The following is a 72,089-nucleotide window of genomic DNA, read 5'->3' on the forward strand; positions in this document are numbered from 1 at the left end:
TCTTCTTCCCTAGACATTGCAACAGCCTCCACTCTCCATTTGTATCCCTGCTCTTTTCTCCTGCGTATTCCAAAGTCAAAACAGAAAAAGATTAGTCATCCACGTTATATTTTACCCCCCCCTTTCGTTAAAGTTATTGTTGTATTTTATCCCCCAAGAGTAATAGTGCAATGTTAGGCTTGCATTTTCATAATTTATAATAGTGTTATCCTAGGCTTGTTTTAAACAATTATTTGCTTTTTTCATCTTCATTTGCAACAGCCATATTTGCTTGTTCTTATGTTGAGAAGACATCGTCTCCCCCCTCTCCAAAACCAAATTTAATGTTGCTTGCTTCTCCAAGTCGGCCTCCCTAAGGAGAACCTTTTGAAGAATTCTGCAATTAGGAAAACAACACGATGATCTTTGAAATTTTCTTTTCAAGAGGTGGCTCAAGAGGCATATGCCCAAGGTAAGCATTTCTCTTCGTTTTTTTTCATTTCTCATTCAAAATACTTATTTTAATTAGTTTTTATTTTTTTTGAATCCAGTGAAGAAGCTTGTACGAGATAATCCAAAATACGGTAGTGTTAAATCTACAATCACTACTTATGTACGATGGTCACATAAATCTACACCTTTGGAACCCCCTCTTAGAAACAAATCCCCACCAAGGAAAAGCTAGAAGTGAAGTTATTAACATTGAGTCCAATTAGCTTGGAGATAAACTTTGAAACATTATTATTTCACTAAAATTTGGTTGTTGCAAGTAAAAACAATTTAGCTTTACAAATTTTAAAATATTATTTATTGTGTAATTATTGCTATAATGCATTTAGAATTACATTTTTTGAAATATTAATTCTATGGTTGGAAATTATCTACATAGTTTGACTCAAAAAAAAAAGTTTGAAACAAAGGATGTTATTTTCTTATGAATTTTATAACATGAGTATTCAAGTAAATTTTAATATATACGATGTTTATCTAAGATTATACTATTGAGTGCATAAGTTAAATGGATATGATTTTCATAAGTAATAGATTTTACTTTAGAATTTTGTCATAATATTTATTTTAGCAATCTTTCATCTTACTTAGATTTCTATTTTTATTGGTAGCAAGCAAACATCTACTCTCAAAAGAAGATAATGTGACGAAGTGAACTCATACAATGGAGTTGATGATTTCAAGCACATGCAATTTTCACCCACAGTTGCCCACCCAACACCAAAGCCATAATTGCATCCAAAGACAACTTTGTGGGGAGGGGGGAATTCTCTAGTATGCCTTGGAATAAGCTACCTATCAGATTGTACACCGCATAGATTTGCATTTGAGGGCCAACTACTTTGTAAGTATGGTACTTACACAAAGTTGTAAACCCCAAATATCCTACATACTTGAAAGGGGATTTCACAGTCAAATATTGTTCACATATAGTAACCTTGCTCATTCCATCAACTTACATACAACAATTTGTAAATTTCTTACAAATTGGAGAATTTATAGAGTGGAGGGGGCAACTGTAGTTGCAAAAGGACCTAGTGAAGGAGGCACATCAAAATTATCTCTTCTTGTTGATGCAACCACTTGCATCATTAGAGGGGAATGTTTCGAGGGGAATCTTCGATTATTGCCGCATCATTCACTTTGCACATATGTTCAATGGGCAGCTAAAAATATAAACTTTGGAAAGTTGAGTGTTTCCAATGTTATGGGAACTATTGCAATTGTCATAATCAAGGTTGCAAGTGATGAAAGAATGGCAAATCAAATTATATTTGTAGATGGTCCTTGAGACGAAGATAGAGCTGCGATAAGATTCATGCTAGTTCATTAACATCATGGTCTTTAATAAATCTGTGTAATTTTCATATGTCCTTTCATGGTTGTTGTTGTAGCTATCCTTTGTCAAAGAATGAAAAAGCACCCTCACCCAGCTAGTCGAAGAGTTTAATAAAGAAGGTGTTGTTATGTATGTGCTCAAGAATGAGTCACTGTTGAAGGCAAAAGGGATAATTTGCATCTTTGACTTCACCATTTTAGCAAAGTTGCCTGATGGTTTGAAGCAAGCTTTTGTTGCTCAGGTTGCAAGACTAGGATATGGTACAGAGGTAATTTTCTTACATCCATTTTTAATTTATCCACAATGACATTTAAATTCAATTACATCCAAGTTTGCCCAAATTTGGCATTATGCACTTCACCAACATCAATGCTGACTGACTTGAGTTCATTTGCAAGTTGTGCGGAGGCATTCGTGTTAGTCGAGATACTCTACTTCCATATTGCTTCACTTGTAAGGGCCCTAAAGCTATTGCACAGGTCCCTTGCTTGACTGGAGATATTGTCCAACGTGTAGGTGACCAGGTGCCTGTTCATATTAGAGGTCCCTATGTTGACATTGTTCTTTCATTCGGTATTCCTTTTGTGGAGTTGTATGAATAGGACCTCATGATGGCTCGTGAAAAGCTTAGGAGCACTAAGCCCAGTGGTAGCTTCACTGTGAATAGTTCTGGATATGTAATTGCTTTTGAAGCAAATGCTTAATATAGCTGTCTCAAATTCATTGTCTCAATTTAGTTGCCCAAAACTTAATTTCTTGAGCTGCAATTCCTCATGATTATTGTGATTGTGTTCTTTGGTGTCATTTCATGAATTCTTTGTTTTAAAGACATTATATTTTACAGACACCAGAATGACTACATTAAACATAGTTGAAATACTTCAAGCAAACAAATTCATGCAAAACCAAGACTTCATTATGAAAAATCCTCTCAACTCAAATACTCTTCTTTGTATTCTTGAGTTTTTACCTACTATAACATACCAACAATTGCTAACAATTCTATTTGAAAACATCCTTTCAACATTTGAGATGACTAATAGTCCATGGCATACATTTGTAAAGATTGCACAAATAACAAGATTGTCTATAAAGACAATCCAGCATTTAGTAGTAAACTCTTCTACTTCTCGTGCCCTAGTGATAGACATTCTTCAACGTTTCCATGGTATTTTCAAGTCCTCCTTTCTTTTGGTAGTTTTTAACAAAAGCAAATTGTTGAAAAAAATAGCAATAGGCGATAGGAAACAAAGTGATGTCAAAGAATTATTGCTCAATGAGTCAACTTCTCCTTTCACAATCACGCCATTGAAATAATTACAAGGTAAGCGTGTTTACACCATATGGAGTAAAGCTAATGACTTGCATTTACATAACCTCATTCAAGAATTCCCAAGTCCTCTAGCAAAAGACATAGCATTTGTCTTTCTTCAACGTTCTTCCCGAAAAAATTATACAATGTAAAACACTTTGAACAAAATATACAAGATGAGAAGAGTAATCCTACAACAAAATCCTCCACTTGAACAAAACAATACAACAACAGGGCCTACTTTAGAACAAGTGAAACCTTTAAAGAGAAAGAGAACAACAATATCTCATGTTCAAAAATACAAAAAGAAGATCCTCAATACTCCCAGTTTTGCTTGCGTTTGCTGCGATACATTAACATTTCTAGGAAAATTACAAAAACTAAAAGACGACATGGCTATTTTCCTTGTAGCTAATGAAATTAATGAATCAACTCCTCAATCAAGTGAAGCTTTCCTATGTACTCTATGCTACAAAGACATAAAAAATGACAAAATACCCATGCTATGTACCAAAAATATGAAAACTTTCACAAAAGAACTGAATGTCATTGAAGCATGCTTGGTTGCTATTAGAATACCGTTTGCTCAAATAAGAGAATTAACATCATATGAAGGACAATTTGGCCTTCATGGAAGTGTTGTCAATGTTTTTACAGATGTTGGGAGAGCACAACAAATTCTACCATGTTTCTTAAATGCAAATGGCACCGTTGTAGTAGCAATCAAAAGAAAGTTATCATACCAACATAGCTACATGAGTGGTATTGTTCACCCAACATTTACAATGCTTGCCCTAAGAGAATTATTAGATACACCACTATACAAACAATACAATGTATCCATAAACAATCTTTGGGAATAACATGTGAAATATATTCAAAGAGTACAAGCAATGAATGAAGATGTAGAACTCAATTCCAACAACATCATTGAGGATGAGCCTTTAATGGACACTTTGGTTCATGGGATCTATAATAGTCAACAAGTTGTTGACTATGAAAACCAAACAATTGTTGTTGTTTCATCTGAAGGTTTTTCTCCACTAGGCATTTTCAAAGACAAATTTTGTGAAGAGATCGCATATCCAAATCTATTCTTTGGCACGGCTCGAGCGTACAATGTTCCAAAACGTATGTCATATCAAACCATAGCAAAATGGGAATTAATGAACTTAGACAGACGCTTTGCACTATCAATAAATAAAATTTTCTTCAAAACAATGAAAGTCCTTGTCAAACAAATACTTTCTTCCTCTTGGGTGCGCATGCGCAAAGGCCAACCACAAGGGAGGTCACTTCAAGCAAAGGATGCAATAGTAGATACTAGCATTGAGAAACTATTGCAATCAAATATAGGTTATCGTGATTTTGCACACCTTTGAGCATCATCAGATGACAAATACTACCTCAAAAAAAATCTTTTTGCAATGGTGAGGCAATTGGGAACACCAACTTTTTTCATCACATTATCATTTGCAGAAAAACTTTGGAACCCACTTATAGATTGCCTTAAGAGACTAAACCCAAATTCATGTGCCAGAAGCCAAGTCAATACAAACAACAAAATTAGAAACCTCATACATTCGGATCCAGTCACTACAACAAGATATTATGTCCACAAATTTCAAGCTCTTAAAACATTGCTTTGAAATGATCCCTCCATTCTTGGGAAAATGAATGACTTTTTCTTTATCACAGAGTTTCAAAATAGGGGAAGCCAACACGATCACGGCCTATTATGGATCGATAGTGCACCAATTTTTGGAATTTCACTAGATAAAGAAATTGAAGCTTTTCTCGATAAAAACATAAGTACAAATATATCTTTGTTTCCATGTCCACATAAAGATATTCAAACACATAAGCATCACAAAACTTGCTACAAAAAACAAAAGCACTGTAGATTTGGTTTCCCAAGACCTCCGATGAGTACAACAAAAATTCTACATCCATTAGATCTTCATTCAAACAACACAACTTTAAAGAAAAACATGAAAACAATCAAGTCATTGCTACTAGAAGATGCAATATTGACACTAGACTACTCAACGTTCTTAACAACTACTAAATTAACAGAAGAAGAATACATTGAAAGTCTTCGTTCTTCTACACAACCCACTATTTTCCTTAAAAGGGAACCTAAGGACATATAGACAAATAACTTCAATCCAACATTGTCTAATTTATGGGGAGCAAACACTGATGTACAATTTATACTAAATCCACATGAGGCAGCTGCATATTGCACATCATACATGACAAAAGTAGATAAAGAGACTACAGAAGTGGTTAAAGTAGCTATGTCACAAAGCATGGCAGAAAATGCACAACCCAACGAATGCATCAGACGTATAGGAAATGCTATTTTGAATACTCAACACATAAGCTCCCAACAAGCTGTATATCTCTCTTTATCGCTACCTCTTTCAATGTCATCTAGATGCTTCCAATACATCAACACAAGTCCACTTGAAAAACGTATGTTGTTACTGAAATGATGAAAGCAACTAGAGCAACTAGATCCAAATCGCACAAATATTTTCTTCGACGATATCATTACTAAATATTTGAAACGCCCTAATAAACTACAAGACATTTGCCTAGCAAGCTTTGCAAGTCAATACACCCTCTCAACAACATCTCCAAAAAAATGCAAGAAGGAAAGGGTTATACGCTTCAATAAGTATGGCTCACACACTGATCCAGAAAACCACTACAGAGAGCTATGCACTTTGTTCCTACCATATCAAGTAGTTGAACCTACCCTTGATGACTTAAGTGCTACACGGCATGACAAATACAACGACAATAAATAAATAATAGACAAAAATAAGGCACATTTTACTAAATCTCTTTCACAAAATTGTGCAAATGTTTCAAGTACTACAACAAGCTTAGAACAATCTCAGGACAAAATTTTGAATATGTATGACATTGCCGTTGACATGCCAAAGATAAAAGAACACAAAACACCCAAATCATTACTTTTAGCATATAAAGTAGCCACAAAATGAGCATTACAACACATTGCAAAAGTTAAACGACAACAATGTTTAATTCTAACAATGTGCAAATGTTTCTAGTACTACAACAAGCTCAGAACGATCTCAGGACAAAATTTTGAATTTGTACGACATTGCTATTGACATGCCAAAGATAAAAGAACACAAAACACCCAAATCATTACTTTTAGCATATAAACTACTGCCACAAAATGAGCATTACAACACATTGCAAAAGTTGAACGACCAACAATGTTTAATTCTAAATGACATCATGTTAAAAAGAGAGTGGAACCATAAAACAATATACATTTCTTTCTCACTGGCAACGCACGTACAAGAAAAACTTTCACATTACTAGTGCTTATACAATCACTTAAGGTTTTACTCACACAAACAAACTACAAACCTTGATTTGCAATAAGTTTTGTTGCTTGCATACACAGGTAAGGCAACCTTCAATATTAGAGGAACCACTATTCACGCAGCACTCCATTTGCCTCTAATGGCATCGCACTACACAAGTCTTTTGGTGGAGAAACTCCAAGAACTATCGCAACTCTACAAAGACCTTCAAGTGGTGGTCTTTGACGAAGTCTCTCTAATTGGACATAGTACCCTAGTGGCAGCAGATATGCGACTTAGGGAGATCAAACACAACCACATGTTGCCATTTGGAGGAGTAGACATACTATTGTGTGGAGACCTTTGTCAAGCTAGCCCCACAAAAGATTCATGGATTTTCTTGGAAAATTTAGCAAAACAATTCTAAAATCTTAACATATTGGGAGGAAAATGTACTCCTCTATGAGCTAACCACACCTATGCATCAATCAAATCAAGAATTTTTACAAGTGCTTAACAAAATAAGAGTAGGAGAACACACAATTGATGACATTGCATACTTAAACAAAATTTACTTTCGCAAGCCTAAGAACAAACAAGATGGGTATGTCTTTTGTCTGAGCATTTTGGTCTGAGCTCATTTTTCTGAGCATGGCCTATATTGTGATTTCGTAGACAATTTTATCATAACATCACATACCATTTAGTCATAAAACTACCCCAAGAAGATACTATATACATTTCTACCCCACAAAGATGCCGCTAACATCACACACCCTTTAATCATAAAATTACCCCACAAAGATGCTATTTCTTTCCAATAGTATTTAGGGCTTATAAGATCCCTTTATTCATAAAACTACTTTTCATGTCTACTTCATTTCAACACCCTCCACCTATATCATCCATCATTCATACTATCATGATAGATAGTGATTTATCAATGAAATGATTGCAAGTCACATGGTGAAGAATTTAGGGTGCAAATTTGCATGCATCTATGCTGAAACATTTATTAGTTGCATCAAGGAGATACTTTCAGATTCAATTCACCATGATGATCATTTGTACACAACTCATAGTTTTGACATGCAAACCTTAACTAAGATATGACATGATTGTCACATCTCTAGCAAATAGAAAAAGTTTTATGAAACCAACATGCTTAAAATTGAATATGTGATATTGAGATTAATATTCATGGGTACTCACATGATGTACTAATAGTTCTTCAATATGATTACTACATCTCTAGCAAATGAAATAGGTGCAAGACACCACAAAAGTTATGCATGTTCAATACTAGGGCATCACAAGCAAAATGAATTGCTTGAAGGGAAAAACTCATGTCAAATCACTAGACTCAATCTTCTTTATTGGTGTCATCCACATAGATATTGCGATGATGCCTTCTCTCTTTGATGGGGGCATTGAATGCAATGTCATTACACATCATCTTAGCCATAGCACCTGCATAAGAAGGCAAAAAGCTAAAATAGATCAATCAATATCAATGCCTCATTGATAATAATATTCTCCAACAAATAGGTTTAAAAAGATTAAAGACGAGAGTAACATACTTACTAGTCATCTAGAAGATTAACAACCATTTCCACATCTTCGAAATCATTTAGAGTCCCATAGTTGCTTAACACATTTCCCTTTCCTTTCTGTCCATCCAAAATGGTTGCAATATAGAATTGCAAATGTTAGGATCATTCTCAATAGATAAGCATGCTCTCCCAGAATGCATGCATGCTTTTTGCATAGAACCAGTCCCAGCACCTAAGTCCACCACATGTCCAGAAATTAGACACAACAACTCCAAGAAGTACAACATCACGCATGGAGCCTTCTCCAATGCACCTCTACATGGAATACTCTCTCCATGTTTTATAGTCTGCTCACTTGTTGTTGGTAAATAATGATGAAACAAACTACTTCCAAAAGCAATGCTCAATTTGGTACCAACCACGGAAGCATTTCCAGGATTACAAACACAAGACATACCAGCCCGATGAAGAAGGCATAAAACCACAACATCCACCTAAATACAAGAAAAGAATTAAACTTATGCTTAGTACAAGCCATTTCATTATACAAGAGCATAAATTCTTTCAATAGGTCATTGTAAGACAATTGTCTCACCTTATGATCAATACCACCAACTTTGATTGTACAATATGCATCCAAGCATTGCATGTACATTCGACATGCAAACTCCAATCTACTGATCCTAGCATAATTCTCAACCAAATGAAGAACATGAGGAGTACACATAACTAGGATCCAGCCAGAATCTGAAATAACTATGGCTGCTACTAGCAAGGAGTAGCGTACATGGTCCTCTGTTAATAAATTCCGAGATGGAGATGTGGAATCCTCTACTCCAAGAGCTTCTAGCTGTGTAGGCAGATCAAGAATGACAAAATCTGCAGCCCAAGCAACACTCTTACCATTTCTTGTTTTTCTTTCACCTCCAAGACCCACAAAGTATTCCTTCATGTCTATATAGGCTTGTGTGAAGTTTGAGACAGACAATTGCTTCCCAAACTTGACATAATCATAGCACCAAACCTTGCAATGTGAAGCATGACATGTGCCACTCTGCTTCAAAGTTAGAGAGGTCAATGGAATGTACAAAAAGCGGATAGACCTATCTTTCCATTTACATCCTTTCAAAATGGGTGTAGACTGTAGTACCTGCACATTTGTATCCACACCACATATGTAAAGACACAAAGTGATAACAACATATGTTACACAAACAAATAACAGCTTGAAAAAAGACCAAGAGAGCTTACCATTATTAGTACCAAGATTTTTTGGTGGCCTACCACCCTTCTTTAGTTCCATACTTGAATCCTTGTCCTTTTTAGTCATCTTCTCAAGTGTTTTTTGAATCTCAATTATTGCATCATCCTCGTGGACTGAATTTGAGCTTGATAAACCCATCTCTCCCTTTTTATGCTATGTGTACAGCTCTACCTCCTCCTCGATGCAACATCCTTTTTTCATATCGAGCCACCACGGGCAGTTCTTTCTCTCCCACTCAGAGAGCACTTGCTTCCCTTCTTTTTCTATCATGTTTGGAGAGTACATCAGAATTTTAAGTTCTGAATTTTTGTCCATACTCGACATATGGGCAACAATTTTTCAATCTTACCAATAGCTTTTAAGGATTGCAAGAATCTGCATACAATAAGAGTCTTAGTACAAAAGCGAAATACTTAAGGATGGATTTTTAATTGAAAAGGAAAAAACATGTATTGCTTACCGAAATACCAATCGTCGAGATGCCCTCGTCATCTCCATTTGTCCTGTTGCAGCTGTAGCAATAGTCATTGAATCCTTTAAATCTTCATAAAGTTCAAGTCTATTCATTGCTTGTATCTCCCCAAAATACTCTCTCAACATAGGATCTTGAGGAAGCACAAAGCTAGCTTGTTGACTAGAAACCAAGCCCTGAGAGAGTAATCTCGCAGATTCACAAAGCAACTGATCCATCCATGCATCCTTCGCCATCCACTTTATGAATTCTCTATCAACTTTTGGCATCCCATAACTTGTTCTCCAATTTGAATCTGACCCTAAGATTATGAGGGTTGCTAGTTGTGTCTCCTTTGAGATCTTTGCAATGGAGATGTTATACAACTTTTCCAATGTGACAATGGATGATTTATCATCAAATGGGAGGATCCACAAGATATTAAACCAATCTTCACCATTTGTTGGTTTGACAATAGACAAAATCTACATATAAACAATACATGCAATCGTCACACTCAACTATATTTTCTGATCATACAATACATGCATATCCCATACCTTGATCATTTTCTAAACAAACATCATATTTACATCCTTTTTTAATATTATGAGTTCTTTCTAAATCTCAAAAAACACTTGAACACTTTAAAAAATCAACTTTATGTTAAGAATCATTAAATTAACCATACCTTGATCATTTTTCAACCGTACTTGAGATTCACATCCTTTCGAATACTTTTAAGTGCTTTCTCCATATCAGCAACATCAAATTTGATTGAAGTTCCTTTTGCTTTGCCTCATAATCTTGCTTGTATAGTGGCTAAAATATATTCCAAAGAAATGAATGAGTACAATGAATAAGTTAGTTCTAATTCAAAAGACATCCATGACAAATGGTATGAAACTTACTGCAAATACCATTCTCCCTAGCATCAGAGATGTCAAAGGATACCAAGTACTTGATCCTTTACTGCTTTCATTTGCCCTATGCTTTTCAAGTGTCTTTTTTTCTTCCTCAGAAAAAAGTGATAAGTACTCATTCTCATCACATGAACACATTGTCTTTGTGTTGTACAAATAATCCTTGAGATTTGTTTTAATAATTGCAGTCTCATTAAGGCTGAAAAATAAAAAATATATAGCTTTAAACATATTAAGAATTGTTCACAAAACCCTTAAAAGCTCAAAAAAAGGTAACACATATAAGCAAGAACTCACACTTACATATTGAACCTTTGAAGAGCAGCTATTAGCTTCATTTCTATTTCTTTCTCTGGAGTAATAAAACTTGCTAAAACTCAAATATGCCATGCCTTTAATGTCTTGAATTTCTCTTCAATTAGAGACATCCATGCAATAGTACGGTGATTCCCCTCCCACACAAAAAACATCTTTCGAGACAAAAACGACCAATCAACATCATCAACAATCTGTGCCTCAAATTTTGCATTTACATCCCTCCAACAAGAATCCCATGATTGTTCAATTTCATCTGTCACCTCTTGTGAAACACCACCCAAAAGTGTTGTAGATAAAATAAACATTCCTTTCTGTTGAATATATTTTTTTGCCTCTAGAGCTTGCTTTAGGCTATCCATATCAGTTCATAGGCCTCTCACTCTTGTGTTTACAACACAATGACATAATGGGATCAAGGGAGCAATCTTTCTAGGATTGATTGCAAGAGATTCAATAACATCCTTCCCCTGGCCAATATCAAGTGCAGCAGGAAACTCTTGCTCAAACTCCTCATCTAGTTGTTTATCCTCTTTCTTTCTCTTCTTAGAAGATTCCTCCACAATTATAGTAGTGTCTTCAAAGTCTTCCATCTCCTTATCCTCTTCAACCTCTTTTTGAAACTCTAAATTAGTTGTAGATTCCACTTGCAACCACTTGCAAACTACTCTTGCTACTTGTCCTTCCATCTCTCCTGCCTCCTCATTCTCCTCTTCCACCTCTCCCCGTCCTCTCAGAAGTTTTTATTTTTACCATCCTGCCAATGTGACACAAATGCATTTAAAAAAAGAAGTTATCTCATGGCATAGAATAGACTTACAAGGTCAATTAAGTCCCAGCATTACTTCAATAGCATACAAAGAAAGCCCAAGAGGCTTCAAAATAGAAAATACGTGAAGCTTGATCGTGATGCTGCTAATTGAAGCTGCACTTGACGAGATGACGGGGCTTGAGGAGACTAGCTGGACAACAAAAGCATACAAAGAAAAGTTATTAAGCATACAAGAACAAGTTATTAACCACAAAAGCATACAATATCTCGAATATACTGTGTTGTGTCTCCTAAGGCCTCCTCGTCTCCTTGCCTCCCCCTCCTTGCCTTATTTTCATAATAGTGCATGTGTCTAAAAGGGAAGCAAAAAATCTCCAAGTGCTATGCATACATATGTCAAAATATCATGTGGTGTATAGGAAAACCATGTGATGTGCCCTTAAACCACACAGTGTATTTTGTTTATATAGCTTGGTATATATGTTCACTGTGCAATAATGATCTAGTCAACCAATTTGCAATGATTGACTAGAAAAGACATGTTTGCATTTTAAACATCTTTAATTCAAAAAATACGTACTAAAAACCTCCCTAATATCACAAGGGAGATATTGGGGGAAGCACCAAGAATCTTGATCATTAAACTCCTACTGAGTCTATTCTACTACTCAAAATAGGCAACCAACAATCATAAAAGCCTTGAGAGGTACCGAACTTCAAAATATCCAAGTTGATGCTGCAAACATAGTATGCTGCTCTAGGTTATCATTTAATATTCTTCATTATCCTTCATGGCATAGATCCTTGCAATCATTGTGAAAACTCTATAATTCCATACTATTATGCCATGTGAACCACATTGTTGGAGGTCGTGTATAAGGATATGCAAAACAAATTGAAGGAATTTATAATTGATGATCTAGCTTCAATAGGCTATACATTTGTTTCTAAAGGATGGATGGATATAGCTTATTGCTCTCTCACCAATGTGATGATTGTCTCTCCCAAAGGAGAAGCCCTCTAGAAGTCTTACAAAAAAAGTGGTGAGATCCAAATTGGCAAATACATTGCAGAGTTATTGATTTCTATACAATGGAATCCATCTTAGAGAATCAAGATGCTATCATAGATACATCCCACTCACAAGATTATATAACTTGGGAAAGAGGTTTAAATTTAGAGAACAAGAGAATGAAATAAATCTTTGGGATGTGAAGGCTATGATTACAAACACAATATTTTGGAAAGGAGTGGAAGTTGAAAGTTGTTGTGAGTCAACCTTTCATGTTTGCATTAAGGGATTTTGATGCTAAGGTGCCCACTTTGGGAAAAACTTGCAAGATATGGTGGGATTTTGAACAAGATTTTCTTGGCCTGATAGGATGAAGTGCACCCTTTAGTGCAGCTAGATGGACGTAGTTGCATTCTTACTGAAGAAAAAGTTGGCAGTAGGTGCATTCCTTCACAGTGTAAGCTTGCTATTAGATTCTGAGTGGTGGAACATTAGTAATTACTAGAGAAAATTGAAAATTTTATGACATAGTACACACATGTAACCCAAAACCCCATGATTTGAACATGCATGTGCCATGTAGGAATTTGATAAGTATTGCATTGAACAAGGATATTTTAACTTCAACTATGTGAAGAAAATGGCCAAGGACATGCCATAAACAACTAATGGTATATAAATGGGTCAAGTTGTGAGAAGTTTCAACCTCTTGCAATAAAAATTCTTGCTAAAAAAGCCACCAATTCAAGTAGTGATTGTAATTGAAACACATACAAAATATATCCATGGTACCATCATACTCAAACTTTTGCAAATAAGAAAAGAAATCGATGTATTTATATACAAATAATGAATTATTGAACAATTCCATGATTTGATCTCTCCCTCTTTCTCTCCCTCTCTCTCTCTCCCCCCCCCTTCTTCACTTTAGCACTCTTTCACAATTCCAATCCTCTCCCTTGTTCAGTCTAGCACCCATCACAAAGGCCAAGCCTCCCCTCTAACCATGCAGCCTAGCACTTGACCATGCAATGGTGATTGAGCCCGCCAATACTTACGTTGCTACAAAAAAACTTCGAAGCCAAAGAAAAGAAAATCACCACCATCAATGAGCTACAAGTGTCCTGATCCTATATCATGTTATAATTGCTTTCTAGACGAGGTGGAAGATCCTACCTTCAAGAGTGCAATCGTGATGTCCTGTGCAGTGACAGCTCGGGCAGGATTGGTGGTGGTCAAAAGCATACCAAGAGAAGCACTAAACCCACTCGCTCTACTTCCTTGCGAGCCTCGTCTCTACCAGCTTCGGCAACAACCGTCAGTGTGAGAGGACTCTGATGCGATGGGTTTGTGGGTTGAACTTTGAACAAAGACAGCTTCTCTGCTGCTGCCTGAGGTCTAGCTGAAGGCAATCGGATTGAAGAAGCCAATCCGATGCTACTGGAACAGAGGGAGGGAGGGAGGGTGGCAGAGTGAGGGAGCGAGTAGGGAGGGAGGCCTAGCAAGGGAGGGAGCGAGGCGAGGGAGGGAGGCGAGTGAGGGAGGGAGGGAGGGAGGGAGGCAGAGCAAGCGAGGGATGCTGTATGCCCTAAAGGGATACAAAATATAATTGTCCAAGACATTATTCTGGAAACTTTATTGTCTAAAAAAGTGCAAGATGGGATTAAGATGTCGGATGTTGAGCTACAAGATTTGCTAAAACAATGTGAACCTTTGCTCGACAAAAGAAGGTAATTACCATAATATTTGTTATTACATTGGTTTATTAAATTATGTTATTGACAATGAATATTGACCAACTTTATGTCTATGTATAGATTATCAAGATGGATTGAGGAGGGTCGACGTGACTCTCGACCTGTATCAGATGGGCTAGATGGAATTTTATACTTGAAAAGACATTGTAGATAATTATTTCCAAAGTGTAGTGTTTCATGGACAATTGCAACATAGTTCATTCAGCAGGTGTCATGTATTTAAAATGTCTACCCAAGGTTCTGGTTCAGGGGTTGATTTGGTAAATAAAATGAGACCTGGAGGAGAATTGGGTCATTATTGGGTGTTGTTTGACTTTGTGAAGCGAATGAAAGATTGGACTACCATGGCTTGCCATGTGTATAATCCTCTTATCTAAGAGTTGCAAACAATTACAACTTGTGACTTCAAGGTGGAAGATATTGATGCACAAATTCTATTTTGGGATACTCTCAACAAAGTAAAGGTTTCAGAAGGGTTTGACAATGCTGAATTCAAAGGGTTCATGGCAGATGAGGCCCAAGCCAACTGGAGAGCTGTACGTGCCACTTCAATGGTGGCCCTGACAATATAATGGAAGGGAAAGAGCGTTCTTGCCTTTTCCATTGGGAGCAAAGTCTTTATTCCCATGCAAATGCGTGTATAAAAGTTGGCAGCCAAGAGGAATTTAAAATCCGATGTAGACGCTGGAAGGATGCCTCTACAAAGCAAGCTGCAAAAGTTAAAATGAGAAGCCTAAGGGCATGGTGGAATGCAGGCCATGCAAGTGATTCAGACTTGCCAAGGCTTGAAACTTGGTTTGCATGGTGGCATGCTAGGATTTCCCATTGGGGCCACTACATTATAGAGGTTGGTTTTGTATTTCTCTTGAATTTTTTTTATCATGTTAATAATGTAATTTTGCCATTACAATATCTCTGCAATGCTTGATTTGCAGAGTATGTTAGATAACGAGAACTACTTGATACCTCGAACAAATCTAGCAGAGTCTATTCATGGTAGTTACAGGGCTGGATTGAACCATGTCAAATATGTTGGTCTCTACAATGCCTCTATTAGTGACCTCTCAAATGCAATTTTACAAAGCTCTAAATACAAATCTTTTTTGAAGGGCCAGTTTATCAGAAGTGGGCCGAGTCTAGAGACCTTTAAAAAAAGATCTTCAAAATCTCAGATTGACATTAGTGCCAAAACAGTTGTTGATCTAACAAGTAATGTTGCAAAGGAAATGGGTGTTGTATCTGAAGTATGTTTTAATGATGGAGATGACAAGACTATGCGAAGGAAAAGGCCAAAGTCAATGCCTTCAAATATATGTGAGGATGATGGTCACCACCCTGAGTACAATTATGCAAATAAGAAAAGATACTCCATGTCTCCAAAATCTAGTACTAAATTTGCAACAGAGAGTTTTGAGGATGATGATTCCAAGAGTGTACAAGAATATGAAGTGCATGATGCAAATTGGGCATTACAAAGAGTTCCTGTAACAAGCCAAGTCTGTTGCCAGGCTTGGCTTGGACAAGGAGGAAAATGTAACAAGCTTGTCAATATAAAGGATCGTGAACATCGGCGTGGAGTTGTTGCACCATCATTCTTTGGGAGGATTCAAACACCAATTGGAGTGCGCTCCCAAATGATTTGGTTTTGTGGAAATGATGTAACCCACACGTGGAAGCCATCAACTAGCATTATAGGTATTCCAGGACCATCACCAGAAAGGTGGAAGGTTCAATCAGGAACATTCTTGACAAGTGTAGAGATTGCCAGTTTGACAAGCTCAGGGTTTATCATATTAGGAGTGTCAACTCCAATGGTGGGTGCAAGTTGTGCTTCACCAATTCAAGCCCATGATGAAACAATAGTATTGCATGAAGATCGACCTTGGCGTCATGATGGCAAAGCAATCAAATGGCGAAACAAAATCTCCAAAGAAATGGAAGATAGAATTCAGAGGTCATTGGTCATGAAATGCATTGTTAAGGACGCAACAGTCGTGAAGGCCATGGAGCATGCTGAGCTCATTGTTTCTACAGAAGGATCAATGTAAAAAGGTATTGAATACAAGGTTGACATTTCTGCATTTCCTTCTTGCAATTGTGAAGACTTCATTGGACGATCATGCAAATTGAATGCCTATATTCCATGCAAACATATTTATTACATCTTCCTTTCATACCTTGGATTGGATAGCAGAAATAATATGTTTGTTCACCAAGCCACCTTGAGTAAAAAAGAGATATTCCAGGCATTGTCCCGCATGCCTTGAGGTTTAGTTTTTGGAGATTGTACTTTCATGATGGTCAACAGAAAATGGAAGGGCTATTATAATAATCCTTTTTCCATGAGGATTTTGAACCACAAAAATGGTATTTTTTTTAAGACTGAACCTTCATGATGTTGAATACAAAATGAAAAAATATCTATAATAATCCTTTTTTCCATGAAGATTTTGAACCACAAGAACAATGTTTTTGGAGCCTTTTGCATTTCTCCTTGTGTAAATTTTTGGTTTGTTTCTCTACTTGTTGATAATTGTGGCAGGACGCTTTGTAGGAAACTTATTTGAAATAACATGAACTCAACACATCTATAGCAAAATACCAAACTATGAGTGTAAAATATTGACTTAAAATTTGGCTATATTTGTTACATTTCCTTTTATACCTTGGATTAGATATAAGAAATTCTTTTTTCCATGAGTAATTTGAACCACAAGGATAGTGTGCTAATTATTCTCCACTTGATAATTATGGTAGGACATTTTGAAGGATGATTTTACATCACAAAAGTTTGAACATGTCTTCTATGTGATAAATCATGTCTTCATTTTCATTTGCATAGGTTGAAAACTTATTTGAAATAATATGAACATGTATTGGAATATACAACAAATAACAAAATAGAAAATATTGTGAGTGTATTTGACTTAAAATTGGGCTATATTATTTACATATTACTTATATGGATAGAAAAGATAAATTTTTTGGTCACCAAGCTAACTTGAGTACAAAAGAGATCTTCACAACATTATCTTGCATGCCTCAAGGCCTGGTTTTTGCATATTGCACACCTTCGTGATGTTGAACAAAATTTGAAAGGACTATTATAACAATACTTTTTGCGATGGAGATTTTGAACCACCAAAATAATGTTTTGGAGTCTTTTTCATTACTCCTTATGGAAACTTTGGGCTATTTCTGTACTTGATACTTGATAATTGTGATGGGACGCCTTGTAGGATGATTTTACAATCACAAAACTTTGAACGTGTCTTTTACGTGATAAATCATATCTTCATTTGTAGTGATGTAGGTTGGAAACATATTAAAATTGTCAATATAGAATAATTAGAAAACTATGAGTGGAAAATATTTTGACTTAAAATTAAGCTAGTGTAACAAAGATGCAAAATACTGGATTTTGCTAAGGTCGAACGTAATCTTTTTTTTTTTGGTGGACTATACATCCCTTTTAATCAAAAAAGGGGTCTAGCAACTTCAAGATTTGTTTTTTGGTTATTGGTTGTTGTGGTTTATTAGTTTACAAGGATAACCACTTCTTTTATTGAGCAATATGGACCCTTCATTTACAAAACAGTTTCATAATCATGGCCTCATTTCATGAACTTCAAGAGTTAGAAAACCTGTTTAGTCAGAAATGAGGATATCCATTTCTTTTCTTAAGCAATATGACCCCTTTATTCACAAAAGGGGTCCATATACTTGGATTGTTTTCATGAACTTTGACACAAAAAAACTACATTCTGATCCAATTTGCTCAAATGCTCAAATGGTTTTGCTCAAAAATTAGAAATCCCCAAACAAGACATACCTCATCTTTTCTACACAAACGCTACAAAAGACATTCACAACAAAGAAGTCTTTTAATTGCTAACAACAAGCCCATACATCATTCGAGCAACTGTCAAAAAACACAAAACATGTAGCAAAAAATTAGCAATACCAGAGGACCCAAAAACAACTGGTGGACTACACAAATTACTGCATTTGAAGCGTGGCATGATAGTAGAAATTTTCTTTGGAAATTTGGATGTTTTAGATGGATTGGTCAACGGCGCAGATGGCATATTCAAAGACTCTAGTGAAAATAGAGAACCACATGTCCTTTGGGTCCTTTTCAACAATAAGAACATTGGCAAAATGGCACGTTTCAACAACCGACATATTTACAACAACAAACTTTATTCCACTTGGACACCAATACATACAATCACTTGCGAATTACAAATTGGTAAAGGCAACTTGAATATAGTATCTCGAACACAATTTCCGATACATCCAGGTGCTGCAAGAACAATCCATCGCTCTCGCAAGGCCTATCCATGGACTCCCTAGCATTTGATCCCTCCTCATCAAATCTCATCGTCTTGCATACACAGCCCTATCTCGTGTATGCAACCCTGAAAATTTATATATCATGAACCAAATTGAAAATAAACACATCAAAGTTGATCCTAATGTTCTTAAAGAAATCGACCGCTTGAAAAATCAAAGATTATGGAAAACAAAACAACTAGACTTCTCCAACAATCATATCAAACTTAAAACTTTGCAATCACTTAATACTAGAGCTCTAAAATCACACTTTGAAGATATTATTCACGATAAAAGCCTCCTAAATGCATCAATACTTTGTTTTCAAGAATTGCATAACAACTCCTCCAACATCCTCCACTTGCCAGAATTCAAATGCTTACAAAAAACAAATGGCATTGGGATTGCAACATGTTACAAAAAAGACATCCACTTGATAAGAGAACAATATATCCATAAAGAAAATTGTGAATGCCTATTAATAATCTTCTCAACTAAAATAAATGAAGAAATTGCTATCATCAATGTATACAATTCCCCTTCAACATCAACCACAACACTTAACTCATGCCTTCAAATACTACTAACCGATATACAAACATCCACAACAAAAATAATTATCAAAGACTTCAACATCAACTACCAAAATTCAACTAATAGAACAAAAGAACTCTCCACATTCATGTACAAATGGAACATGACACCAATTAATCAAGCAACCAACTACAATTCATGGGTCTACTTTAGATCATATTTGGACAAATAAACCACAAGATCACAATATACACGTCACAAACTTTATTTACTGGACAGACCATTCACTCATTTATACTAACATAGAAATTCCATCTCGACAGGCCTAACCTGAATCTCAAAATTCAAGAATTGGAAAAAGATATTTGCATGTTTTTTTTATACACATGACAGAAATTATTCTCTTACACACCACTCTTACTCTTGACATCAAGAACATGTAGATAAGTTTGTTGACACCTCGTGGATTAGTCCAAAGAGGGGGAAAAGGACCCTTAGAATTCAAGTTGGGCCATTGGTTGGGCCTTAAGAATTTCCCCACTAGAGGGGGTGATGGGGGAAAATGAGGGGATGCCACATGGAATTCCCCAAGCCTTGGATAGATTTGACAAGGTTGCTTGAGGAAGCATTTGGAGAAGACTCATGGAGAAAGAGGCATGGACGGGTTGGTTGATGTGGGAGAAAAACAATGGGCATTTCACGTCACACATGCAGATGGAGGCTCTTCCCAACATATAGTAACTAATGTCATTTGTGCTAGATGGTGGTAGAGGTACTAGGTCCTGCTCAAACTATAGAACTTGTTACTCTTAATTAGTTTTCTTTATAAGTTGAAAATTGCCAATAAGAAATTCTTTAGGGATGCACATTCCTTTAGCAATTCCTAAACCTCCTTTAGTTTGGACTTTATGTAGCTTATCATTTCTGTGTATTTGGAAATAGTTAAAAATTTTTCAATAATGTGGTCTACCCTTTCCCACTTACTTGGATGCCTTTAGCAACACCAATTGTCTTTTTTATATTCAGTAGGCATCATAGGCACTTATATGTAGGAATTTTTCTATGCTTCTCACCCACACAAACAAACAGTTTCATATGTTATGCATTTTAATCTCTAGTAGAGGGATACATGAATATCTATTTTGGTTTACGCTTATTAAAGGTGTTTTCTTTGTTGGATCAACTTGATTACTAATGACACTCCAAGATGGTATTGCTCCCATTTATAGAGTATAAGGTCCACAAAACCTTTCTTGCTAATAAAAGCAAGACTCTGGTCTGCTCATCATGAGTACCATCTCCAACTTGGGAAGAGCCCAACTAAGTTAATAGTTTTACCATTGATGAAGAGATTCCTAGCAAGCTCAGAAGAAGTGTTTGAAGGGCTTCTCCCATTACTAGCTAATAGTAGTTCATTAAGTCTACTCCCACTACCTAGTAATAGTAATTTACCATAATCTAAAAGACTCAAAAATCTCCATGGGCTAGATATGAGAAGATACACACTTATTTGACCAACCAAGATCTAAACAATAATCCAAATGAAGGGGGTTTGTTGATGGTCATCCTCTAAGTGGATAACATGCTACTCCACAAGCACAAATGAGGACAAATTTGCAGATTTCAAGACTAACCTTGAACCCATAAAATATATATTCTTCATCCTTGCAACATCATTTTGCTGAGGTGTGTATGGCATTGTACACTGGTGGTGGGCAATGCCTTTTTTTCAACAAATATACTATGAAAGTGTTTGATATATACTCCCCCTCTCTATCTATTCTCAATGTCTGCAACTTGCAACCTATATCTAGTTTTTATCTATTGAAATAATATGTTAAAAACACATAAATAAATCCAAATTATTCTTCAAAGGATAGATCCAAGTAAATCTAAAGAAATTATCTACAAAGATCATAAAATAAGATACTATCCCATGGATGGCATCCTCATGGGAAACATCACTTTAAATAGTTGCAATTTTTTAATAGTGCGAGCAAATAGATCCCTTGGAAAGGCACTCCTGTGCATCTTTCCCAAAATGCTGCCTTCACAAGTATGTTTTGGAGGGGTCTCTAGTGTTTTCATATTCAAAACCATATTGTGTTTATGTAAACGCTGCAAACTACCATAGTTTACGTGGCCAAATTTGGCATGCAATAATTTTGCATCTTTCATTGCAAGTGTAACTATTGCCACACAAACATTTTTCGTGCTACTATCATGTTTATGAGCAGATACAAACCATGATGAAGAGTGTCTTTAGTGACTATCTAGTTGTCTTTTGTCTATCTCTTATAGTGCACTAATGATCTTCACAAATAATATCATATCCTCTTCTATCAAAAGAGAGTATTGAAAGTAGATTCTTTTTAATAGAAAAGGAAGATGCAAGTCAATAAATCTAATGATGGAAATTAAATATTTCCAAATCCCTTCATAGGATAAGAAGAGCAGTTTGCACATGATAAGGAGCTGCTACTGCAAATGAACAAAAAAATGTTTCTTAGTAGTTTTGTGCCTTGATGCACTGCTATCAAAATACCAAACTAGATTTGAAGTGTCACTCACACTGAATGAGCTATCTTATAGATTGGGATCATATCTGCCAAATAAGAAATGACCACTCTTCAGCCACATACTTCGCTTAAACATTACCTTTGTAAGCACTTGAAGCATTGGAAACTGGGATAGACATCCCACCTTCCAGTGCTTCTACATTTATTGACATGATGAAGTGTCTTCTTCTAGTAATGGAATCTTCACTTTTCTTTTCTTATAGACATCCCAGCTTCCTTCTTCTTCTTCTCTTTTTCCAATTTCTTCCTACATTTATTGATATGATGAACCGTCTTCTTATAGTAATGGAATCTTCACTTTTCTTTGCTCTGCGTACTTCATCCTTTTGCTTGTTGGATGGTTAAACTATGAACCGCTTTTAGGATTACCCTTACTCCTATTATGGACAACAAGGTCTTGATCACTTCTTTGAGAAGCGAAAGACTTATTCTTCCCTATTTGGTCCTTTTGTTATAATAGACCCACAAACTCCTTAGATTGGAGAGGCTAAGCATTGCCTCTCAAAGATAGTGTAAGATAATCGTGGAACTCAGGTAGGATTCCCATGGCAATTGCCATAGCAATTGTGGAAACTTAGGTAGAATTCCCATAGCAATTGCAATGTCCTAGAGATCTTCTGTTTTGGAAATGATCTCATCAATTTGAGGATTTGCTCTCTAACATCTCATCAATGTTGAGGAGTTGTTCTCTAAGGTCTTGGATCTTAGTGAAGTGCTACAATATAGTATTTGCTCCATGAAAATTCAAGTTCTTAATCTCTTTCTTGAGAAATGAGACCTTCTCTCATACTTAGCTAGATACATTGTCAGCAAGACATGCCAAGCATGCAAAGAAGCCTTAGAAGTCTTGATGTAAGGTATACCAAACCTCTTGATTTATAAAGAAATCGAGGCAATAGCATGTACATCATGAGAATCCCAATTCCCCACTATAGGTCCAACAACAATTGAAGGTGTGCCTAGTGCATTGGGATCACCATCTGCAAGATGAGGATTATCCCCATTTAAAATTCCCATAAACCTATGACAAGAAGGCTTTTAACCATGAATCTCCATAAGTAGTAGTTGGTGCCAGCAACTATGCTTGAGACAAAGCTCCATCAAATAAGCCACACAACTCACTTATTCTGAATGGTATTTGCACCAAATAATGCATTGATCTAACAAGCCAATGCTTGATTAGTGCAATTGATGTACAAGCAAATAAATTTCCCCTTGGCATGAGGGCAAAAAATGTAAACAAAACAAAGCTAAAGCCCCAAAGTTTTGAGTGCAACTTAATGCAACTCTTTCCGAGAATTTGAACTTGCAAAGGCCATGTAGAAGAACAAAAACTAGGAATCTGTATTGCAAAATCTAGAGTAGAATTTGAGCAATTAGTGAAAATACGAGGAGCTCGATGATTCAAAGGTCAAAGGGTTTGAGAAGTAGATTGACCAAAGTGTAGCACCATTTGGGAGCCAAATGACTTGTGGGAGTTAGATGAATCTAGGAAGTAGGATGGATATGGGAACAAGCTGTGCCGGATGGTTCTTGGGTGCAAGGAGAAAATCAAACTAAATTGGGACATGATCTAGATATAGAATTTAGGAAGATCTGAAGGAAAATTCAAGTAAAACTGAAAGGGATATATGGGAAGATTCAAAATGGAGATTCAGGTAGATCCAAAAGGGAAATTCGAGCAAATTCGAAATGAAAAATTGAGAAGATGCATGAGTACAAACCGACTCTCTTCAATTTGGAGAGCTCCTTCAAGCCTAAAATGGCTAGAACTTGGTTCTCAAGCATACATTTAGGCTTCATACTATAACACTCTTCAATAGAATGGTCGAGTGGGAATAAGCAACTAAAGTAGGTTGGGCTACTTTAGAGAGCAAATATAGTTGCAACTAGCCCAAAATATTTAAGAGCCAGGGAATCTCTGTACGTTGTCTGCTTCAAAATTCTCAAGAAACAGGGGCAAAACGAACAACAGATGAAGCTATGCAATGGTGATAAATGAGCAAACAATAGAGCCCTCTTCTTCCCCTCTTTTTCTCTTTTCCTCTCTCTTTCCTCTCCTCTTTCCCTCATATGCTTATGCATAAGCATAATGTGTGAGATGGGTGGTTAACACTCGTGTTGACGAGGGCTGAGGGGAAGGAGCAAGAAAGCACGGGTGGTAATATATAAACTATGGTAAGGTGAATCCCCCAAGAGAAAAGCATACGATTTCTTCACACTGATTGGGTGGGGGTGTAAGCTTTGATGGCGCGTCTCTTCCTCCAGCCCTACCCTTACCCTTCCTCATAGCCCTCGCCATACCCATATACTTTTAATACCTTTATCACTGCATGTTCCCCCTCCCCATTCCTTTTGGCAGTCATCCCCCTCCGACTGCCCTTGCCCCCCGCCTTTTTTTCCCATGGCATCTCCCATTGCTCTCCCCCCTAAAGCTGCCTCCTTGGAGTGGCGAAAAATGAATAAGCAGGAGCTCCGCGATGCCCTCGCTAGCAGGGGTTTAGATACGGAGGGTCTGAGACCCTTGCTCATCCAACGCCTCGAGAGCGCTTCCAAGGCTGCTGAAACCGCCGCCAATGCGGTTGTCGAGGAAACACAGAAATTGCAGGAGGAGGAGGAAGCCAAATTGCCAGAAGAGAAAGCAAGCGAAACAGTAGATATCTCGGAGGCGAACATTCCTCCGGAAGAGATTGCAAAGTCAGAGTCAGGTACCACTCTCGAAGCGTCGGTTTTGGCAAAGGAAGATCAAAAGAAGGAGCCTAGCGCCACCAACGGTTCGGCTGGCTCTCTGTCAGACCTTGATAAGAAGAAACGTCGCGCTGAGCGGTTTGGGTTAGATTTGCAGGTCTCTGAAGAGGAGAAACGGCGAATAAGGGCTGCAAGGTAGTCTCCAAACTTTGTTTAGGGTTTTACTTCTGCAGTTACAATAATGTTTATAGCATGGCCTTTTCCTGCCTTCAAATCTGTCTTGTCAAAGAAGCATTTTTAGCGCCTTTTTCTGCAAGCATTATGCTAGTTCCTCTCTGTATGTGTGTGTGTGTGTGAGAGAGAGAGAGAGAGAGAGAGAGAGAGAGAGAGAGGGGGGGGGGGAGAGGGGGGGCAGGACCTGTGGACAAACCAGAGCCACATGCAGCTGCACCACTAACGCCTGCCCTTTCCAAACTAGAGAATGTGACAAACTATCAGTATTGAGAGAGAGAGAGAGAGAGAGAGAGAGAGAGAGAGGGGGGGGGGTTAAATGCCACAGCGGTCAATAGGTCTCCTTCCTGGCCTCTTGCTGTAGTCTTGTAAAGTCTATGGACCTTACCATGGTGTAATTTATCAGAGTTCATTGAGACAGTTTTTATTCTTGTTAGTTAATTAAGTTCTGCACTCAGCTTGTTTATATTCTTTAGCATGTCACCTCCAGCCCTAGCTCTATGGATTTATTACTTGGGCTTTCTTTAAGCTGGGGCTGTGCCTCTATGGCCAAAGTGCCAAGCCATGCCATCTGCATGGTAAGTTGCCGTGCACATACTTGGCTGTGTGTCCTTGTCGTATTCATAGTTTGCACCTTTAATAACACAGCCAAGGGTTTGGCTGCAACATTTATTCCAATGTGTTCAAGATATGGGCAGTAATAAAAAAGCTTGTACTCTTGGATGTGTGAAATTGTGAGAGATTGACTATGAGAGGTGGCCTATCTACTCTCCCTCCTCCTCCCTCGTACCTACAGCCTACAAACCTGGAGAGAGAGTCGACATGATACCATTGAGCTAGGGGCGCCGAGTCCACACACGACACGGAGAGTGACCGGGGCACACACGATTGAGGTCTGACATATCTATCACATGCACCCCTGCACTTGGGTGCAACGTGACACATTGGCTACATCAACAAGTGCATAATAGTTCCCTAATAGGAGATTTTGTCGTATGCTGTGACCCTTTGTGAGCCCTTGTCCAGGGACAGTCAGGCACAAGCTACGTAAGTCTGTCTCTCAGCCTTAGGTCAAGTTAGACAGATCTATAAATAGGGGGCCTCCAGGCCCTCATTTCTCACTCAGCCTCCCAGCCTTCAGCACTCCAAAACAGCTCCCCTCCAGCCCCTCTTGTGCAGCCCTGAACACTTCCAGAGTTGGCCTCTGATCAGCCTAAGCTTTTGGCCTCAGTTCAGCCCTCCTGGAATGTCTCTACGCAGCACAACAGTCGGGGATTCGGATCAGCAAATGGAGTAAGGTTAGGGTACGGTTTCAGCACTCTGTGTGTGTGTGTATCTGTGTCTCCTACCCCTTCTCTTCCCTTCTTCCCCTTCTATCCTCTTCCTCTAATCTACCCCTACCCCTTTTTCTACTAGGGTAGTCTTGGCAATAACAGCCTTGGAACCACCAGAATTAGTGGAAGATGTATTTGACTATGAATCTTGGTCCTTAGATTTCTTCTTAAATCAACAATCCTTGGCCAGATGCTTACCGCATTTGTGACCCTTGCCCCGCTTGTTCTTGTGCACTGTCGCAAGTGCTTCTCCGCCACCTGAAGTAGCACCTAGAGTGATCTTGAGCTTCCCATAGGAGATAAGAATAGATTCCTTCTCTAGGAGAAGGGAGCTTAGGTCATCAAAGTCCAAGTGATGTGTTGTGACTTGGCACCTCAATGCTTAGGCAAATATGTCGTAATCCGGAGGGAGCTTGGTAAGAATGAGTGATGCCAACTGTCTTGTAGTCAAAGCAGTGCCCATAAGCAGTAAACTGATCATGGAGACCCTTGGTCTGCATCAGAAAAGAGAGCTTAGGTCATCAAAAGTCCAATTGATGTGTTGTGACCTGATGGCATCTCAACGCTAGGGCAACTATGTCGTAATTTGGAGGGAGCTTGGTAAGAATGTGTGATGCTAACGGACTAGTAGTTAAAGCAACACCCATAGCTAGTAACTGATCATGGAGAATCTTGGCCTGCATTAGAAAAGATTTGTAGTTGAACTAGCCTATGGCATGCTAGTTTAACCCTAGTTTTACATCCTAGGCATGCAATAATGACAACATCTAACAGTAGATGGATAGGATAGCAAGTAAATAGTAGAATTCATGTACATAATCTTCAAAGTACTTGGAATCACATGTAGAATACCCAGCTCGTGATGGGTTGCACAAGTGACATGCTAGGAAGGGTATTCCTAGTTCAGGTCAGTTCAGTCCCGCCAAGAGCAATGAGGCTTAGCTAGGAGTAATGAGCATTAGATTTCATTTTCACGAATGGATGTGTGAGATGGGCACAAAGTATCGCAAGGGCCCCGTTTTATAGGTATAGGTGTGGACAAAGTACATCTACGCTTATGGGATAGCCACCCTAGGATGTCATGTGGCAACATTAGGCTTCCCCACTAGGATATTACTTATTTACAAAGCCATTTAGAGGCTAACTAGAATAAAAATTACTAGTAAATTTGACCTTTGTTATAGTCCACCTTGCCTAAAGAAATTTGCTCTCAAATTTGCAAGGGAGGACAACAACAGAATGGGAGAAAATTCATGTAGGTTGGAGTGAGTCCAGCTGTCAACAAACCCCTCCAAAACAAAGTCCCAACAGCTCCATATAGCTGGAAAATGATCATATCTGGTGCCAAACATCAGGTGAGCAAGTAAGGGTATTGATCCACTAAAGAAGAGGAGACTCATCCTCTGGTAATCCCCGCCGTTTGATGTAGTACTCAATGTAGGATTTATTTCTGGGGATGTGATCTCTGAATCCATGATCCTCTCAGGTATATACTGAATATGGCCCTCCTCATCCATGGGAGGCAGCTCTTCCATAACCTGATATGTGGGGCCCAAGTATTTCTTTAAAAGGGATACATGGAATGCATTATGAATCCTGGTAGAAGAGGGCAGCTCCAACCTCTAGGCCACTTCCCCAAGGACCATAGTATCTGTGGGCCAGCTTAGTGCTTGTGTTCCTTTTCAATGAGGCGTACCTAGCCTTATGGAGCCTGAGAGAGAATCTCCTTCAAATGCAAGCTCCCTCCTGTGATCATCAGCATAGGCCTTCATGCGTGCTTGGGCTTTTACCATGTGGCTTTGCATTGCGGAAGTAAAGCTGCCAACTCATCAACAGCTTGCTGGTTAGTCATGGCTCCATCCAAAACAATAGAGGGAACAAGAACCTTGTACCCATACATGGCCTTCAATGGGCTCATCCTTATGGGGATGTGCTTGGTGGTGTTATAACAAAACTCAGCCAAGTGTAGCCATTTGTCCCAAGTGGTCTGGGTGTCAAAACAGAAATGTGTAAGGTACTCCCCTAGCCACCTATTGACCATTCTAGGCTGGCCATCAGTTTGTGGATGGTCAGCAGTACTTGGAGTGAGGATTGTACACATGAATTTGGTATCTCTGTCACTCACTATTTCCTGTGGCAGACCATGTAATTTGAACACATGTTGAGCAGCAACCATAGAGGCTGAATATTTTGTCTTTGTGGGTATAAAGTCTGCTGCCTTGGTGAGCCTATCCACAACAACAAAGATACTATTCCAGCCCCTAGCTGTCACAGGTAGACCAGTTATGAAGTCCATTGAAATGTGGGTCCATTTACACTCCAGAATGGGCAGAGGCTGAAGCAAACATGCTGGCCTGAGGTTTTTGTTTGGCAGGGCCTGCAGCTTTGTGCATACTTGTATACATCCTTCCATAGCCCCTTCCATCCAAAGCTCTGCTTCACCCTTTCATAGGTCTTAAGGAGTGCATCTCCTGCTCAACTAGCAGCATGTAGGTGATTTTGTTTTGACGTAATGACGTGGCAGATCCAGAGGGGGTTTCCTTGTGTTTTGCTGCTGCTGCTTAGTTGCTGGAGATCCAGATGGGTGAAATGATTGCCAATGTGGGAATCCAGACACAGCAGATTGATCCTAGTGAGCAGTTCAATGCCCATTGTTTCTTGAGCATAGAGCTTCATTGATCTGGGGGCAGTATACCAGTTTGGCATTGAGCGGGGGCTTCAAGAGGGGCTGCATAGCTCTACGATACAAGCACCCATGGAGGGAAGGAGACCTTGCACCGTGGCGGTATCAGTTGGATTGTTGTACAAGTTGGATTATTGTACCAGTGTTGGACCAAAGGAGGATGCCAAACACCTGTGGCTTGGGGGCTGCAATACCAGGTTTCCAGTGATCGCGTTGAGACGGTTCGTGGCAAGAGGGGGGCTCCTTTGACAACACCTGTGGCGGCAGCGATGGAGCATCACACAACGGATTCCTCCAGTTGGTGCAGCGGCACACCCAGCTCCCTCGAGATCATGTTACATCCAAGAGATGAGAGGGGGTGTTGGACATTAGCATCTCCTGATGTACCATAGTTAGGTTAGGTCATGAGTGAGGGCCTTGTTGTGGGTGTGCTTGTCCCCGCGAGGTTAGCATAGTGTAGTCTACCTATGTAGAGGTGGCTCAGGGTCCAATGGACATTTGGGCAGGTTGCTTAGTGTTTCAGGAGGGTACGGTCCGGACATGCCTTGGTTTAGGGCTCCTTTGTGGCCTTCTTGCTGGTGCGTGGCAGCACAACAGTCGGAGGTTTGGACCAGCAAACGGAGAGAGGTTTGGACACTGTTTCCTAGCTTTCTCATCTCTCTTTTACAGTTTACACAGCTCACTCTCAGCTCTATATTTCAGTCATCTCTCAGTTCTCTCATAGGATCTATCACTTCTAGTTTTCACTCTCTCACTCACACAGTAACCTTGCATTCCGGTAGACAGCACAAGCCTCTTCCTTGCCTTGCAGAAGCGTCCTACATTGTCAGTGTGGACAGCATCAAGGTCTCGGTATTGGTCAGCGTTGCCTCTCAGGTCCTTGGGTCTGCTATACGTGTGCACAGTGAGCTCTTCAGAAGCGCGTTCCGTGCTCTCTCGAAGAGTGTTCTTTGTATTTCTCAGTTCTCCAAGTATAAAGTAAATTCTCCCGTGATTGGGGAGGGGGCCCTCAGTGGGTACAGGGACCCAATCGGTTGTCGACTCTACTCTCTCTCTACCCTCATCTCCTTTCTCTCTCTATGGTAAACAACGCTCATTCCTCGCTAAAGGTTTAAAGGTCTTGTTGTGAATTACACGATCAGATAACCGTTGCATGTTACATTGGTATCAGAGCTTCGGTCTGTATCCAGCTTGACTACCGCGAGTGTATGGTTGTGTTGAGATCCGGAAAGGACACACAATCAAGCGCCATGGAAGGGTCAGGAAAAGATTTCAACCGCGAAGACTTTGAAGAGGAGAAAGCCTACCAATAAGATACGCTTCCGCCAAATGCTCAAGAAGTGATGGCGAACGTTCTAGAGTAGAATCAGGTCCTGCTGACTCGAAGAACATTCATCCCAACTGGAAGAAAGTAGAAGATAGCTGGATCATACAAAACAATGTCTAGAGGAAAAAGAAGCAGAAAAGCTGCTGGAAGAAAGAGGAACCACAGATTTTTGAAAAACCGCTCTTGTTGATGCGTGAGGAATGAAAAAATGAGGAGGCACTGCGACGCGTAGAGCTCGCCCAGGCAGAGAGGCAACAAAAGCTAGACCGAGAGGCGATGCTTCTCCAACACAAACAGATGTTAGCCGCTATGCAGGCAAGTTTGAGCGTAGCAGCCGTCTCCGCCACAGCTTCACCATCGACAAAGGTAACACCACTCACTCGGTTCACTCCAAATTTTGTTAAGTATGATGGTAAGTGTGACCATTCAGCAATTGTACAGTTTATTCATCAGTTTGTAGCTCATTTTCCGTTAGCACGGATTCAAGATGAGCAAGATAAAATCCACCTTGCAACCCCTCATCTTACAGGTGAGGCGGTGACTTGGTGGCAGCATTGGGCTAGTAAGCATATTGACCCAAACACGTTTAAGGCGAATTTTGTTTAAGCAACGTTTGTGGCCGACCTCAAAGGCCGTTTTCTCCCATCCCAATATTTGCTTAACTTGGATGGTTTGCCTGTGTTGACATATAGTAACAAGGTCATCACACTGGCATAACAGTTGGGCGTGACGAAGAGCGCCAAGATGAAGCAATTCATTCGAGGATTGGACACGAACATACGTTTTACCATTCGGAACTTCGACCCGCCCGATTACAAGAAGCATGTCCAGAAAGATTCCAAAGCCTCACAGCAGTCAAACAACACAGCGGGTAAGGATCAGAAGAAAGACAACCATTTCCAGAAGAAAGACAACCATTTCCAAAAGAAGGCTAAAGCGGGTATTACAGGAGGCTATCTAGAGTCCGACGAGCAGAAGCGGTACCACTAAGAACATCGCTGCTTTCATTGCCACCACATCGCGAGGCATGGCAAGAAGGATTGTTCGAAGTGGCTTGCCGAAAAGGCTGCGGAAGCACCTACTTCGTCCGTCGCTAATGTATTGGCTCTTTCAGCCCCGCCTCCATCCTCAGCTACGAATGCCGTCTTCTTGCTTTGAACGCTGTTCCCACGGTGGTCTTTCAAGGTAAGGAGGAGGGTGACTTCTCAGATCAAAAGAAGGCGCTGATTCGAGCGTACGGCACAGCTAACGGGCATCGGTTTAGTCCTATTCGATATGGGGAGCTCAAAAGATGCCATCTCCCCTCAGCTTGCCAAGATAGTGGGGTGCACCTTGGTGCCTCATGAGCTTGTAGTGGACGGATTCACGCCCGGCTTGTGCACACACATCACGCATAAGGCCATCCAGTTCACTTTTTCAGTTCAGAAGGCCATGTTTACGCGGGATTTTATATTGACTCCTTTGATGGGGTGCGACATGATTCTCGGGATTCAGTGGTTTCGTGAGCATGTTTCGACGCCTGATTGGCGGCAGGTGACCTTCACAATTGTGGAAGGCTTACTTGAGCCCGTCGTGATATGCGGTGATCGAAGCATACTAGGGATTTCATTAATCTCTCATATTCAAGCAGGTTGCGTCGTCCGCAAGAGTGCCATGTGTGCACTTGTCTATGTCCAGTGCCAGATCACTGCAGTTCAAGCCGCTCCTCCGATGGGGCAAGCAATGGTGGATCTACTCCAAGAGTTCAAAGACATCATGCTCCGGGATGATCTGCCACCCCAGCTACCTCCCAACCGACCGGAAGACCATCGCATCGATCTCCTTCCAGACTCGACACCTCCAAGTAAGTTTCCTTATCGACTTTCAAAGTCTATGGAGGGGGAGTTAGAGCAGCAATTGTCTCAATTACTGCGCGCAGGGTTTATTAGACCTTCTTCTTCATTCCATTTGTGGCAAAGAAGGATAAGTCTGCACGACTATGTGTCAACTACAGAGCACTCAACAAGCTTACGGTAAGCAACAAGTTTCCTATGCCCCGCATTGAGTACATCTTGGAAAGATTCAATGGTGCAAGATTTTTTTCAAAGATTGACCTCAAGAGTGACTATCATCAAGTCCGGATTTTTCAAGCTGACATCTCAAAGATAGCTTTTCGAACTGAGCGAGCTCATTATGAGTTCGTCGTCATGCCCTTTGGTCTGAAGAATGCACCACCAACATTCAACAAGATGATGTCCTGGGTATTTGCAGAGTATATTGGGAAGTGCCTGTTCATCTTTCTCGATGATATCCTTATCTTTTTCGCAATAGCCGCGCAGCATATTAAGGATGTGTAATGTGCCCTACAGTTATTACGTGATAACCAGCTATATCTCAACGCAAAGCAAAGTGAATTCGGATTGCTGAAAATTCAATATTTGGGCTACATCATTAGTGCTCAAGGGATTCGATTGGACACTGAGAAGATCCAAGCTATCACAAGTTGGGCTGTCCCCACGACGGCCCAAGAGATCTGATCCTTTGTGGGTTTGTGTCAAGCATACAGCTCGCACATGGAGGGTTTCTCAACATACGTAGCCCCTCTTACAGATTTACTCAAGGGGGTAAAAACACGCAGACAAAAAGTTCAAGTCATAGGCAAAGCTTTGCAGGCCTTCCACAACTTGCAACGGTTGGCCACGACAGCACCGATTATGAAGATCGTCTCTTGGGATGATCCATTTCTGGTAATCACAGACACTAGCAATGTCGCCATAGAGACAGTTTTACAATAAGAAGATAGGCCCGTGGCATACTACAGCAGAAAGCTTAACGATGCCGAAAAGAACTATTCAGTGTATGATAGAGAGCTCCTCGGTGTCATCTAGACATTAAAACATTGGAAGTCTTTTCTATATGGACGGACTTTCACGGTGAAGACAGATCACCAAGCCCTTAAGTGGCTTCAGACAATGTCTAGTATGCAATGGAGTGATCAGCAGCAGCGGTGGAGTCAGATATTCCAGCAGTTTGGGGGAATGATCGAGTACGTTCCCGGCAAAAACAACCCTGTTGCAGACGCTCTTAGTCGGAAAGGTTCCATCTAGACCATTGGCCACTGTGCTCGAAATCAAATGAAAGGATCTTGATAGCTTGAAGGCACATTACGCGGAGTCAGCAGAATTTGGCACGCAGTTCTAGTTCGCCACGACGCTTGCTCCAGGCCATTACTCATTAGAGGACGGTTGGCTTTTCTATAAGAAAAGGTTGTGTGTACTCAAAGACAAACGACAGTTGCTTCTTCATGATGCCCATGATGCCTTTATCGGTGGTCACAGAGGTATCAACGGGACTTTGGAGAAGTTGGAGCGCTATTTCTATTGGCCAAAGATGCCGAGCCTTGTTTGATAATTTTGGTACTAAGTTGTAGATGCCCAGCGCTTTCCATCCGCTATTGAACGACGAGATGGAAAAGTATAATGGTATGGCATTTGATATTTTGAAATCATATTGTCATGATGCCCAAGGAAAGTGGGAGGAGTTTCTTATACCTATTCTTCGAGTATTGGTTGCACACCTTATGAAGCGGCATTTGGACGGCGATTTACCTCACTCCTAAGCATCGTATACACGCCAAGCTAATAAATCCAGACGAGATGTCCAGTATAAAGAGGGTCAATGGGTGTATTTACACATTATCAAGCAACGATTGAAGCAGGTGGGCAAGCGATGCCCTAAGCTGTCCTTCAGGAGCTTCGGACCATTCCCTATTATTCAAAAGATCAACGATGTCTCAATGAAGTTACGCCTACCAGACAGTTGGACTATGCACAACGTGTTCCATGTAGCTTGGTTGATGCCATATTTTGGACCTCCTCTTTCAGAGATTTCTTACGAGCAATAACCTGAAGTTCTTGATGAAGCCGAAATTTCGCAGCCAGAACAGATCCTTCATAAATTCAAGCTATAGGGTCTAGATTTCCATTATTAATCTGCTCCTGACCGTGAGGTACTTGCACAGTGCCCTCAGTAATCTCCTGTCTGCAACTGCCATGGGTATCAATAATTTCGTTGCCATCATCTGTGATTCCCCCATTGGAGCCAATACCCATCCTTGTAGCATCCATCACAGAATCATCCTCAGGGATGGTCTGCAACACTTGCTCCTTTCGAGGTCGACGATCCTCCAAAGCGTGGGAACTCCTTTAGAAATGGCGCCTCAATTCGACCCTCCCTTGGTCTTGGATGACTTATTCATCCGATACAATGTGAGAGTAGTGCAGTGCGGAAGCATACACAGAGAGAGTGTCAACACAAGAATGAAGCAATGGCAACTATATATACAAGGAGTAGAATGCTCTAGGTGAAGAACCAGACATCTCGAGAATGCGAATGTGTGCAATGCACGCAGAATTTGAATGTCGATCGATTGGCTCTCCAATGGGGAAGAGTGCCCTCGTAAGAGTACTTGTTTCTATTTCGACCTTCATGCAAGGTGGGAGAGAGAAGGCGGATGAATGCAATGTGGTAGAGAGAATGCTACGTGAGATTCACAATGAAGGGTGATACCCTTTCATTAATGTCCCTTGAGATCACTCAAGTTCCATCTTCCCATTTACACCTATCCTTATCCTATGACCCATGCATCTACCATTTAATGCACTCTAATGCACCCTTCCCTTTCCTATTGCCCCTAGGACCTAGACACGTGTGTGCACATCTTTATTACTAATCATTACGTGAGATTCACAATGAAGGGTGATACTCTTTCATTAATGTCCCTTGAGATCACTCAAGTTCCATCTTCCCATTTGCACCTATCCTTATCCTATGACCCATGCATCTACCATTTAATGCACTCTAATGCACCCTTCCTTTTCCTATTGCCCCTAGGACCTAGACACGTGTCTGCACATCTTTATTACTAATCATCGGCGAATGTTACTTAGTTTAGCGGTACTATTTACACCGCTTGATCGATCATAAATACAAACATATAACCCCACCATCAAATTGGCGCCTAACAATAATAAGGTTCTAATGACAATTAATTAACTAAATAATAATTTCTCTTGTTATGACACTCCCTCTTGCTTGAATGAGCAGAAGACCTGTTTTGGATTATTGCTTGTCTCTTCCTCTTACGTGCACTTTCTCTTGTTACTTCTGCAATTGCATCGCCTCTTTATAATCTGTGGAAAATCTGTAAAGAACTTTTCTTCCATCAATTGTGTGTCACTAGCTGGCTGGTTTTTAAACTTCAATAAATACACATATCTCTTCTTTCCACGAGTACTCTTCTCTCTATGGTACACAATCTGTTATGGAGTAAGAACTTCATCAAGTTCAAGTTCTTGATGCTGAGTATCCAAAAATGCAGAAGTATCGCCATAGTATCTCTTCAAATTGTTCACATGAGAGATATTCTTCATACGCCAGTGGGCTGGTAATTTCAACTCATACGCTTTGGATCCTTCTTCTGGATATACAGCTGCTGAAATCTGAAATGGACCATAAAACTTCGGTGCTAACTTGACATGTTTTGTACTTTCTCTCACTGACTTGATCAATTGTGAGTGAAACCCAATCTTCCTCTTTGTAATAAACTTATTTTTTTTTCTTATTGGCTGCCTTGGATTGTTGAAACTGGGCCTTCTTAATATGTTCTTTGACCTACTCAATAACCTATGACACATCCTCATCAAACTGGTCAGCAGCCAAAATTCGCTCGCCCAAGTGTGCTATTGGAGTGGGTAAACATTGCCTATACATGATTTCGAATGAGGCTTTCTTGGTGGAATTGTGTATAGTGTTATTATAAGTAAACTCTAACATAGGTAAGAATTCTCGCCACCTTCTAGGTTGGTCATGGACATCAGCTCGAAGTAAAGTAGTTATGGTTTGATTGCCATTCTCACTTTGTTTATCTCCTTGAGGATGGAAGGCTGTAGTAAATTTCAGTTTGGTTCCGAGATTCTCTAATAGGGCTGTCCGAAAGTTGCTAATGAAACGGTCATCATTATCGGAGACAATAGATTTTGGTAACCCATGTAACCTAAAGATCTCCCTAATGAATAACCTTGCTGTTTTAGGAGTAGACAACTCATGACTAGATTTTGGGTACACATATGGCTCGTCCCAACAATAGGTATCCATCCATGATGGAATAGGCCTCTAACCCTCCAACCTTGTTACGCTGAAGCTTCCCATTAGCTTCAACCATTGCTCTTAGTGATTTCTCCTTAATCACACAAATGTGATTAACTTGGGGCCGTCTACTCAAAGCATCAACTACTAAATTCTCCTTTCCTGGCTGATATTCAATATTTGGCTCCCCGAAGGATTGAATATATTTAGCCCATTTGATTTGATTTGAAGAAACAATGGGTTGAGAAAACAAGTGCTTGATACTTTGATGGTCAGTCTTAATCTTGAAAGGAGAACCATATAGATAATGCTTCCATAACTTCAAAGCATGAATGATTGCCAGTACGTGATATATTTCAATTCAGCCCCTTGACGCTTTCTACTCTCATAAGCAATGGGATGCCCTCCTTGCATCAACATTGCACCAATTGAGGTATCACTCGCATGTGTACATACAACAAAGAACTCTTTGTCCATATCTGAAAGTGTTTACATTGGTGCAGTGTGTTGGAATAGTCACCTCCCCATCTGTAAGCCCCCATATGAGGAGAGCATGGGGGAGGGAGACCTAGAGCAAGGTATGCCCAGAGAAAGGGTATAGCCACTGTACGGATCAGTACGGGCTGCTGCAGGGCAGTGTACGGAAGGTGTGCAGGGTGCGCCAGGGCTCGGACAAGGGCTGAGCAGAGGAGGATCAGTAGCAGCATGGAGTTGCACTGTTGCAGCAGGTATTGGGCAGGTCTATGGCCTGCAAACAGGGCTGGCAGGTGGCGGGGTTGTTAGAAAATACCCAATAGAGGGTACACGCAGCGGAAATAATGCCCAGGAGCTCACACAGTGTGCGGTGTGGGTGTGGAATCACAAACTTCTTTACTTATGTGCATTCAATAGGTGTGCAGACTCATCAATAGACAATGAACCAAACTAGATAGAGAAACCACCAAATAATATATTTCCGTCCACAACTATGGACACAATACAAGAGAGACAGATCCAAAGTCCCACCAATGGTGTGGTCCTCTGATTTTACCACAAAGTCCTTCTCCTATCTGCTGGCTATCTCTAGACTAGAGTCCGCGTGCTCCACCTCGAGCGTGAGTAGACTTTCCGTCTAGAATGATCTTCTCCACCTTGCTGTCTGGAAACCAGTCTAGGTGGGCAGCTTCCTGCAAGCTAAGTCTGCAGCACAAGATACTTCTTTCTCCTCCTGACTGTAGGCCCAAAGGTAGCCCTGCTGCTGCTCCTTCTGCTGGTGGAATTGATGCTCCAGATAATGTCAAAATAAGGCCTGAATGCCCTCTTTATATAGGCCCAAGAGCCTGGCCAGCCAACCGACCCAGCAGCCCTAGAAAGGGCCGACTGCTGGTCGGTTCAGCCCCCTGCCCCTGGCCGACCAAAACCGACCCACAGCTCCCTATTTATGGGACTGTGGGCTGCTCTTTTGGGGCTCTCAATACAAGGGCCCTTGGCGCACCTTTCAAGGGCAGATGCCCTATAAATATAGGGTCCAGTCCAGCCTCTAATCCCCCTCTTTGCCGCGTGGCCCTGCGCCACTGTCTGCCTCCATGTGAGGCCTGTTCCAGCCTGCTGTGCTGGCCCGCCAGGTTTCTTTCCAGGCCCCAAAGCACTGCTGTTCCTGCTGCTGTCAATGCGCCTTGTCCAGGGCTTGCTGCAGGTCGAGATCCTGCCTGCAACCCTTGCCATCCAGGTCGCTTCTTCCGTGACTGCATCCTGCCATGAAGGCTCCTTGAGCTGCCTCTGCCAGGCCCTTCACTAGCACCTGGGTGCCATGCTTTTGTGCTTAGGTTCACCCCCCCCATGCTCTCCTCATATGGGGGCTTACAGATGGGGCGGTGACCTCTCCAACAGGGGTAAGCAGTCCAAATGGGCTGGGCCCTGCATGGAACAAAGGGCTGGAAAAGGGCTCTAAATAGGGCTGGATAGGCAGCCAACCAGCCAACCATCTGGTCGGTTGGTTAGGGCTGCTACAGACCAGCCAGTCGGCCCAATTAGGGCTGGCTGGTCGGTTGGTTTTGGAGGGCCTTGGTGCCCTCATATCTCATTCTCTGGAGCAGACAGGAGCAGCAGACAGGGCTTCCTTGGGCCTTTTCCCAGGAGGTAAAGGAGGCCTAAAGAGGGTTGCAGACTAAGCCAGTAAGTGCTGCCTACCTAGGCTGATCTACAGGCAGTAAGGTAGAGAGAACCATTCTGGACAGAAAGTCTACAGACGCTCGAGGTGGAGCATGCGGGCTCGAGTCTAGAGATAGCCAACAGATAGGAGAAGTACCTTGTGGTAAGATCAGAGGACCACACCATTGGTGGGACTCTGGATCTATCTCTTCTGTATTGTGTCCATAGCTTTGGACGGAAATATATTATTTTGGTGGTTTATGGTTTTCAATCTTATGAGTGACTATCGTGAGATTGAAACTGCACTATGTTGTGTTTTTAGAGGATGAGTTTGGGAATGTTCTTGGATTCATCTAGGTATATTATTTTGGTGGTTTCTCTATCTGGCTGGTTCATTGTCTATTGATGAGTCTGCACATCTATTTTATGCACATAAGTTAAGAAGTTTGTGATTCCACACCCCACACCACACTACGTGAGCTCCTTGGCTATTCTATCAGTCTTCCGTTGTGCATACTCTCTGTTGGGTCATTTCTAACATGGTATCAGAGCCCAAGTAGGAGGCTCACAGGTGTGGGAGCCTGAAGGACGACCTTGCTGAAGGACGACCTTGATTGAGAAGCTCTAGGGAATCGACTTCCACTACTGGAGGATTGTACCCTTGTGAGGAGGGCGACTCAGGTTCAGTCAGGTGCGTTCAGAGTTATGGTCTACTGAAGGATCTATACATATCTGGATGGTTGAGACGTCCAAGGAGTGGGTCACTCTGAAGGATCTATACGAGACGGACAACACCTCTCGGATTTTGCTTCTTCAACACAATCTTGATATGGAAGAAGGAGATACGGTACATAGCTACTTGACGAAGGTCAAGGTGGTGAGGGATCAACTGGCGGCAGTTGGTCAGAAGACAGACTCATGCCATTTGGCCTTGATGGTACTGAGGTGGCTACCTCAGAGTTTCAAGAGCTTTGTTACGACTGTGACAGCAGAACAGAGGACCAGATCTTTGACGCTTGAGGAGTTGGGTCCATTACCTGCTACAGGAAGAAGCTCGGGAGAAGCTTTACGACGACGACAAAGACGACAAGGCGATGCTGGCGAAGGATTACGTTGGCAAAGGAAAGGGCAAGCCTAACGGTGGCAAGTCCAAGAAAGACGATTCTGACGACGAGGAGACTTCGAAGAGGAAGCAGAAGAAGAAATGCTTCTACTGTGATACGCCATGACATTTTGCAAAGGACTGTAGAAAGAAAAAGGCGGATCAGGAAAAGAAAAAGGAGTCCGACTCAGATTTAGAGGGAGAGGTCAAAGCAAATGTGGTAATCAAAGAGTTGTTCCTGGTGACATCATCGAGTGTTACCGAGGTCAGATTTGTTGACCAAGAAATCACAGTGAGGATGTCTGATATAGAGATGTGGGTCGACGAGGAGTCAGATGCCTTTGTGAAGGTGAAGGACAGCCTAGAGCGCTTGGTACCTTTTAGGTGTGTGGCTGTTGACACTAACACGAGGGTGGATTCCATGGAGGGCCTTGGGGTCTCATGGTCAGATGGATGCTGTACTTCAGAAGGAGACAATACATGATTACACAGGCTCTTGGTGAGTGCCTCGATGAGGCACATGGTTTGCTTTCAGAGCAAACACACAGGCAGTACAACAGTCTGGTGGGTACTTGATATTTTGCATTTGAGCCTTTATAGCATGCTGTGGAGAGACTCTGCTCTTCATTTTTCTCAGGAGATACGAGATTGGAAGGAATTGGCCTTCTTCGAAGGTAGAAGGGAAAGTATTGGTGCTTCTTCAAATCTCAGACACAGATTGCTAGAAGGTGATGGGCAAAGAGTACTAAAGCCAGAAGAGTACCTGCTTGAGAATTTAGCGAGAGTTCATGGTCCTGGTTATGTGGAAATATTCATTGGTTGCAAACCTTGCCAAAGGAAGGACGGGTTGAAATAGACCCTTAGAGCATGGTGCCAGGAAGACTCCAGGCTGTTCACTCATTACGAGGGGGACAACTGGAAGATCGTGACGGCTGGATTGCTCGAGTTCGAAGGCAGGAACGTGATAGAAGATGGTGGTTTCAAGAGGTGCTACCAAAGATGGACCTGTGTACCAGGATGGTGTGCGGAAGCGGAACCAGACTTGGTGGAGCAAGAGCCATTGGATGAAAAGATTTCGACATCGAAAAGTTCCAGAGGACTACAACCAGGGAGTTACTGGAGAATCGTCATCGACGTGTTGGCATTGGGCCTGGATGTGTCGATGAGAGGGGGTGTTGGAATAGTCACCTCCTCATCTGTAAGCCCCCATATGAGGAGAGCATAGGGGAGGGAGACCTGGGGCAAGGTATGCCCAGAGAAAGGGTACAGCCACTGTACGGATCAGTATGGGCTGCTGCAGGGCAGTGTATGGAAGGTGTGCAGGGTGCGCCAGGGTTCGGACAAGGGCTGAGCAGAGGTGGATCAGTAGCAGCATGGAGTCGCACTGTTGTAGCAGGTATTGGGCAGGTCTATGTTGCACTGAGTAACCTATAAGTCTTGTTGATGCTTGGATGGGCAGCATAAGGAACTACATGATGCTCTTTTAACAAAAGACGTCGAACATCCTTGTCATGTGGTACACAGACGCGATCTTGATAATACAAAAGGTCATCCGTATAAGAAAAGGATGAGAAAATCTTCTATTTGGAAGTCGAAGGTTGATCTTTTGAAAGAACTTGTACTGCTGTGCCGAAGTCTTTATCATTGAAATACTTCCCTTTGAATGAATTTGGAACATCCACAGATAATGTAGAGATTGCCATAGCTGATGCTAGAGTTAACCTACTGAGAGCATGTGCAACTACATTGCGTAGTCCTGGAATGTACTCAATGGTCATGTGAAAATTGGCCAGAAACTCAACCCAGCGTGCTTGTCGAGCGTTCATGACTGGCTGAGTAAAGATATACTTTAGAGAGTGATGGCCTGTCTTGACCACAGAGTCGGCTCCCATGAGATAATGTTTCCAAGAGCGATAAGCGTGTACAACGGCAAGAAACTCCTTATCATAAACCGGGTATCGGGTTTGGATATCGGAATGTTTATGGCTCGGGGTCTTTTTTGGACTTGAGTCGCTGATCTCTGGAGAGGCTGCACGCGAGCGTTGCAACATATCTGAGGTCCCCGTGCCGTGGAAATCTGGTAAAGGAGATCCTGTATGAGGTAACACTGGTGATGTCGAAATGGGTGTTACTGCTCGTGAAAGTACAGGGGTAGGTTGCAGAGTCCACGGATCTGAGAAGGGATAAGGAGCTGTTGTCGGAAGTGGAGGATATCCAGGAGAAGGAGTGCCTTCAGAGTGTAAATACTGTCTTGGGGAAGGTACAACCTGTATAGGAGGATATCTGGGAGCTGAAGGAGGTGGAGAGTACCCTGGAGATGCTGAAGCTGAGGGGTAAAAATCTCTCCAAAGATGGACAGCAAACTTGTGAGGAATATCGGGTTCTGGGTATCTTCGTGTCTCGTGGAACACAACCTGGACTGTGCTGGGGAAGTAATGTAATTGAGGTGCCTCATGTAGAAGGTATAGGATGTGGTCCAAATCACTAGGAGGGCACGTGACGCAGAAGACCACCGATGCCAAAGCTGCGAAATGGGCTGGTTGTGCAATCTGAACACGATATTGTGTGGTAGATGATGCTTGAGATGTCCTTGAAGGGACAGGTGAATTACCAGGGGTTTCCATGCTTTAAGGAAGTGTCTTTCATTTGCTGTAATTTGATAATAAGCGTCAAATGACAATATGAAAGAGAATCCTTAGAAGTAGAATGGAACGAATCCACCTGGCATAGATTTAATCTGCCAATTAGTTGCGTAGAAAAGGCCTGCAGATCTCTGTCCGGAGGTCCATGTTGCTGTCCTTGGATTTCAGAGAAAAAGTGCCTGTGGGGTGCGAGGAGCAGATGTCGGCCTGGCTGGTCAGGATTGGAAGGTAGCAAGAGGGCGCTTTTCACAGGCTGTCTGCATCGTGATAGAGGGGCTGAACCACTGCTGAGCAAAGGCAGGTATGGTGGCGAAAAAGGGGGGGGGCAGTCTGCGTATGGTGAAACAGGCTGCGGCTACCAATGCTGGATCGCGATAGAGGCTTCCAAGGCTGCAGGCTGGATCACGATAGAGGGCTGGCGAAACAGGCTGCAGGCTTCCAAGGGCTGATTCGCGGCAGCATGGGCATGGAAACTGGCGCTGATCTAGCGCTGGCAGGCTGGCAGGGACTGGGCAGGAACCCAGGGCAGCAAACCGGCGAGGGGGGGAGACATGGCGGATCTTGCTTGACCAGAATCCGTACGGTCAAGGGAGGCGAGCCTGCTGACAGAAATCCGTACGGGCGTCAAATGGATCGTCCTTTTTTTTTTGTCGTTTGTGGCTGCCTAGGTTGGGTGGTTGCCCAAGATTAATGTGTGGGTTTAATTAACCCGTGGGTAGTCTAGGGTAAGACCTAAGGTATGGGGCCGGGTTTTCCTTTTTAGCCCCTCTAGGTACCCTTAAGGTATGGGGCTGGGTTTTCCTCTTTAGCCCCTCTAGGTACCCTTTTATATAGGGTGCTTGGTGCCAAAAGGTGTGCCTATTCGAAGGGGTGTGACCCTTGGAATAGGTGTACCTTTTCATGAAGGGGTGTGTCCCTGTTTTTAAAAGGGGTGTCCCCACACGAAGAGGTGTCCTTTTTTCCACGATGGGGTGTGTCCCTTGGGTGAGGAGTGAAAACTCTTCATCAAAAGGTGTGTCCGATGGTGGAAAAGTTGCGTCCCTTGGTCTTGGGACAGCCCAAGCACTTGAAAAGACACGATTTTTGTCGTGTCCATTCACATCAACTCGTGATGTGTGGGAGATGGAGAGGCCATTGATGACTTTAGGCAGGGTTGGCGCTAAAAATTTTTACGCTCATTCTCTCCATCTCTTCCATGCACAATGTGCAGGGATGTCCTTCTAGCGGAAAGAAATGTATCAGATAGGCGCTAGAAGGTGGGGGGCATTTCCTACAGGCAGGAGCGAAATTTGCTCTGATACCACACTAAGAAATCCTAGATTTACTATATTTAGAAATGTGCTAAGGAACAGAAAGGAGATTGAAATAGCAGAGAACAAGGAATAATTGTATTGCTTGAGTGTCTGTAGTATCTGTAGTGTGTCATCCATACAGTTGGGCCTCTCTTATATAGAGAGTGAAAAGTCACACATGAAAAGGTGTGTACTCCAAAGTGTATGTGCATGAAGAGGTGTGTACCCCTTGTGAAGGGTGTGACCCTTGATGAGAGGGTACATTACAATAGGAATGTCTCTTCAATAGAATGTCTCTTGTGAAGGGTTGTGCCTCATAGGAAGTGTCCCGTCGAAAGGGCATACCCTTCCACAAGTGGGACATTCATCAAACTATCCATAAGTCTAGATATAGAGAAAGGAATACGTCACAGATCGTGACATGTCTTGTAAAGGAGCTACTAGAAATTCCCTTCGATCTCTATTTTTTGTATACAAAAAGGGATATTCCGTACTATGGATGCGTCTTCTTCATTATGTCGCCTAAAAGCTCTTGAGAGTGACATGTTTTAAATAGGTTCTGGTTTAAGTTGCAGTAATTCTACCAATCTATCACTCACTAAGTCATAATTACATCCATCATCTAGGAGAATCACTTTTCTCTGTCCATTCACGAATCCATACACCTTAAAAAGATCATGAGGCCCAAAGGTATTGGCTGAATGGACAGCATTTACTATTGGCTCAATAGTCTTGGTAGATTTCGAGGATGACGAGGTAGAAGCCTCACCCTCTTGCTTGGATGCATTGGCTTTCCTTTTTATTGAATTCTTCTTGGCAGTTTTAGCTAAGAGAACGGCCAAAAGAGTGAGGAAGATAGGAGAAAGAAGAGTATTTAGCAGCCTTAAGCCCAAAAGTAAGATACGAGGTTGAAATGTTTAACTCGACCACGCTTAAGGACCTCTTTAAGCTGGCTGAAATAGCGGAGAGGAAATTGAATGCTTGTAAACCCTTTAGTAAGGAGGGTGGGTCAACATCTAAGACCAACAACATACCCGCTTTTAGGAAGCCAAACCGGTTTAAGAATAATAAAGTAAAGGGTAAAGCTCTTGTAAGGAATGTGAATAGCCAATCACGTCCTGGATGGGTCACATTTCCTTCTATGATGGACAAAGAGAAGAAGAAGTTGATTAAGGAAGCAAAATGTTTCGGGAGTTTCCAAAACTTGGCTGTAGAATCTGCATTACTTTCATTATCGAACTAAATAAACCTCTCCCAACGAAAGGTTAGGTTCTCTTCATGCCTGGGTGGCATGAAAGTGGCTTTCGGTTGCTCCACAAAGTTAGCTCATTCATGAATAGGCTTTTTTCCTGTTTGTGGCATCCTTTTTCAGATGCAAAGAGCAAGCTTCTCTTGCTCGGTCTTGTCTTGATGGGCAAAGTATAGCTCAAAATGGCGAATCCAATTGAGGGTTTTGTCAGCCTCCCTTGCCCCATCATATTTGGGAACTCGATTCTCTCTCCAGGTTGGAATTTGGATCTCTTAGAAGGGGTACTCAAGTCTTCATCCCCAAAGTTTAGAGCCCTCTTAGTCCCTAATCTTGTCATAATGGACTTTTCAATCATATTGCTAAGCTGAAAAATCAGCTTATCCACAAGAGTCTCCTCTCTTGCTCTTGCACTTGGATTATAATCCATGCGTGCTGGATTTCGAGTTGAAGGTGTAAACTCATCACCTTGTTCTTGGATGGTCTCATTTCACAAGAACGGTCTCATTTCTTCTTTCATTACGAAGAGATTGCTGTAAATCTATTTGTGGGTTATCATACTTAAGATGTGTGTAACTCTCACCTAATCCATCCTCTTTAGGAGGGGGTGAAAGTGTTCTTTCTCTCTCCCCTTCCGGTAATGGAGGAAAAGGAATAAGTTCATTGTTAGATCTCCCTTCCCCCTTCCATTCTTTCCTTTTAGTAATACAAGAGAGAAAATGACTTGCTGTAATTACAGAAAAGGGGTTTATTTTCCAGCAAAAGTCAAGTGTTGTAGAGTTGGTGGTACTTATCCCACTCCCGCTTCGCTTGTGTCCAGGAACCACTTCAAATGACCTCTTCTTCACTCTCTTTTAGGCATTTGTTCTTGTATTTTTGTTGTAAACTCGTACACTCCGTTTGGGCTACTTATTTTGAGTGGATTGGAGCTCTAGATACCGTTATAGGGGGTAGTTGGTGGGTGGATCACCCCCTTAAAATCTTGTTCCGTTTGGGCTACTTATTTTGAGTGGATTGGAGCTCTAGATACCGTTATAGGGGGTACTTGGTGGGTGGATCACCCCCTTAAAATCTTGTTCCGATCCGACTTTCCGTTGGGGGGTCTCTTTTCCTTACAGTTTAAGGATTTTAAGGGTACATTCACACCGGGGGAGTTACCTCGTTAGGACACCGTGTTTCTTATCCAAGAGCAACAAATTTCAAAGAAAGCCCTTGTCTGAGACCCTCGAAATTTGAGCCTTTGGAGGAAAGAAAAGTTTGTTTGCAACGCAATGTTCGAGCCTTGTTGGAAAGACTGTTTGTAGGAACGAAAGGCTGCTTGCTGGAAATATATGTCAGAGAAGCATTCCTTCCCTGATTCGTTGCCCCGCCGCGGTTTCACGACTGTCATTGATCGCACGTCATGCGCCGCTTGTTGTCGAGTGCCTTCGCGCACTGTGCCTTCCTTCGCATGTGCCTTTCCGCCGGCACGTTCGTCGATCTTTGTCGTGCCACGCTCTTCTCCGCGCCGCCCTCTTCTCTCATCTCTTGCTTCTCGTCCTGGTCATGGATTGTCACCACTCTGATACCAAATGTGAAGAACCAGACTTCTCGAGAATGCGAATGTGTGCAATGCATGCAGAAGTTGAATGCCAATTGGCCCTCCAATGGGGAAGAGTGCCCTCGTGAGAGTACATGCAAGGTGGGAGAGAGAAGGCGGATGAATGCAATGTGGTAGAAAGAATGTTACGTGAGATTCACAATCAAGGGTGATACCCTTTCATTAATGTCCCTTGAGATCACTCAAGTTCCATCTTCCCATTTACACCTACCCTTATCCTATGACCCATGCACCTACCATTTAATGCACTCTAATGCACGCTTCCCTTTCCTATTGCCCCTAGGACGTAGACACGTGTGTGCACATCTTTATTACTAATCATTGGCCAATGTTACATAGTTTAGCGGTACTATTTACACCGCTTGATCGATCATAAATACAAACATATAACCGCACCATCAAATTGGCACCTAACAATAATAAGCTTCTAATGACTATTAATTAACTAAACAATAATTTCTCTCGTCATGACATAGTCAACGGACCAGCCTGGTCAGTCGACTCGGCCTGCAGGTCGGTTCGACCTGACTATGGTCAAGGCCAATAGTGGCCTGGCCAGCCAGCGCTAGAGGCTGAGCCATACAGTCCCCCTCTAACAGCCTTGGAAAAGGTCTCTGTCCACAGGTAATCCTATCCTGAAAAGGGCGGGCACACCCACAAATAAGCCTCACTCACTATGATATGCACATAACTCTATACAGTCCCCCCAACAGCCTTGGAAAAGGCCTGTGTCTACAGGTAATCATATCCTGAAAAGGGCAGGCATACCCACAAATAAGCGCTCACTCACTTTGAGATGCACATAACTCCAATAAAAGCATGCAATCTACAATGCTATGATTGGATAATTGCTCTTGAGATTAACTGTATTGAACAGATTAAGACAAAGACCCACTTGTAGAGCTCCAGGCAACCTTGAGTGTAATTTTGGATGCATCATCTGTGGCTGTGCATGGTCGTTGATATAAATCCAAAATCTAAGTAACCCAAATTGGCTCACTACCACATGTTGTAACCTTGGATGCATTGCGTGTGGCAATGCATAATTTGATGCGCCCCTTGTCTCCTAAACCAAAAGCTACGTAACCCAAATTGGCTTATGTTCAAGCAGACAGATCTTATGTTCACATCAGCGATTTGAAACCTGATCCATATCATTTTGTCCTCCATGTGAATTTTCTGCAGAGCTGCATGTTTCTGATTGTTGTCTTTAATTAGCCTCTTACTATTAATTTTTCTAATCTGACACAGACATTAATAGGCGCTTGCTTGAGCACTCAAAATGAAGAAAGTGTTTGAGCTTAACAGCTAGTTGTCAGACTGCTCTGATGCCTTTTAAGAGGTCACTGTATTGCTAGTCTGGATTTTGGTTTGAAAACTCTCTTATATTATACTGCAGATTTGGTGGTGCACAGGGCAACTCGAGCAAGAATAATGCATCTGTAGATAATTCAACTGAAGCCGAAAAGAGAAAACAACGAGCAGAAAGGTATAAGCTGTCTTTGTTTATTGTTTTCATGCTTGGATCAACTATGTCACATGCACAAAAGATCTTCAAAGATTGTATTTGAGCTCTCCTAAAGAGTTCTATTTTGTAGGTTTGGCATAGCTGATGAAGAGTCCAGAAAAAAAGCTCGTGAAGAACGATTTGGACAGACACCAAAGCAAGATGATTCGGCTGAAACTGAGAAGAGGAAAGCAAGAGCGGCTAGGTATGCATTTTATTTGGGTTTCATGCTACTTATTTTGTCCATGGTGTAAGGTGTGTGCTAAGCTGTTTTCCATTCACTGGTTAAACAGGTTTGGTGCAGCTATCGAGGGTAGTGATCCTAAGTCAAGTGCAGATTTAAACTCTGAGTCAAAGGAGGTGGTGAGCGAGCTGCCAAAGTCTGCTTGATGAGAGATGTTAGATATAGGTAGGAGGGTCACGGGCATTATTGCATTCTGCATATGCACTTTTCTTGAAGTGTTCTGTGGAGAGTGAAAATATGTGCATCTCGTGTGATCTTGTTGCTATGTGATTATCACCCTGCTTTGTTGGCGATTGATGAGATTTCTTGTGTCTTGTTATCGTACTGTCTGTGCTTCAGTTGCCCAGTTTTGTATATGCATCTTCCAGGGTGACTGATTACTTCTTTAGTTAATAGGAAAAAAGCGTCGAATGTTGTCCATTGCAATTGTCTAGTTGACATTTTCTTTTTACCTCGTTTTTGATGGTGTCCTGGTTTGACTTAGTCCCTATAAGCTTGAAGCCTCGATCGTTCTTGTAATGTCCTGCTGTTTTTGGGATCTTATCTTTTTTATGGCAGTTTGCATGTCTTGTGGCAAGCTAATTTTGTCAATCTGTGTCCTGAATTATACCCTGAGAGCTATAATTTGTGTATATCTGTTTTGACATGTGACTGCATGGTGCCTTCTTTGATGACATCATCAGTCTTGAAAGGTTGGTCATGCTCTCACAGTGCGCACCTGTGCTTGCTGTTGTCTATTGACCATATATTGCTACTGACTCAATTGTGGGTACACTGTGATCTTGCCTGAGCCTTACAACTGTTGAAGAAGCTCTTCTGCATGGCTTGTTTGGTAATTGTTGTGTGTTGCACAGTGTACACTTAACTTTGCATTTAGAACTGGGATAGTTTATAAGGGAACGTGAGAGTCTTCTGCTATTGCTGATCCTGCTCCTCTTTTGAGCATCAAGTGCATATACGCCGAGCAGTTAACTTTACTGATTTCTTAGCCTTCGCTGATTATAACTGGAGAACTGAGAAGTTGTAATATTTTATAATACACTTGAGTTAATGGACCTATGGAAAGAAGGTTTGTATGGTTGGTTCCATTCTGAGTGAGACGTTTTTTTTTTTCCTGAGAGGCTTCTGTGTATTATCCATCATTTCTATATGAGCATAGCATGCATGTGCTGCTGTTTAAAAGATGGGGAAAACTTTTAGGCTAAGGATGTCAAGTAGGGGACATGTGGATTCAGGAGCTGAACAGCACGACCAAGCTCACGTAGAGTGTAATCCCAAATTTGTATGATTGGATATATTCGAGTCTTACAAAGGTGTACATTTTTATTTTGTGATTGTAACTGTGGCTTCATTGCTGTCTTCCGTATCCCCTCCAGCTATTTTAGCAAACAGGCCCTTGCTAGTTTGATGTATGTATCAGTTTACCTCAGGGACTCCACTTACATGCGCCTTGCTCAAGACAGAACTGTTAGTACTCTGTGGCATTCAAATTACCCCGTCAAAATTTATAGGGTTTCTGTCTTAAGATGTAAACTATCCTGTTTATGATTAAGTGAGCCCCACAGGCACCCAACTTACAGCAAGTCCTTTTGGTGTGCTGCCTGTGACTTAAGGTATCCTTTGTGTTTTCGCTTAATAAACCTTGGTTTTGCAAAGCAAAAGATTGCAATTTCTTTTTTTGTCATTGGCACAGATCAGAGTGGAATCTTCATAAGCCTTAGTTGTCAAAATCTTAATTGCTTAGTCCTAAGCATTGTCCTGGATTCTTGAGCATGCCTCATTTACTGTTTTTAATGAAACAAACAAACTAGCAATGGAAAGCATTTAAACTGAAAATTGTTCGTAAGCGGAAGTTTGACAATGAAAAAAGATTGTTGGTGCTCATGACATTATATGGACGATCTTCTAAAGAGAGTTGTGTTTCTGCTATGACTAGTCAAGAACCCACCCCCCCCCCCCCCCCCCCCCCCCCCCTCCCCCCCCCCGGCCCCTGCCCCCTCCCTCCAAACCCCTTTTTTTTTGGGGGGGGGGGGGGGGGACGTAAATAAATGCTTCTGTTTTTCAATATTTATGTTTTGGGAGTTTGGAATGGATTAGTTGATGTTAAACCTAAGCATTACGAGGCACAACAAATTTTTTCCCATGCATCATGTCATGATGCAAGCAAAGGGCCCATAAATTTGTAGAGAGAGAGAGTATTCCTGGCACTACCCAATGTGTCAATGTAATATTGGAAGTATCAATTGATATGAATCAAAATTGAACATGATTTAAATATGCTCGCAAAGTGCTAATCTTAATATCATATATGTTGATTTGAATGCTCTTAGTTGCATAGTTAGCTTAGTCTTGTCTTTGAAAGCTGCTTTTTGGTCTTTGAGTGGAGATATGAATCAATATTGAACATGATTGAAATGGGTGCGAATCATAATATTATATATAATGAATCTGAATGTAAGGCCGGATTGTCTTGTTAGCTTAGTCCTCAGGTCGAGTGATTACTTGTGCTCAAACTGCTTTTTGGTTTGATACCTTGGTTATTATGCTTTTTGGTTTGATACCTTGGTTATTATGCTTTTTAACTTGCCCTATTGCCTCACTTCGTTATAGATAATTCCAATTAGGAAAACTTGCACATGCTTTCTTCTCTTCATATTCTATCCTCGTTTTTTGTATTGCTCAAATAAGAGCTCAAATAAAGTAGTTAACTTGTGTAAACTTGTGTATCCGTCTACTCTCTTTATGAGGCTAAAAGTTTAAATGTTTTGTCACTAGTGCAAAGAGTTTCAAGAGCCTTGCTTTTAAATATGTAGCAACATGTATTTGTGAAGGTTATCAAAATACTAAAAGAATTGTCACCATTGATTCTATTGCTCTACGCGGTGAGCTATTGAGAACCAAGTTAAATGGTTAATCCTAGTGTGGGCAAATAAATACATGGTTTTATGTAGAAAGGGTGAAATAGAAAGGAAAAGCATATTGCTTGGGAGGAATTTTTTTTAACAATGCAAATAACGGGAGAAGATTTGAGGTGCTGGTCTAAGATGGGTATCCTTGCTAAAAGAGCTTTTTGCAATAGGTTAGAGAAGTATGTTTTTTTTTTTTTTGGGGATAGCGGGGGACAAACACTCTGTTAGCAGGCAAGAGGTTTTTTTGGGCGCCAACAATTGTATCAATGCTTCTCTTATCCTTATAGTAGAACTAGTATAGAGAAATGATGCTCAAGACAACATCAAATATGGTACCATGAACCCATGTAGCTCAACTCTATTAATTATAGGTATAAAGAGATGGGGAGATTGCTTACAACTCAATAGAAAACCAAAAACTCTTGAGAAAATACAACAAATGGCAAAAATCTTTTGTAGCCTTAGCTTGGAGGAGCAATAGAGAATATTGAATGGCAAAAATCTTTTGTAGCCTAAGCTTGGAGGAGCAATATAGAAGATTGTCCAAGAAAGGCATCAAGTAGTTGAACAAAAATTTTAAATTTGAAAGCCATGTCAAGATTTGGAAAGAGTGCGTGTGTCACAGTTACTATTTTCAATTTGATCTTCAAAGTTTAAATGACACTCAAGAAGTATTAACCATTCCAAGTGACGGAGCAGTTAGCATTCATAGAAAAAGAAAAGATAAAAGAACCGGAGATGAACTCATAGTCCAAAGATCAATTCAAGGATGAGGATTATCCCATACAAACACCCTAGGGACACAATAGATTAAGTAGACCACCTAGCTCTATTCTTGATCCCAATAAATGCCAAGAATTTGGGTGAAAACACCCTTAGATGGAATCTCGAGGGTGGAATATTTAGGGAATTTCAAAAAATATAAATGATGTCTTTTTTGAATCCTATACCTCAAGTTGGTGATAGAGATCTATTTCTCTGTTCCTACCCTTTCTTGCTACACCCATTTCTAGCCTCAACCCATTTTGGAACCCTACAACCTCGTTTTATCCCTAAAACCTTGTGGGTTATCTCCAACCCCATTTTGTGTTTATTCCTCTTGCAGATTTTCATTCATTCGCAATTAAAAGCTCTCAATATAATATGAATTGAGGCTTTATGCTACATAGCCATATCATGTGCATATATGTACATCGCACAAAGGGATGTCAAGGACGGCTTTGAACTCTGGATCAATCTTATCTCTATTAGGTGCTTTCCTCCACCATTTAGGATCCATGACATGTGCTGGCTCCTTGCAATAAAGGCACAGAGATTTAGAATTGCCTCCTTTGCTTATGTTGAACATACACTTGAGGGTCTTGAGGTCCCTTGCCATATGTCATTCTAGTATTTATGTGTGGTGGAATACCTTGTCATGAATTTGGTGGCTCTGTCTCAAACCTGAGTCTGTTTGAGTTGTGGAGTTTAGGAATCCACATCAATATATTATACTTATGGAAAACCATTTGAATTTCGAGTCTGTGCTTGCCTCAAATGAGCGCCGCCACCAAATGTGATTTTCTGATTGCACACTGAAGTGCTTTGAGTTTGATTTTGTAATCGATGGATCAAGAGTTCTATTCATTAGTGTGATGGTCACTCTTTCAACATTTTTCGCCTCTACAATTTCACATTCATCTAACTTTATAACAAATATGAGACGCCCTTGGCACTCTATAAATGTGATACCATAAAGTTCAGCCAGTCTCCTTTATAATCATTGAAGATTGACAAAAAATTTGTTCGAAGGATTATGCATAGTGCTACCCTTGTGACCTTCATATACCCCTTCAATTGCAAACAATGTCCAATATAATCATCCACTTAATGGTTGAGTAGACTTGTTACCTTCCACAATTCTAAAGGGCCCCCCCGTCCCCCCCGCTGCTTCTTGATCCCCCCCCCTCCGCTTCTCCCTTTCTTCCGCCTTATTAGCCTTTGCCCTCCCGCATTGTCCTTTCTTTACCAGCAGCAGGAGTATTCATGTTTGTTAGAAGGAAGAGGATCTTGGTAGTGACTCGCAAGAGGGGCTCCATGGCAGCACCCTTGAATCCCACAGCCGTTAAGGTTCTTCTTTCCCCAGTTGATAAGAAACAGGTACAGCAGGCAGTTCAGTCCCTCTAGGACAAGGCGCTTGGGGGCAGAATTGTGGGCCTCACGCCTACATGGAGACAGGTGCGAGAGTGGATCTAGGCGACCTTGGCATTAGAGGGAGACCACGTCCAGGAGGTCACCATCGATGGAAGAGGCGTTTTCCTCATCCAGCTGAGCTCCTCCGACACTTCCTCGACACTTGTGGAGCAGAGCCCCATCCTCCTTGGCCTGCATCTTGTTTACCTCTTTCCTTGGTATTATGGGTTCATAGTGGAGGACATGGACACACCATGTTCCACATTTTCTGGTTACACTCCACTTCCCAGGGGGAGCCATCCTCCCTTCCATTGGTCGGGCATTTAGCGCAGTGCTCAAGTCCCCGCTAGAGTTGGCCGCCTCAGTTCTAGCAGATGATGGAGTCCCCAGGATCAGATTGGTGGTTGAGAGCCTAGAGTCCCTCCCAGAGTTGATCCTTCCCGAGACCCTTGAAGGGGGCACACTCTGCCAGAGGGTGGAGATTTTCGGGTTACCAGGCCGGTGTCTTCGGTGCAGACAGATGAGTCACCTCGCCAGAGATTGCCCCCGTGGCCTTCCTTATGCGCCTCCCCCCCCTCCCCTATAGAGTAGACAGAGTCAGCAGGTCCGAGTCCAACGTCCTCTCAGGCAAGAGCAAAAGGAGTTTCAGACCCCATGGTTTAATCCCTCAAAAGGGGACTGGACCCAGGTGAAAAAGAAAAAGAAACCAAGCAAGCAGGCCCGCAAGCATCGCAGGCAAAGGGCCAATCACAAAGAGAGGGACAGGGTTGACTGAGAGGCCTCGAAGAAGGAACAACAGGAGCCACCTCCCCTAGCGACAGGGGCCACCGCCCATCTAGACGATCCTCCAGCTTCAGAGGTTCAGCCTCCTTACCCACCCTTGCAGCAGTAGCGAGCCCCAGGAGCTTCAGATACATCGACGGTGGAAGCCGCAGATGCTAGCCCGACGACTGACACGAAGGAGCCGATCCAGAACCCCGACGAGCCTGACCTAAGGTCGTCCTTATTCCTCCTCCTCCCCCTCCCCCTCCCCCTCCCCCTCTTCCTTTCTACCTCCCCCTCCCCCTCCAGGGTTCCCCCTGCCCCCTCCCCCCCCCTCAGCCCCCCCCTTCTATGGTCACTCTCACCACCCGCCCCCCTCCCTCTGCCCCCCGTGTCCCTACCCCTCCCTCTCCCGCCGTCCCGCTCTCCACCTCAGCAGTAGGTTCTTTCGCTTTGACATCCTTGCCAGCAGGCAAGGGAACGATGACACCCCGTTCTTCTTCCTCATCACAGTAGCAGCAGGTCCGTTCAGGGAGGGATCTTGAGGAACGAGGCTCGTCCTCTCGGTCAGCAGCTCCCAACCTCCAGCCTGGGCGTCCCTTACCGTGGGAGTTCTAGACGTTAGGACCCTGGAACTATCTGGAAATTTCGGACTCATAACCTCTACCACTGGAGGTAACGCTCATGGTCCTTCAGCCCTGGAAGGGGGGTTTGATTAGTGCAGTGGGATCTTAGACACACCTCGTTTGGAGATTTTAGTTTGCCTCCACAGGGTTGGAGAAGTGGTCCCAGGAGGTGTTCGATGCTATTTTGGAAAATCAGATTACACTCATGATGGATGAGTGGATGGGGCCATAGGGACTAGACCTTTGGTATGCCCATGGCGCGGAGGTGAACTTTCAGTTGAGCTTCACGCGCGAGGAGTCGGTGTGGTGTTTGGTGACAGGAGTTATCAGATTGTCGGTGGAGGCAAAGGTGGAGCAGGCATAATTCTGGCCCCTCCAGAAGTGTGTGGAGCTATTCGGGGTGGAAGCCTCCTTCATGTTGAAGTGGGCACGGAAGATCAATATTGAGCCAGTATCCACCCTAGTACGGCGCAGCACAGACACCGACTACTCGCCCTTCAAACCCTCGGCAAAGTCACACAAGGTAGTCTTTCTGGGATAGGCACCCACTCAAAGGAGAGCCTTGTTCCTGACTCTCCCGTCCTCATGAGCTGGACCATAGTGAGTTGGAACGTACACGGGCTCCACGATTGTGTTCATACCCAACTGCAGTACCTAATACTCCCTGCAGGAATCGCAGAGGGCAGTGGACATACTTATGATTCAGAAGCACATGTTTTCAACCGCAGACATTAGACAACGTCATCACCTTCTCTTAGGGAGTGGTCCAGAGGAGTGGTCTCCCGCAGTAGGATGGAGCGGAGGGGTCTGCATCTGAGTCTCACAAACTTTGGCTTCAGAGGTCTACAATCAGGGCGAGCTCATTCTAGGACGGGCAGTTTGGATGGGAGTTCGGATGGGAGAGTCCAGGATTGGGATCCTGAACGTGTATGCCCTAGCATATAGACAGCACCGCCCGGCATTTTGGAGGGGGCTGTAAGAGTGTCTTCCCGATGTAGACTCCTGGATTGTTGGAGGTGACTTCAACAACCTAGAGTTTGGGGAAGACAAGCAGGGCAGTGCCTCGTTCTCTGAGATGCTAGCAGTAGAGCGTAGCACCTGGGAGCAGTTCATTTTCATGATCAGTGGCAGAGACCCGTGGAGAGAGCTAGATTTCAGCAGGACACCTGGCAACCTTCTCTACTCCTTTGGACAGAGGAGACACGATGGATTGCTAGAGAGACTAGACCGTTTGTATGTTGGGGATTGGGCACTACACAGAGGCGGATCTATTGGGATTTTGGCAGGTACCACGATGTTAGACCACTCTCTAGTGGTACTTCACTTGGATCAGCCCCCATCGAGGTCTCCCCCAGAAGGGGGTCCGCATTTCAGAGGACCTCCTGTAGGACGAGGAGATCCAACAGGTCATGGCAGTGATTTGGGAGCAGTTAAGGATGACACCATGCGAGGGCTAGGCTACGTGGGTGGTTGATGTGATATAGAGGAGTAGTGAGGAGCTAGAGGCTCACGCCCTTAGGTGGAGGAGGATCCTTTAGGAGTGTGAGTGGGCTTTAAGGAGAGACCTCGCCTCCATTGGGAGGCTCAGGGAGTAGGACCCAGGTTCTCAGTGGCTTAGTGACGAATTCAAGAGCGCTTGTCTCGAGCTTCAGGACACAGAGTTGCGGTAGGATGAGTTCTATCACTCCTCCCGAGCCCGATGGGTGCAACAAGGGGACATGATAACGAAGCAGTTCTTTCAGACCACTGGGCCCCAATCAGCAGGCGCACAGTTGCAGTGTCTCCGAGACTCGCAGGGCATCATGCACATTGACCCACAGGAGATTCTGGACATGACCACCGATTTTCACAGCCAGCTCTTTCCCACAGAGAGGATGACCCCAACTAGTCTTGTGGCCCAAGAGCTAGTTTGGGATCACATTCTGACAGTAGTCTCATAGGATTTGTGCAGCAGACTTGAGGAGCCTTTCACAGATGAGGAGCTCTGGGAAGCCCTTAAGGCTCTCCCGACCCAGAAGTGCCTAGGTGAGGACGGCTTGACTCCAGCCTTCTTCTAGAATTTCTTGGAGATTATCTCCACCCCTTTCCGTTTAGCTTGCCAGGAGATTTTTTTGACACAGGCCTTCACCCTCAGTCCTTGAGCAGGGGGTGGATTTGTTTGATCCCGAAAGGGGGAGATAGGTTAGGCATCTGACAATGGAGGCCGATCACTTTGCTTGATACTACATACAAGATCCTCGCCAAGGTCTTGAGTTTGCGGTTACGGCCCCATCTTATGGACATCATCCATGACACAAACTGGGTTTGTCCAGGAGCATAGCATCCTGGGAGATAGGTCAGGCATCCAACAGTGGAGGCCGATCACTCAACTTAATACTGCATACAAGATCCTCGCCAAGGTCTTGAGTTTGTGGGGTTACGGTCCCATCTTATGGACATTATCCATGACACACAGACTGAGTTTGTCCAGGAGCGCAGCATCCTGGACAACATCTTCACGTTCTCGGAGGTAGTGGATTGGTCTAGGGAGGAGTCACAGCCGATGGTCGTCCTTCTCTTGGACTTTGAGAAGGCCTACGACAGGGTGGAGTGGTCCTTCCTAGAGGGCACTACGAGGAGATTGGGTTTCTCAGACAGATGGGTTAGAGGAGTTTCACCACTATATGCAGGGAGCTCTAGTCAGAGGGCACATGGGAGAGGCCTTTCCTCTCTCTCTCTCTCTCACTCGGACCGCCAGGGCTGCCCACTCGCTCCCTTCCTCTTCTTGTTTGTGGTAGAGGCTTTGGGCTACTATTTGAGATCTTAAGTGGTGGGTCTCACAGGGTTGAGGCTCCCAATCAGCAGACAGGAGGAGGATCTACTTGACTCGGAGTTTGCAGATGACACGGCCTTGTATGTTGAGGGCACCACAACAAGTCTGCTTGGAGAGAGTCAGGGACGCCCTGGCTATTTACTGTGAGGCCTCGGGGGCACGGATCAACTGGACGAAATCTATAGGTTTCTTTACAAGTTTTGAGGAGACACAGGAGATCCGTGAGTGGGGGAGTGACGTTGGCTTTAGATGGATACCACGGGGCCAGACAGTGAGATACCTCAGATGCCAAGTGGGTATTGACATTACAGCAGAGCAGCGGATTGCCCCGGTCCTTGAGAGTGTTCGGTGCAAGCTTCTCTATTGGAGCTCGGCCAAAATCTCCCTAGCTCACCGTCTGCCAAGCTACTCGAGCCCTAGTGTTCCTCGTGCCGTCTGAACCTGCCCAAAGGAAGTTTCGCACCAACCATCAGAGCTACCCAATGCATCCTCTATGAAAGCACCAACAGGAGGCGATATACCATGCCGTGGCAAGAAGGACCTGGTTTGCCACTAAGGTGCATTCTAAGTTGCCCTGTGTCAATTCCCATTGGAATCCTCTTACGGAATTGTCCCAACCTCTGGGAGTGCTTCAAAGGATGGATGGAACTAGCAAATCCTCCTCCACCTTTGGAAGACATAGAAGATATCCCTGTGTGGATGGGTGAGAGGGATGACATACGCAACATAACTGTGCCTTTGATCCATAAGGCATATGATGAAGTCCAAGCCATAGTGGATGGTGGCGCAGGTGTGAATGTCCTATCCAAGGAGGAGCTCTATGATGAATGGGGTCTCTCACAAATGCAAAAGGCTAATTTCAACAAATGCCTTGCCGACAATTCACATGCAAAGCCCTTGGGAATAGTGAATGGCATGTCAACAAAAGTCGCAAGAGTCTACTTTTCTCTTCCATTCACAATCTTGGATCTTCCCAAGAAATCCTATCAAATCTTGTTGGACGTCCTTGGTTGCATGAAGCATCAGCCCTCCATGATTGGGGAAGTGATAGACTAACAATCCAAAATCATGACACCATGGTAAGAGTCAGTGTGGGGACAGGAGCAATAAAACCAATCGTAATTTTTGGAGAATCCCGCCCTCTTCAGAGGAAGAGATTGATAGGTAGTGTGTCACGTGGAACGACCTCATACTTCATGATGATGGGAGCCCACCATGTGATATCACTCTTTATCAGCAGGCTGTTGGATGCCTTATTTATTTATGTCACACCAGACCTGACTTGCAGTATGCAGTATCTCAGCTCAGCAGATTCATGCACATGCCCAATTCACAGCATGCCACAGGCACTGGGAGGCTTGGGTATCATTGATCCGGAGATGCAAAGTAGAGCCCTTTTGGGCAAGTTGGTGGTTCATGGCCTCACCCCAAGTGCAGAGCCTTGGAAGCTCCTCTTACAGGTGAGGGCTTCTATGGAACACCCCACGCACTAGGGAAAAGTGGGGTAGCCTTCACATAGATGGATTTTCTCAGAGGCCCCCCTTACGGGGGGAAGCGCTCCCCCTTGATGAGGAGCCTTCACAGGGTCTGGAAGGGGTCTCATCCGTGCTCAGCCCAAATGAAGAGAGGAGTTTGAGCACCAGCCCCTTCTATGGCACCCAGAGATCAGAAGGGATGTATGCTTGGATAGCGGACTCACATAGGTTGGGCACAGTGGGATAGTGGTCCAGCAGGGTCCTTTGGCTGTTGGAGCAGATTACTTATGGAGACAAAGGCGAGGCTTGATGCCCTAACGCATCTGCGAGGGCCAGGGCAGTGGATGGGTGAGATTGACTTAGCCATTTCTGAGTCTTGGTGGGAAGGACTTCACGTTTGGAGAGACAACAGATGTTGGGGCAGCTTTCCTGTACTAGTGTTCCTTTGAGGATGTTGATGCAGCGAGGCAACACGCACCCCGGCTTCTTCTGTGTAGGACCTAGAGGCCTACTTTAGCCACTCACTAATAGAGACCCTGAGATGGATGGGAGTCTTGATGGGATTCACTGGAAGATGATCAGAGTGGTGGGACGTTTGGGGAAGGAGTGGCATATTGACCCTCCCAGTATCTCAGAGTAGGATGCGTCTAGATGGTGCCTTTGGCTGTGGGAGTGTAGACCCCTGAGGGAGGTCTAGTGGGATCCGGGAGAGTGGTTCTGGCCCTCTAGGGGTAGCCTAGCTGAGCCAGTGGAGAGGGGCCCTTCTTTTCTTGCACCACACAGATTGGCAGGAGGCTTTAGATGGACTCGTCAAGGTGGACCATCGAGTGCCCCGGGATGTTCGGTTCAGGTTTTGGGCACGGTTGTGGTCCAGCTTGCCGAGGAAGATTTCATACTTCTTCTAGTTGGCCGCCCACGGAGGCTTGCCCATCGGACCGTGGTTGGAGCAGATGTGAGTGGAGGGGCAGTGCCGTTGTTGCTCCGAGGGTATCCTGGAGACTATCCCACACTGCTTGTCGAGTTGTCGTAGCACAACAAGGATCTAGATGGGAGCCCTCAGGATCATGACACGTATGTAGAGTCTTCATAGAGACTACACCTGGGGGATGGTGGCTTGGTTGATAGAGGGAGGACATGCATTTCAGATTGATGAGAACTGATTGCACTCCACGAGGCAGTCCCTCCTGATTGCCTAGCTCCTCCTAGCCAGCATCACGGCTTGGAAGATTTGGGTGGCTCGCTGTAGTCTTGTGATGGGTGAGCACTCGGTTCCATCCTCGGCTACCCTAGTTGCCATCTGGCAGGATATCATTTACACTCTACGGTCCACCTGGGAGTGTGGGACTCCACGCTCTAGGATGACTATCGAGAGGCATGCTCGTTTCTGCAAGGCTTGGCCTACAGGAGTTTTCTATATCTCCACCCCACGAGGGATTCGCTGGTTGTATAGTCCCCCATCTTGGCTGTTAGCCCCAGTTCTAGAGATCCCCTAAGCAGTGAATTGGGTTTCTCTGGAATAGGCCGGTTTCTTTCTTTTAGCCTTTTTCAGTTTTTTCCATAAACACCTTCGGGGGTGCTGTCTTGTATGAAATCTTTCAAGCATTAATAGAAGGTTCCTTGCTTTGGAAAAAAAAAAAAGTTCACATCAACTTTGTTGCTGTCTACGGACTGTTGCACAACATTGCATTTGATGATTTTAAGTTTTTTCTCTAACATACTTTTTGTAATAGTAGTTGATTGTAAAACTTTCATTTGTGTCACTAGAAGGGCATTCGGATCAACATTCTCCTTTTCAGGCTCCAAGATTTTTCTAGAACAAAGCACCCATACACGAGTTTTTCTATGCTCGATCACCATTATCACAACAATATTGAACATTTTCGTTGTGTTGCATTCAAAATAGCAAAAGCAAAGGAAAATTTACCTTGCTTCTGGAACTCTGCGTTTTCATCCACCATTGCCAACTTTTAACTATGCAATGTTGCAAATGTTTATATTTCTGAGTCTATTTCCTAAGCAATGTTGTCGGATTAAAAATTTGAGGAGTAGAGTTTATGATGAGATGTTTCTGATAAATGCCTCCATTACACCATACGTCGATATGGTGTAAGCCTTGTCTCCTCATGTTCTCTCTTTGTACGACACCTATGTGTGGAACATTTTGTCATTTTGCACATACGCATATTGTTCTTCTAAATCAATATGGAGATGGTGGAGTCGTCTCTCATTGGATTGTTCTATAGTGGTGTGGTTGCACTTTGCCATCTTTTTAGCAATGTTGTCTAATTGCTTTGCAATCTCATCATGTCTTGATAAAATGAAGTGTTTATGATGGTAGTAAGCTTTGAAAAGTTTAAAAAACAAAGATATGTTGAGATTGGTTATGTGCTCTTAACAAAGGAGCTAAACACATTGTCCAAACAGATGTAAAATATGGCACGAAGAGAGGAGACACATTGGAGCATTGAATGCAAAATCTTGTTAGAATTAGTGTTGAATATGGAATAATATCTTTATTCGTCTATCCTTTGACACATTTACAATTACCATACATAATTTATTGAGCATTTTATTGATTTTGCACATTTTGGAGGAAATAAAAAAGAAGAAATTGTGGATTTCTTACAGGGCCTCAAAATGAACTTTTAATGCTGTGAGACATGCTTTGAAGAAAACACATAATATATTGTTCTCCAAGTCCTTAAATGCGACGATGGTGATGGAGTTTGGTTTGCAATTTGTTAAATGGATTTTGAAAATTTTTATTAACTGTCCTTCACAGGGTAGTGCAGATACACGGTCTCAGACGAAGGTTCTTGGAAAGCTAAAGAAGTGTTTAGAAACTTAGGGGCTATCTAATTGCAAAAGAGTTGTGAGTAGTTGATTTTGAGTCTAGTGTTGCGAGTGTGTATGCCACCAATAACATGATGGAGAGGGGGCAAGTGTTGGAGACTATTGCTTGAGAAGTTGCCCAAGGGTGAGTGGTTACTGCGTGGTGATGAGAATATGACTACGAGTGTTGAGGATAGGTATCATACTGGTAAGGTTTTGTCAAGTTTGGATTAAGAGTGGTGGGAACTGTTAGTGCTAGAGTGGGGTCTTGTTGACTTTGATCCTGAGGGCTTGGGTGGTCTCTTGGAATAATGAAAGATTAGGATTGATTGATTCTACTCCTTTGATGAGAGATGGTGAATGACCTCCCATGGGAGAAGGGTATCTCTTATCTTCTTATCTCTTTAATAATGTCCAAGTTATCTATAGGTTTTCGATACCTAGAGGGGTGGGCATATCCTTAGATATACCTTTCTAGTATAATAAGAAGTTTCTTTGATGCAAAAGGTTCTGTCATATGATTTCTTCCACTTGGAGAGCACATAGAGTAGGTATCATGGACCCCTGTGCAAGCTTAGATGTACTTCTCATAGCATTATTGATAAGAAAATAAAATGGGATATGTAGCACTCTGCTAGTTTAGCTCGCATGGATGGATTGCTGTCTCAGATTAGGAAGGCATTGAGGGTGGCCCTTCTTCAAATAGGATTCTCGATACTTTGCTAGTGGAATTTGAGGATGTACAAGAAACTCTCTCTCTCTCTCTCTCTCTCTCTCTCTCTCTCTCTCTCTCTCTCTCTCTCTCGTCTCACCCCCCTCCCTTCCTCTCTTGGTCTCTACAACCCTGCCCCTCGGTGGCACTCGAGACGTCTATGTGGTAGTGCTCGCCACATGGTGGCACTCGTGGTGTGTGCGCCGATGGTGCCTACTACATGGGGGTTATGGCCACAACACTCGCAATATGGGGACACGCATGGCATGTGCTACCAACCAAGCGATGATGTGCATAGCACGTGCATCAATGGTGCCCGCCATGCCTACCAAGCGACAGTACATGCGGCTACGATTGAACTGAAAGTGCTAGCCACACGATTGCATGTGTTGCGTGTGCACACATCCATGACCCCCTGGTGTCGCCAAACATTTTTGCCCCATCACTCTTTGAAGCCACTGCTCTCCCATGAGCCCTGCGCCCCTTACCTGCCACTAGTTAGTGTATCGAGGCACCCACCACCACCAACTCCACCATAGGGTACCATGCCATCCATCAACCACTATTGGCTACAACAGTGGCACCGCCACCCATCCATCGCTAACTAGCCATTAACGATCCCTCGTGCACCACCGCCATGTAATCACAGGCGATGTATCCTTGTGCACCACACTGAATCACAAAAATGCCTATGGGCACCGTGCAATCCACTACCTTGCCGACCCTCATCAATGCCCTCACTTTGTTTTTTGTGACTCTCGACGGCATTTCGTGCCCTTGAGATCCACTCCACTTTTGAAAAGGCACACAACTAAGCTTAGGCAAATCATTGTAGCTATAGCTCATTCAACCTAACTAAACTAACTCAAACTAGTTAGTCTAACTATATTTGGTGAGTTAAGGTCCTTAGGGTATGTTCAAACCTATCTTGGATCCCTCTAACTACTAATTTTCACCCTTACTTTGACGAGCCATGACTAGCTCAATTGAAGACCAAATTGGACCTTGTTTAAGCCCACCTTTCACATTTTGAAAGAGCACGTTTTGTAGAAGTTTTCCACTAATTTTGGCCTAAGTTTTGACATCATTTCCAAGGCCAATCATTGCTCCATTTTGAGGTAGAAAAATCATCATAACTTCAACAAATGCAGTCTTGAGCAACGCGATTAGACATTCACAAAAATATTTCTATAGAAATTCTAAAGATGATTGGCAAATTTTGTCAAAATATTATGCAACGGGAAACACATCATCAACAAATTGGCATTGTTCAAAAAGGACATCATCAAGTGGTGAAATGCAGCATCCCACAATGGAACCCATATGGAATCAACTTCCACAGGACTACCCAAATACAATTGACATGTATACCAATAATAGAATGGATCACTTGGAGTCAATCCCACAAGAAGCTGGCATGCAACATGATCCACTTGCATTCTCCAGAAGAGGTAATCCCGAAGAATTTAGTGCTTTATTTGAGAAAAAATGGTTAGGAGGCACCTCATGGAAAGACGAAGATTGTTTAAACTTGTTTCCACAAGCTCTCATAGGAGAGCCATTTGATTGGTACCTCTAGATGAATATGGAAATACAAAGTTCATGGCCCATGCTATGACAAGATATTTTGATATGCTAATGGAGAAATGATGGATCTCAATCATAAGCGTCATCCACAAATTTTGGCAATCATGAAAGATCAGACAACAGGGATTCATAAAGTGAGATTAACAAGGGTAGTTCAAAAGAATCGAGATACTATGACAGAATATTTCTACAAGCTAAAACATAATGTTACAAAGAGAAATCTGTCATTAATAGAGCACCCTTTATTCAAAATTTTTGTCAAGGGATTGCATGAAGAAGTTAAAGAGCAATTGGATCACTATAGTTGTAAAACTATAACATAGGTATATGATGCCACAATGATGATTGAAGAATCAGTTGAGAAGGATTGGGCAACCGATATTAGAAAGGAAGGTTTCCAAATCAAGTAGTGACACAAGTGAAACCATCTCTAAATTCATTGATACACATAGGGAAATGCTTACAGAATCATCAAATGCATTACACAATAATGATGATAATTTGACAATGGTTTCAAAGGAACCACTTGTCACTAACATGTGCTAATGGAAAGTCACCCAACAAGAAAAAAGGAAGAACAAAGAGAGCCAAGAAAGTTAATGTGAATATACAATAAATTGATGACCTCGAGCCAGTCCTCACAAAATTAGATTTCACCAAGGAGTAAGAAATCCAAAGGATGGCACCAGAAGGTTGTAACATATGCCCATCCCGTGATGTGAAACCAAAGCAACTTGGTCACCAGGGCTCTTCAAGTGCAACACTTCTACATGAAAAGGATGTACAAAGCATCCTATGTGATAGGTCTCAAATATGGATGCCAACCATGGAAGAGTAATTACATGTTGGCCATGTAGTAGAGAATTTCCCAAGGACAATTACAATGGTACAAAAATTGAATCTGCTATTTTATCAAAATCCTTGAGCCAGTTCTTGACAATCACAATTGAATCTCCTATTTTATTCCCAAGGACAATTACAGTTGAATCTGCTATTTTGTTAAAATCCTTGAGGGCCAGTTCTCGACACATTCACAAGGGGAAAACAAGAAGGAACATGCCCACCACAAGATTTGCAACAACTCAAGTCTGTTTTTCAAGAGCATGTTCAACTAATGCATGAATTCAGAATACTTGGCAACAAGAGTTGACACAACTCAAGCAACAACTATAGGAGGAACATATCAAAAGAACAAACTTACTTCATGCCTTGCAAAGCAAAACGATGAGCATTCCACTCCATATAGTTGGGTGCAATGGAAACAACCAAGGACAAAATCTATCTCAATACAAAAGAAAGACATGCATTGTTGTACCCAAGAGACATCAATGCTTGGATAGAAGATTAAGGTGAGCATGGATCCCCAAAAGATGCAGCAAGAAAGATGAGAACCCCCTGCTCCAAGAAAACTTGCACCTATTGATAGATCATGAAATAAGCTAATGGAAATATGGGTACCTAAATAACAATGTGCAGAACATGTAGAAAGTTACTCTATGTCCACAGGAATGGGGCACACACCAAGCATGAAGCTATCCAATACAAAAGCTCCTCAACAAATGCGCTCCATCCAATCCAAGTACACATGGACTACTTGCAACACAAAAGAATCAAACCCAAGGTATCCAAAGCATAAAATATACAAAGCTACATGCATCAACGAGACGACAAAGACATAAAAATCAGTAGAGGCAAGCATAATTGATGGATGTAACACAATTTAACAATCCATCATTCAAAATGATGGAGTGCTTTTGGCAAATGAAAATCAACATATGAACTCAAATTGAATTCTTGCCCATACTCCTATGGACTCAAGTACACGACTAGGCATGATTCAACAAGATCAAAAATCAACAAAAAAGAAGTTTCTCTAGAAAAGATATTTTCGATGATGTTCTTTTCAAGAAAAAGGTAATAAAAAATACAAAAAACAAGTGGCATTCGGTAAAACTCCATTCGGAGGCCAAACCACAAATAACAACATGGGTTCACAACATGTTCTTCAGCGAATAAAATTTTAGACATAATTCTCTTGAATCTTGCAACTCTTTGATTTTGAACACCTAGGCACATGGGTTAGGTCCACAAACACACACAAAAGTTTTTTCAATTCAGACACATTAGAAGCACAAATAAATCCCCATTTTATATGATAGCGCACCAATATGTCAAGCACTCAATCTTCATATTAGGGCATATCCTCAAAGGTGAGCATGTAATCATATTGAATATCTACTTTATGCAGCACATGATACCCAACCTCCAAGCATGCACTATCACAATCTCTAGGTGAAAATAAGAAGCTATAAAGAGCACAACACTCAAGGGGTGCACTACTAAGAAACCCTAGGTATCACGCGTGTTCAATCGGTATTTAAAAAACCCCTCAAATAAAAATTTTCCCCCAATAAAACCACCCCTCTTTACTTATGAACTAAGTGATTTTTTTCTAAAGTTGATTAAGAAATCCATCTTGTTATTGTAATTCTCTTAAAATTTTTAAAAAAGTTGAATTAAAATACCCCTCCTTTTGAATGCACATGATACACTAAAATTTATAAGGTGACCCCCCCGCCCCCTCCCCCCCCCTCCCGCCGAGGCACAACACATGACAACCATACAATTCAGTACAACAATAAAGTGCATTCACTTCAAAGTTATTAACAATGTCAATACCACCCATGGGCTCAAGTCCTTAGCCTCATCCTTTTATATCTTATAAGCAACACTCTCAACAAATCAAATTCCAAGTTCCAACAAGACATACACAAGTAGAGTAAGTCAAGAAAATGTTATTTTGAACCAAATTTGATGCTACACAAAGTGATCAAACATAAAGCCTATCAACATGTGCATCTACAAACTATTATTTTTTCTAAACATCAATTTCAAATTATAACATAGGTAACATGTGGTGGTATGTATACCTTTTGAAGAATATATTCTTTCAAAGTATGACGTCTCTTTGGAATTCACACACTCTAGGGGAAGAAAAAAGGATTATTAGGTTTGGTGGGAAAAACTAAAGTAATATAAACATGCATGAGAAGAAGGTGCTCGTTAGAATTCATGCACAAGGATGAGAAAGAGGGGGAAGGAAAAAAAAAAAAGAAAACCCGTACATAATGTATGGTGGAGAGTCGGCACAACTCTCTCCATAAATTTATGATCATAGGAGAGCATGCCTTTCTCCTGTTTTGTAAAAGATCACCACCAGTGTTCTCCTGTTTTGTAAGCATGCCTTTCTCCTGTTTTATAAAAGATCACCCTCCTCCCCCCTCCCCTACCCCCGCCGCCCCCGAGGAACAACACATGACAACCATACAATTCAGTACAATAATAAAGTGCATTCACTTCAAAGTTATTAACAATGTCAATACCACCCATGGGCTCAAGTCCTTAGCCTCATCCTTTTATATCTTATAAGCAACACTCTCAACAAATAAGTCATACACAAGTAGAGTAAGTCAAGAAAAATAAAACATACACAAGTAGAGTAAGTCAAGAAAAATAAAATGTTGTTTTGAACCAAATTTGATGCTACACAAAGTGATCAAGCACAAAGCCTATCAACATGTGCATCTACAAACTATTATTTTTTCTAAACATCAATTTTAAATTATAACATAGGTAACATGTTATGGTATGTATACCTTTTGAAGAATATATTCTTTCAAAGTATGATGTCTCTTTGGAATTTTCACACTCTAGGGGAAGTATTAGGTTTGGTACGAAAAACTAAAGTAATATAAACATGCATGAGAAGAAGGTGCTCATTAGAATTCATGCACAAGGATAGGAAAGAGGGGGAAGGAAAAAAAAAAAAGAAAACCCGTACATAATGTATGGTGGAGAGTCAGCACAACTCTCTTCATAAATTTATGATCATAGGAGAGCATGCCTTTCTCTTGTTTTGTAAAAGATCACCACCAGTGTTGGAGATGTAGCACATGAGAGAGCACATCCAATGTGATGAAAAGATGGGTGACAAGATATGAGGATGCAAAGGCAAGAAGACAAGGAGAAAGAGCCCTCTTTCGTGCACACCATGGATCTTCTGTCGGATATGTTCTACAAAAACAAGTCAATCTAATGTCATTGACAACACTTGCAAATATTAGAGATGATGAATGTTAATGTCTGAAAAGGAAAAAAAGCTTTGTGAGGCTAGCATAGTTCTTGTGAAGACTAGCATTTCACTTTGATTCTCCCCCACCCCTCCACGCAGGAAGCATTTTTAAGGAAAAAAGAGATTGCTCATAGGACCACTTGCACAATAAGGAAATTTCAAAAACGGGCCAACTCTCCATAAAACTAGCCACAAACCTAATTTTTGGAGGAAAAACATTGCATATGCACCTAGTGAACTTCTCTTTGTCCCATCTCAATCCGAGTCCAGAAATAAACCGCTCCCCGGAAAAACAATTCCATAATTTTGCCAAAAGTATCTATTAATGTCTGAAAAGAGATTCAAAAATCAAAGAGCTTATTATGCATTTACTCAAAATGCTTAAGAGCTTTCACAAAGAGTTCGTGTCTGGCTATCTGAGTCGCCCTAGAGCATCATGTAGAGTATCATTTCGTTACCGTGACTCCCTTCCAGAATGCAACGTGGTCCTGCAAGCCCAAAAAGCTTCAAAATCAAGAGCTGCCTGTAATATAAGTTCTTAACAAGAAGAGAGGCAAACCTCTCTCCTCAAACAAACTTCAACTGGTAGTACCACGCTTCGAGCCCAAGATGAAGACAAATATAGAGAACTTTCAAACGGCAACCGCAGACGTCTAGACCTCTATGAAGGAGTGACAATAAGCATATAATGCAGCAGATATCTTTATTTAGCAACGTTGTTAAGCAAGAACATGAAATCTGAAACAGGTGAAGGAAATGATTCTTACCGCATTCAAGAGGGGCGAAGAACAGATAGATACCTTGATTTTCCCTGCAGCCGGGAGTGGAGAAGAATAGAACCAAGCAGCATCCTTATTCGCCTTTCCGTTCACCTCGACCGTATAATAGGAAGCCTGACCTTTCCAGCCGCATGTTGTCTGTGTACTACTCGGCTTCATAAATTGCATGTTAACAGACTCAGGGGGGAAGTAGACATTGCCCTCTACCACCTCATACTTATCCGAGGAAGCCAAGACAGCTTCATTCCAAGTTGCTTGAGCGGTGGGCATGGCTACGTCCGAAGCTAAAAGGAATGGAATCTCAGCTGAAGGGAACAGGAAGAGAGGTAAGGGATGAGGTTCGCAAAGAGACAAGAAATGGGCGGCCACCTGTCACCTCAACCGTGGGATACTCCTTAAAATAGCCAGCCAGCACTAATCCATTTCCACGTCGGCCCTTCCATTTGGCATATGCTTTAATGGGTCCCTAGGAGGTCATTCGTACCTCTCACGAAGGTAGGTCAGGTGAATGTAAGTGTCGGATTGTTCACCTCTTTGGAAGGAGGATGTAGGTGATGGAGTGGCAAGACAGTAGCAATCGTTGGTGCCCCCACGACAGAGTTGTCAGCAGCCACCCATAAGGTTATTGTTCGCCAATGTGTCTTCTTTGTGTGCGTTGAGTGAGACAATATTTATCAACTCGATTATTTTGTGAATTTCTTTGTATGCTGGCATTTCCTTTTGAAGGCATTCCCATTTTGTTGTTGTTTGTAGGTGTGATATTTCTCTAAGAACATTGCTTTTGACTTTTATATGTTTGTTTTCTAGCTTGTTGAGCAAGAATCGATCATCTATGGATGTTATTTGAGAAAGAGCTATATATGTGAGTTCGTAGGAGCGAATGTTTCGTGGGTTGAAAGCTACAGTTGCCATTGTTAGTCCTTGCAATCTATGTATTATTCTTGCATTGGCTGGTTACGTTGCGAATTGTTTTCGTGTGATTATATTTAGTGGATTTTTGCCAAATTGAAATTCTTTAGCTTTGATGTAGTGGTGTCCTTACTGGTGGTATTTCTTCATTGTAAAGATATTGATTTTCAAGTGTGCTTTTGAACCTACATTGGTGCTTGGGAAGTGAATCCAGATCATTGGCTATCATTCGTTTGTGCTTGCAGTTTCAAAGACACCAATTCATCTATGTTGCCTGTGCATATATTGAGAGAAAAGTGAGTTTTGTATTATATCGATGACAAGTCCTTTGATTAGATTCTTATATCTCAACCTCACATACAGAACAAAAAGGGAGGAATAAAGCGTAAAAAACCATGAATTATCCAACTGCATATATGCCTATACTTTCTCCAGCTTAACCATTTCTAACACCATTTCTCCCTTCTTCAAAAATTTACATCCCTTATCCAAGAGGATGTTAGGGGGAGGACTTCTAGTCCCATGTGTATGTGTTTTGCTGTGGTTTATTTTGGATCCTGAGGCAAGACGAAAAGTATCTAAACACTGCAGTATGTCAACAACTAATTGAGGATCATTATATGGAGTGAGCTTAGTGCCATCAGCAAATTACTAAGTAACAATATGATTTTGTCCCTCTAGTCGAATACAATTAATATCTTATATGCGAACTCCTCTTGCGTTAGGCCATCTTAAACAAAAAGCTAAAGAGGTTTGACCATTTATTTCTATCTTAGGCCTTGCCTATTGCAACAAGATCTATACAAATCCTTTGAATTTGGGAGCAATTCATGTCCTCCATTGAACTTTGGATAAAGACCCACTCCATTCTATCATACACTTTGTCAAAGTCCACCTTAAGAAAGCATATATCTTGCAACACCCTACTCCTCAACATATGCAAGACCCTCCCACAAAGTAGGAATTGCCTCCAAAATATGTCTCCCCCTTATAAAATTCTTTTGCTCTTCTCGAGTCTACTCCTGCATCTTGCATTTTAACCTTAATGCCAATGCCTTGGAAAAGATCTTGTAACATGCATTCAACATTGTTAGGGGCCTCCAATTCCTAAGTTCCGCTTTCCTCCCTCCCTTAGAGATGAGCTTGAGGTAGGACCCAACTGTGTCCCAAATACTCTTTTAAAATTAAACTGAGAGGCTATCTTCTCTTGGATTCCCCCCCCTTGGCATGCTATTCACATCTCCCTTAAGTTCCTCTAAAGTCAAATTCTTATCTAGATACTGAGAGTCAAAAGTAGATACCATCTTGTGTCTAGTAGTGCTACGTCTATCCCTGGCCTATAGTTTCTTTGTAGTTTCAACTTCAACTTCCCCGAGAATCTGCTGGAAATGGATTGTTACTATCTAAAGCAAGTAACCTGTGATTAGGGTGTTATCGATTAATATCTTAGCTAGGCTTCCCTAGGTGTGTTTCATCCCACAGATCTTAAACATATCCTCATTTGCTCGTTCTCTTTTGCATGTCCACCATTCTTTTATGTAAATTTGTGCCTGTTGAGTCTCAAAATTTTCCTCCCTCTTTAATTCCTCTTGAGTTTCTGATGACCCTCTTTCATGTCATTAGTTGTCAGGGCCTTAATTTTATCTTCTAGCTACTATCTTCTCTTTTGTCTAGCTAGGGCTACTCTTTTCCTTATTGATTTTAGAAATATTTTGGTTATTTCAATAGCTTTAAACCATGCGTCAGCTATATTGGCTATCCCTCCAAAAGCTACATTAAATCTTAGCCTTAACATAAGGGAGCTTAAAGAAGAAAGGGATTAGCCTTGACCCAAGGCCTAACTTTTCTATCCACGCCTCTCTCCAAGCTCACCACACCATAATGGGATTATGATCTGAGAATGAGAGGGAAGCTAAAGAGCTACAACTACAAAGTAGCGACTCATCAAGAATGGCTTTAGACATGTATGATCAATCTATCCTTGCCCTTCTGTGATTCCCTCCACTCTAATTGTTGCATCGAGTGAAAGAGGTGTGCTTTGACAAATCTATGAGCTCTAAGCTTCCTTGAGTTTTTGCTAAGAATTCACTTCACTTCCTTTAATGACACTCCCCAAACCTTTCCATCAATCATTCTAAACTTCCAACATATTGAAATCCCCCATGACTATGAAGGCGCCAGTATCCCAAAACAAATTTCTATCTCTAATTGGATTAGGTGCATAGAAAGAGAAAATTTCACATGTTAA

General features: G+C 42.0%; 2 protein-coding genes and 1 pseudogene across 2 annotated transcripts; 1 reads left to right on the plus strand and 2 right to left on the minus strand.

Annotated features, from left to right (window-relative positions):
- Positions 1-8,070: 8,070 nt before the first annotated feature.
- On the minus strand, positions 8,071-9,589 carry LOC147898975 (uncharacterized; annotated as a pseudogene).
- Positions 9,590-24,201: 14,612 nt separating this feature from the next.
- LOC147898976 (uncharacterized) lies at positions 24,202-49,502 on the plus strand. The gene is made up of 4 exons (XM_087378543.1): positions 24,202-24,865; positions 47,783-47,872; positions 47,982-48,095; positions 48,184-49,502. The coding sequence occupies exons 1-4, from the start codon at positions 24,387-24,389 to the stop codon at positions 48,278-48,280; spliced, it is 780 nt and encodes a 259-aa protein (XP_087234669.1). The 5' UTR covers positions 24,202-24,386; the 3' UTR covers positions 48,281-49,502.
- Positions 49,503-68,324: 18,822 nt separating this feature from the next.
- On the minus strand, positions 68,325-69,311 carry LOC147898977 (uncharacterized). The gene is made up of 2 exons (XM_087378624.1): positions 68,954-69,311; positions 68,325-68,641 (listed from the first exon to the last, which is right to left on the minus strand). Exons 1-2 carry the CDS (start codon positions 69,200-69,202, stop codon positions 68,600-68,602), a joined length of 291 nt encoding a protein of 96 aa, XP_087234750.1. The 5' UTR covers positions 69,203-69,311; the 3' UTR covers positions 68,325-68,599.
- Positions 69,312-72,089: the final 2,778 nt, after the last annotated feature.

This window comes from Dipteris shenzhenensis, chromosome 8 (genome assembly GCF_047967505.1).
Source record: "Dipteris shenzhenensis isolate YYH24624 ecotype China chromosome 8, Dip_SZ_1.0, whole genome shotgun sequence".
Taxonomy (NCBI): Eukaryota; Viridiplantae; Streptophyta; class Polypodiopsida; order Gleicheniales; family Dipteridaceae; genus Dipteris; species Dipteris shenzhenensis.

Bases quoted from the DNA above. Each gene is read 5' to 3' on its own strand.
- LOC147898976 (XM_087378543.1), top strand. From the start codon at position 24,387: ATGGCATCTCCCATTGCTCTCCCCCCTAAAGCTGCCTCCTTGGAGTGG. The intron at 24,866-47,782 runs GTAGTCTCCAAA...ATTATACTGCAG, and splicing joins CGGCGAATAAGGGCTGCAAG to ATTTGGTGGTGCACAGGGCA. The intron at 47,873-47,981 runs GTATAAGCTGTC...TCTATTTTGTAG, and splicing joins AGAAAACAACGAGCAGAAAG to GTTTGGCATAGCTGATGAAG.
- LOC147898977 (XM_087378624.1), bottom strand. From the start codon at position 69,202: ATGCCCACCGCTCAAGCAACTTGGAATGAAGCTGTCTTGGCTTCCTCG. The intron at 68,642-68,953 runs GTATCTATCTGT...TTGGGCTTGCAG, and splicing joins CGGCTGCAGGGAAAATCAAG to GACCACGTTGCATTCTGGAA.